This window comes from Narcine bancroftii, chromosome 2 (genome assembly GCF_036971445.1).
Source record: "Narcine bancroftii isolate sNarBan1 chromosome 2, sNarBan1.hap1, whole genome shotgun sequence".
Taxonomy (NCBI): domain Eukaryota; kingdom Metazoa; phylum Chordata; class Chondrichthyes; order Torpediniformes; family Narcinidae; genus Narcine; species Narcine bancroftii.
The window spans coordinates 199,331,096-199,402,649 of NC_091470.1; the positions used below are offsets into that span (position 1 = coordinate 199,331,096).

General features: G+C 46.4%; 2 protein-coding genes across 9 annotated transcripts in view; both read left to right on the plus strand.

Annotated features, from left to right (window-relative positions):
• Window positions 1-410: 410 nt before the first annotated feature.
• Window positions 411-34,835, plus strand: phf23b (PHD finger protein 23b). 2 transcript variants are annotated; one of them, XM_069920047.1, is made up of 6 exons: window positions 411-555; window positions 6,458-6,489; window positions 8,024-8,116; window positions 18,053-18,629; window positions 30,175-30,255; window positions 31,872-34,835. In XM_069920047.1, the coding sequence occupies exons 1-6, from the start codon at window positions 528-530 to the stop codon at window positions 32,078-32,080; spliced, it is 1,020 nt and encodes a 339-aa protein (XP_069776148.1). In that variant the 5' UTR covers window positions 411-527; the 3' UTR covers window positions 32,081-34,835. The 2 variants fall into 2 exon arrangements, with proteins under 2 accessions (XP_069776148.1, XP_069776149.1); XM_069920048.1 differs by lacking the exon at window positions 30,175-30,255 and having other exon boundaries at window positions 425-555.
• Window positions 34,836-68,644: 33,809 nt separating this feature from the next.
• Window positions 68,645-71,554, plus strand: part of LOC138754964 (uncharacterized) — a 39,696-nt gene continuing 36,786 nt past the window's right edge. For all 7 annotated transcript variants that reach the window (XM_069920052.1, XM_069920053.1, XM_069920050.1 and 4 more), the window contains exon 1: window positions 68,645-70,245. In XM_069920052.1, coding sequence (XP_069776153.1) covers window positions 70,149-70,245 — 97 coding nt within the window. In that variant the 5' untranslated portion in view covers window positions 68,645-70,148. The remainder of the gene's footprint in view (window positions 70,246-71,554) is intronic.

Sequence of the window (71,554 nt, forward strand, 5' to 3'; positions counted from 1 at the left end):
GCATCCCCTTCTCTTCGCCGCCGTCCCTGTGACGTCAGGCGGGAAAGCATTACGTTGGCACGCACGCCTTTGGCGCCCCGAGCCACGGCGGGCGTGAGCTCCATTGATTGACAAGCGGCGAGGCCCCTGCGTGGTGGATGGAAGGGGCGGAGGAGGAAGAAATCTCCACCGATTGATAGCCAGGCATCGAGTCACTTTGTTTATTGCAGAGAAGTAGCTCGATTTTTGCAGAGTCAAGTAAGCGCATTAATCAGAGAAATTTGGATTCTGTGAAGATTATCGGGCAATTTTGAGAATATAGTTCAGTGTGTTGTCTCTGATTACCCTTTCCTTTCCATCTTGTGGTCGCGTCCCGTGCTGAGGTCCATGCTATGACGTCACGACCGCGAGGGGTTATTTAGGGGCGACGTCGAGCGGGGCGCGAGAGAAGGCACTTCGCGCGGCGGTGGGGCAGGGACGCGCAGCGGAGAGGCGGGAACGCGCCACCGGGACTAGGGAGCGTCCGGGAACGGGGGAGGGGGCGGAAGATGCTGAACATGGCGGAGAGCGGAGAAGGTGAGCGGCTAGTTGGGGGGGGGCTGGGGCCGTGAGGCGTCAGGATGGAGTCGGGCCTGCGTTTGGGGGTGGGGTGGGGTGAGGGGGGTCGGGCCCGTGTTTGGTGGGGTGAGGGGGGGGGTCGGGCCCGTGTTTGGAGGGGTGAGGGGGGGGGTCGGGCCCGTGTTTGGAGGGGTGAGGGGGGGGGTCGGGCCCGTGTTTGGAGGGGTGAGGGGGGGTCGGGCCCGTGTTTGGAGGGGTGAGGGGGGGGGTCGGGCCCGTGTTTGGAGGGGTGAGGGGGGGGTCGGGCCCGTGTTTGGAGGGGTGAGGGGGGGGTCGGGCCCGTGTTTGGAGGGGTGAGGGGGGGGTCGGGCCCTTGTTTGGAGGGGTGAGGGGGGGGTCGGGCCCGTGTTTGGAGGGGTGAGGGGGGGGTCGGGCCCGTGTTTGGAGGGGTGAGGGGCCCGTGTTTGGAGGGGTGAGGGGCCCGTGTTTGGAGGGGTGAGGGGCCCGTGTTTGGAGGGGTGAGGGGCCCGTGTTTGGAGGGGTGAGGGGCCCGTGTTTGGAGGGGTGAGGGGCCCGTGTTTGGAGGGGTGAGGGGCCCGTGTTTGGAGGGGTGAGGGGCCCGTGTTTGGAGGGGTGAGGGGCCCGTGTTTGGAGGGGTGAGGGGCCCGTGTTTGGAGGGGTGAGGGGCCCGTGTTTGGAGGGGTGAGGGGCCCGTGTTTGGAGGGGTGAGGGGCCCGTGTTTGGAGGGGTGAGGGGCCCGTGTTTGGAGGGGTGAGGGGCCCGTGTTTGGAGGGGTGAGGGGCCCGTGTTTGGAGGGGTGAGGGGCCCGTGTTTGGAGGGGTGAGGGGCCCGTGTTTGGAGGGGTGAGGGGCCCGTGTTTGGAGGGGTGAGGGGCCCGTGTTTGGAGGGGTGAGGGGCCCGTGTTTGGAGGGGTGAGGGGCCCGTGTTTGGAGGGGTGAGGGGCCCGTGTTTGGAGGGGTGAGGGGCCCGTGTTTGGAGGGGTGAGGGGCCCGTGTTTGGAGGGGTGAGGGGCCCGTGTTTGGAGGGGGGGTCGGGCCCGTGTTTGGAGGGGGGGTCGGGCCCGTGTTTGGAGGGGGGGTCGGGCCCGTGTTTGGAGGGGTGAGGGGGGGGTCGGGCCCGTGTTTGGAGGGGTGAGGGGGGGGTCGGGCCCTTGTTTGGAGGGGTGAGGGGGGGGTCGGGCCCGTGTTTGGAGGGGTGAGGGGGGGGTCGGGCCCGTGTTTGGAGGGGTGAGGGGCCCGTGTTTGGAGGGGTGAGGGGCCCGTGTTTGGAGGGGTGAGGGGCCCGTGTTTGGAGGGGTGAGGGGCCCGTGTTTGGAGGGGTGAGGGGCCCGTGTTTGGAGGGGTGAGGGGCCCGTGTTTGGAGGGGTGAGGGGCCCGTGTTTGGAGGGGTGAGGGGCCCGTGTTTGGAGGGGTGAGGGGCCCGTGTTTGGAGGGGTGAGGGGCCCGTGTTTGGAGGGGTGAGGGGCCCGTGTTTGGAGGGGTGAGGGGCCCGTGTTTGGAGGGGTGAGGGGCCCGTGTTTGGAGGGGTGAGGGGCCCGTGTTTGGAGGGGTGAGGGGCCCGTGTTTGGAGGGGTGAGGGGCCCGTGTTTGGAGGGGTGAGGGGCCCGTGTTTGGAGGGGGGGTCGGGCCCGTGTTTGGAGGGGGGGTCGGGCCCGTGTTTGGAGGGGGGGGTCGGGCCCGTGTTTGGAGGGGGGGGGTCGGGCCCGTGTTTGGAGGGGGGGTCGGGCCCGTGTTTGGAGGGGGGGTCGGGCCCGTGTTTGGAGGGGGGGTCGGGCCCGTGTTTGGAGGGGGGGTCGGGCCCGTGTTTGGAGGGGGGGTCGGGCCCGTGTTTGGAGGGGGGGTCGGGCCCGTGTTTGGAGGGGGGGTCGGGCCCGTGTTTGGAGGGGGGGTCGGGCCCGTGTTTGGAGGGGGGGTCGGGCCCGTGTTTGGAGGGGGGGTCGGGCCCGTGTTTGGAGGGGGGGTCGGGCCCGTGTTTGGAGGGGTGAGGGGCCCGTGTTTGGAGGGGTGAGGGGCCCGTGTTTGGAGGGGTGAGGGGCCCGTGTTTGGAGGGGTGAGGGGCCCGTGTTTGGAGGGGTGAGGGGCCCGTGTTTGAAGGGGGGGGGTCGGGCCCGTGTTTGAAGGGGGGGGTCGGGCCCGTGTTTGAAGGCGGGGGTCGGGCCCGTGTTTGAAGGGGGGGTCGGGCCCGTGTTTGAAGGGGGGGGTCGGGCCCGTGTTTGGAGGGGGGGGTCGTTCCCGTGTTTGGAGGGGGGGGTCGTGCCCGTGTTTGGAGGGGGGGGTCGTGCCCGTGTTTGGAGGGGGGGGTCGTGCCCGTGTTTGGAGGGGGGGGTCGTGCCCGTGTTTGGAGGGGGGGGTCGGGCCCGTGTTTGGAGGGGGGGGTCGGGCCCGTGTTTGGAGGGGGGGGGTCGGGCCCGTGTTTGGAGGGGGGGGTCGGGCCCGTGTTTGGAGGGGGGGGTCGGGCCCGTGTTTGGAGGGGGGGTCGGGCCCGTGTTTGGAGGGGGGGTCGGGCCCGTGTTTGGAGGGGGGGTCGGGCCCGTGTTTGGAGGGGGGGTCGGGCCCGTGTTTGGAGGGGGGGTCGGGCCCGTGTTTGGAGGGGGGGTCGGGCCCGTGTTTGGAGGGGGGGTCGGGCCCGTGTTTGGAGGGGGGGTCGGGCCCGTGTTTGGAGGGGGGGTCGGGCCCGTGTTTGGAGGGGGGGTCGGGCCCGTGTTTGGAGGGGGGGTCGGGCCCGTGTTCGGAGGGGTGAGGGGGGGAGGGTCGGGCCCGTGTTCGGAGGGGTGAGGGGGGGAGGGTCGGGCCCGTGTTCGGAGGGGTGAGGGGGGGAGGGTCGGGCCCGTGTTCGGAGGGGTGAGGGGGGGAGGGTCGGGCCCGTGTTCGGAGGGGTGAGGGGGGGAGGGTCGGGCCCGTGTTCGGAGGGGTGAGGGGGGGAGGGTCGGGCCCGTGTTCGGAGGGGTGAGGGGGGGAGGGTCGGGCCCGTGTTCGGAGGGGTGAGGGGGGGAGGGTCGGGCCCGTGTTCGGAGGGGTGAGGGGGGGAGGGTCGGGCCCGTGTTCGGAGGGGTGAGGGGGGGGTCGGGCCCGTGTTCGGAGGGGTGAGGGGGGGAGGGTCGGGCCCGTGTTCGGAGGGGTGAGGGGGGGAGGGTCGGGCCCGTGTTCGGAGGGGTGAGGGGGGGAGGGTCGGGCCCGTGTTCGGTGGGGTGAGGGGGGGAGGGTCGGGCCCGTGTTCGGAGGGGTGAGGGGGGGAGGGTCGGGCCCGTGTTCGGAGGGGTGAGGGGGGGAGGGTCGGGCCCGTGTTCGGAGGGGTGAGGGGGGGAGGGTCGGGCCCGTGTTCGGAGGGGTGAGGGGGGGAGGGTCGGGCCCGTGTTCGGAGGGGTGAGGGGGGGAGGGTCGGGCCCGTGTTCGGAGGGGTGAGGGGGGGAGGGTCGGGCCCGTGTTCGGAGGGGTGAGGGGGGGAGGGTCGGGCCCGTGTTCGGAGGGGGGGAGGGTCGGGCCCGTGTTCGGAGGGGTGATGGTGGCCCGTGTTCGGAGGGGTGAGGGGGGGGGTCGGTCCTGTATTTGCAGGGGTGCGGGGGGTCTTGCCCGTGTTTGGAGGGTTGAGGGGGGGTCGTGCCCGTGTTTGGAGGGTTGAGGGGGGGTCGTGCCCGTGTTTGGAGGGTTGAGGGGGGGGTCGTGCCGTGTTCGGAGGGTTGAGGGGTGGTCGTGTCCGTGTTTGGAGGGGTTGAGTGGAGGCTCTGGCCCGTGTTTGTAGGGGTTGAGGGGAGGATCTGGCCCTTGTTTGGAGGGGTTGAGTTGAGGGTGTAATAACCTGTCTTTGGGGGTGTCATGCCAGCCTTCAGAGGGGAATCAGGTTTGTGTTTGGGGGGGTGTGAGAATCTGGTCTGTGTTTAGGGGGTGAGGGGTGAATCAGGCCTGTGTTTAGGATGAGGGGTGAATCAGGCCTGTGTTTAGGATGAGGGGTGGATCAGGCCTGTGTTTAGGATGAGGGGTGGATCAGGCCTGTGTTTAGGATGAGGGGTGGATCAGGCCTGTGTTTAGGATGAGGGGTGGATCAGGCCTGTGTTTAGGATGAGGGGTGGATCAGGCCTGTGTTTAGGATGAGGGGTGGATCAGGCCTGTGTTTAGGATGAGGGGTGGATCAGGCCTGTGTTTAGGATGAGGGGTGGATCAGGCCTGTGTTTAGGATGAGGGGTGGATCAGGCCTGTGTTTAGGATGAGGGGTGGATCAGGCCTGTGTTTAGGATGAGGGGTGGATCAGGCCTGTGTTTAGGATGAGGGGTGGGTCGGGCCGGAGTTTGGGGGGAGGGGTGGGTCGGGCCGGAGTTTGGGGGGAGGGGTGGGTCGGGCCGGAGTTTGGGGGGAGGGGTGGGTCGGGCCGGAGTTTGGGGGGAGGGGTGGGTCGGGCCGGAGTTTGGGGGGAGGGGTGGGTCGGGCCGGAGTTTGGGGGGAGGGGTGGGTCGGGCCGGAGTTTGGGGGGAGGGGTGGGTCGGGCCGGAGTTTGGGGGGAGGGGTGGGTCGGGCCGGAGTTTGGGGGGAGGGGTGGGTCGGGCCGGAGTTTGGGGGGAGGGGTGGGTCGGGCCGGAGTTTGGGGGGAGGGGTGGGTCGGGCCGGAGTTTGGGGGGAGGGGTGGGTCGGGCCGGAGTTTGGGGGGAGGGGTGGGTCGGGCCGGAGTTTGGGGGGAGGGGTGGGTCGGGCCGGAGTTTGGGGGGAGGGGTGGGTCGGGCCGGAGTTTGGGGGGAGGGGTGGGTCGGGGGAGAGATCAAGCCTGTGTTTGCGGGCGGTGGGGGAGATCAAGCCTGTGTTTGCGGGCGGTGGGGGAGATCAAGCCTGTGTTTGCGGGCGGGGGGATCAAGCCTGTGTTTGCGGGCGGGGGGATCAAGCCTGTGTTTGCGGGCGGGGGGATCAAGCCTGTGTTTGCGGGCGGGGGGGGAGATCAAGCCTGTGTTTGCGGGCGGGGGGGGGGGAGATCAAGCCTGTGTTTGCGGGCGGGGGGGGAGATCAAGCCTGTGTTTGCGGGGGGGGGAGATCAAGCCTGTGTTTGCGGGCGGGGGGGGGAGATCAAGCCTGTGTTTGCGGGCGGGGGGGGGAGATCAAGCCTGTGTTTGCGGGCGGGGGGGCATCAAGCCTGTGTTTGCAGGCGGGGGGAGAGATCAAGCCTGTGTTTGCGGGCGGGGGTGAGAGATCAAGCCTGTTTCGGGGTGGGGGAGGAATCGGGTTAGTGTTTTGCGGGTGAAAAGGGTCAGACCTGTGTTTTGTGGGTTAGAGGGGTCAAGGGTGTGTTCAGGGATGATAGAGTTGGGAATGCATTTAAGAGTGAGAATGGGTCAGGGCTGCTTTTGGGGAAAAGAGGGGTCATGTGTGTATTTGGGGGGAGGAAGAGGGGTCAGGTGTTCCTTCAGGTGGTGTGAGTGTCAGCCCTGTGTTTACGAGTTGAGATAAGTTAGGGCCTGCATTTAGGGAAGAGAGAGGGGTTTGGGCTTGTGTTTAATGATGGATCGAGAGGTTGGGTCTGCATTTGAGAGGCATGGGTCCTGGTTTGGGAGGGGAGAGGGGTCAGGCTTACATTTGGGAGGAGGAAAGTGGTTGGGCCAGCATATGGGAGGGGGAGAGGGGGTTGGGCTTGCATTTAGAAGGGTGAAGTGTTGGAGTGCATTGTGGGTTGGGGGGGAGAATGGATGTTTGGGAGTGGCGAGAGAGAGTGGAAGTCAGGGGGAGAGGCAGGATCTGTGCATGCTTCTGGTCGAGTGTTTGGATGGGTGTTGGTTGATGCTGCAGGCCTGAGAGAAGAGGGTTGGAAGTTGGCAGGTCAATGCGTGTGGTTTTCCATCAAGTGAAGTTGGTCCACCCAACATCCATCTGTGTATCTGAATTTTTTGAGGATCGTGTCTGAGCAATATTTGTATCTCTTTCAGACCCATTGCAGGCAACTGGAGTGTGTGCTCAGGTGAGTGTCTATTGTCTTCAGAATATGCCCGAGGTTTAGCTTGCAAAGTCTAACCTCTGGATGGTGACCACCCCTATCTGATGGAACCCTCATTACCAAAATTCACCCTGGTATCAATTACAGGAGTCGATAACAAAATTTTGCTTCACTTGCCACTCCCTGTTCGCCAGAATGTTCTATTTAAACATTTCACCCTTCACCCACATCCTATCATTCTTTTCTTGCCCAAGCTCAGTGGAAAACACTTGTATTTACCCTAATCTACACCCACAATTTTGTGTACTTCTATCAAAACCCCCCCTCGAACTTTGATGCTCCAGGGAATAAAGTCTGAACCAAATCAACCTTTTCCTGTAACTTGGTTCCAGCAACATAAATTTTCTTTACAATCTATCAACCTTATTGCAAATGTTCCTATAGTTAGGTGACCATAACTGCACACAATACACCAAATTTGGCATCACCACTGTCTTGTACAACTTCAACATATCACCCCAACTCCTATATGCGATCATTTGATTTCTGGTCAAGGTGTCAAAAGTTCTCTTTACGACCAAAATCCACTTTCCGGGAATATTGTATCTGTATTCCCAGATCCCTTTGGTTTACTGCACTTAGCAATGCCCGACTGTTCATTGTGTAAATCGTTCCCTGGGTTTTGTCTCTCAAAGGGCAAATGCTTCACACTTGTCCATGTTAAATACCACTGCCATTTTGCAGCCCATTTTTTCCAGCTGGTACAGATCTCATTACAAGCTTTGAAAGTCTCCCTTACTGTCCAAAGCCTGCCATGTTTAATTTAATTTTAGACACACAGCACTGTAACAAGCCCTTTTGGCCCATGAGCCTGTGCCACCCAATTAACTTGGAACCCTTGGTATATTTTGAAGGGTGGGAAGAAATTCCATGCAGATTCAGGGAGAATGTACAAACTTCTTACAGACAACATGGGATTCGAACCCCAGTCCAGATTGCTGGCACTGTTCTGCCACCACCCTCACTATTCCCCCAAAATTGGTGTCATTTGTAAATTATCTGACCTAGTTTACCAGAGTCATCTAGATCGATAATTTAGATGAGAATCATTGAATCCTGAAACAAACCACAAGGCACGGGCCTCCAGTAATTGAGGCAATCATCTACTACTGCTATCTGACTTCTGCTGTCAAGCGAATGTGTCATCCAATTTACTACATCCTTTATACTGAACCTTGACCAATTTCCCATTTGGGACCTTGGCAAAAGCCTTACTAAAATCCATGTAGATAACATCCACCATATTTTCTTCATCAACTTTCCTGGTGACTGCTTCATAAATCACTTGAGCTTGGTTAGTCTTGACCTACCATGCACAATGTTGACTATCCCTAATAACTCCAGGTTCTTGTGTATCTGGTCTCTTCCAATAACTTTCACACTGCTTATCTCAGACTCAGTGGCCTACAATTAACCGTATTATTCTTTGAATTTCTGTAATGTTCTTAGAATTCTTTACAAGCGTTGCTCCTCCTTACTTTTGGTTGTCTCCCTGCAGCCTACAGAGAAACGCAAGCGTACTGTGGAGGATTTCAATCAGTTTTGCAACTTTGTTCTGGCGTACACTGGGTACATTCCGCCCTCCAAAGAGGTGAGTCCTTTAATCCCGTGCAAGCCATAAACTTGGAATGAGAAGGGCAGAATCTTCAGATAACAACACAATTCTGGAGAAACTCAGCAGGTCAAACAGTGTACTTTATGTAGTAAAAATAAAGATGGAAGGGCTCAAGCCCGAAACATTGGTTATGTATCTTTGCTACATAAAATACACCGTTTGAGTTGCTGTGTTTCTCCAACATGGTTGTTAATTCAACCATGGTGTCTGTAGACTTTCGTGTTTTACTGTAGATGCTAGAACCTTGTGTGATCAATCAAGAGATCTATCTTCACTTAGAAATTCTGGTTAGGGCCCCTATTATCAATACAGATTGACAATCAACTGACCATTTCTCTCCATGACCTGCTGAATCCTTTTTATTTTTTTTAATGGGTATTCGTAATGGGAAACTACTATGCTATTTGGTAGCTTTGTGGTGATCTGTTACCTGCTTCTTGAGTGCAATTTTTTTTAAGGTCTTTGGTTAACAGAAATGAATTAATTCCTGATTGAAATTTGCAAGCAACCTGACGTCTGTTGCCATTTGCAAAGTGTTCCACAATTGTTTCAGCCCATGTGCATACTATTCCCATAAGTAAAACATGAAAATCTGCAGTCTTGAAGTAAAAACACAATGCTAGAGTATTTCAGCAAGGTCAAATTGTGCCTGTCTCCGACAGGCATCTGAGTTCCTTTCTGACTGACCATTTGGATCTCAAAATGGACGCAAGTTGGACGTATGTCACTCCGTCCAGGCTGAAACGTTCTTAAACTGGAGCCATGGCACTTCATCCATGGTCCAGCCCGCCTGGCACTGGGAAGACCCGTTGTCCACCAGCAACCAGCCTGCGCTCAGCTCCCCCACCTCGAACTACCGCCTTCGTGTCCCAAAAATAGAACACATTTGACGGCAGCACAGTGTGGGCCCTCTCCTGGCCTGTGGCTGCTGCCATGTTGGTCCATCAAAATAAACAGCCTCTGGATCCCTGGGACCCGATGCATAATTTTTGTATTTACATATACTTTTTCTTTATTTTTTAAAAATTATCGTTTTTTTTTGGTTGTATGTGCGATGGTCATAAGTCGCATAGGTTGTAAATAGGGGACCACCTGTCTTTGGCTTGGCTTCGCGGACGAAGATTTATGGAGGGGGTAAAAAGTCCACGTCAGCTGCAGGCTTGTTTGTGGCTCACAAGTCCGATGCGGGACAGGCAGACACGGTTGCAAGGGAAAATTGGTTGGTTGGGTGTTGGGTTTTTCCTCCTTTGCCTTTTGTCAGTGAGGTGGGCTCTGCGGTCTTCTTCAAAGGAGGTTGCTGCCCGCCAAACTGTGAGACGCCAAGATGCACGGTTTGAGGCGTTATCAGCCCACTGGCGGTGGTCAATGTGGCAGGCACCAAGAGATTTCTTTAGGCAGTCCTTGTACCATTTCTTTGGTGCACCTCTGTCACGGTGGCCAGTGGAGAGCTCGCCATATAACACGATCTTGGGAAGGCGATGGTCCTCCATTCTGGAGACGTGACCCATCCAGCGCAGCTGGATCTTCAGCAGCGTGGACTCGATGCTGTCGACCTCTGCCATCTCGAGTACTTTGACGTTAGGGGTGTAAGCGCTCCAATGGATGTTGAGGATGGAGCGGAGACAACGCTGGTGGAAGCGTTCTAGGAGCCGTAGGTGGTGCCGGTAGAGGACCCTTGATTCGGAGCCGAACAGGAGTGTGGGTATGACAACGGCTCTGTATACGCTTATCTTTGTGAGGTTTTTCAGTTGGTTGTTTTTCCAGACTCTTTTGTGTAGTCTTCCAAAGGCGCTATTTGCCTTGGCGAGTCTGTTGTCTATCTCATTGTTGATCCTTGCATCTGATGAAATGGTGCAGCCGAGATAGGTAAACTGGTTGACCGTTTTGAGTTTTGTGTGCCCGATGGAGATGTGGGGGGGCTGGTAGTCATGGTGGGGAGCTGGCTGATGGAGGACCTCAGTTTTCTTCAGGCTGACTTCCAGGCCAAACATTTTGGCAGTTTCCGCAAAGCAGGACGTCAAGCGCTGAAGAGCTGGCTCTGAATGGGCAACTAAAGCGGCATCATCTGCAAAGAGTAGTTCACGGACAAGTTTCTCTTGTGTCTTGGTGTGAGCTTGCAGGCGCCTCAGATTGAAGAGACTGCCATCCGTGCGGTACCGGATGTAAACAGCGTCTTCATTGTTGGGGTCTTTCATGGCTTGGTTCAGCATCATGCTGAAGAAGATTGAAAAGAGGGTTGGTGCGAGAACACAGCCTTGCTTCACGCCATTGTTAATGGAGAAGGGTTCAGAGAGCTCATTGCTGTATCTGACCCGACCTTGTTGGTTTTCGTGCAGTTGGATAATCATGTTGAGGAACTTTGGGGGACATCCGATGCGCTCTAGTATTTGCCAAAGCCCTTTCCTGCTCACGGTGTCGAAGGCTTTGGTGAGGTCAACAAAGGTGATGTAGAGTCCTTTGTTTTGTTCTCTGCACTTGTATAGCAAAGATAAAGGTACATCACCAATGTTTCAGGCTTGATACCTGGTACCTGGTTGGTGATGTGTCTTTCTTTGCTACATAAATTATACTATTTGACCTGCTGAGTTTCTCCAGCATTATATTTTAACTCTAGGACCACCTCAAACTGTCCACCTGCTATCCTGTTAGGTAACACCTGTCTCATCAGTGGGTGGCAACAGATGAAGCATGCTCATGATGCCTTTCTAAGAATGAGAGTGCTAATGGGAGCATTGCCAAGAATTGGATACAGAGAGACATGTAACTGATAGTACTGTTGTCCTGAGAACTGATGAGAGCTTCTGCCCTTTGTGGTGCATTGCAGGGTATCCATTCAGATTCCCTGGCTTCGACACCAAACTACTGTGAAACCAGGGTAGCCAAACAAAGAGCAGCATCTATCACATCTGGCAGGAGATGGATGAGTAAGGCCATAAGATCTGGACAGCCTGTTGTTAGAGCAGCCACTAACAGTCCCCAGTCATGATCTGAACTTGGGCTCAGTTGCAATGCACTCCAAGTCCCATTTCTCAACTTTCCTTGACTCACTCTCAGGAGGCCTGTCTGCACCGAAATGTGGGCCAGTTTAATCTGGGGGGGGGGGTGGTTGCAGACTCTGAGGAAGCACAGAGTACCACTAACGGGGAGAACCCCCCCCCCCCCTCCCCAATTGAGAAGGAGAAGCAGAGGAGTTCCGGACCGGCAAGAGGCTCTGCGGCTAAATGACGGGGAGGTTGGTGTAGTGCTGGATGTAGGCATAAACTTCGGACCTCACAATCTTGAGGGGGGGGTGTCACAAAAATATATGAATGTATGTAAAAAGTACATTTAGGTATTGTCTCCAGGCTCTACTATACTATAATTATGACAGGGATCCATCCAACTAAATGATTACCATGTAATCAGTAAATGCATTCACTTGAAAGTAATTTGTATTGTAATTTTTTTAACAAAGGGCTTGATATAGTTTAGGGCCTCGTGACCTCTAAATCTGGCACTGCGTGGTGACTGTGGGCATGGAACCCATATAGGCTGCAGGCAACTGAGATCAAAAGACTGTCACTAGGCTTCTGGAGACTGGGTCATGAGAACATAGTATCAGAACAGGGATTTGAAAGGGTGCTGAGCTAAGGAAGACACCCAAAGGACCCTGAACGCTGAAGGCTTCCTCGTCGTGTCGGAGATTTGGATCTGGACTTGGGTTGCCAATTATTTGATCTGTTCGGCTGCGGAGTGCACAAGTCCACAGACAAGATAAGATGGCGCTGGGCAATGCTGTTGGGAGATCTTTGCCTTGTGGCATGCAAAAGACAATTTTGTGTAATATTACATCTCAATTACAAGGCAATAAAAAGTGTCTGACCTGAATGTGAGGAGTCTGCTAATGGTTAATGGTGAAGGAGAGAACTGTGTCAAGCTGGTTTGGGTTGGAAGCTGAACTGCAGATGCTGGGATTTGGAGTAGAAAAGCAAACTGGTGGAGTGGTTTGGTGGGCTGAGTAGCATGCGAGGGTTAGGAAATATCAGCATGTTCAAATTTGAATCACATGGCAATGAGGAAGCATACGAGAGTGAGATGGATCAGCTCATTGAGAGGTGTCATTCCAACAATAACGCTCAACATTGGCAAAACCCAAGGAGATGATTGTGGACTTAAGGAGGGAGTCAGGGGAACATGACCCAGTCCTCGTCGAGGGGTCAGTTGTAGAGAGAGTCAAGAACTTCAAATTCCTGGGTGTAAACATCTCCAAGGGTCTGTCCTGGAGCTTCCATGTCGATGCGATCACGAAGAAGGCACGCCAGTGGCTAGACTTTGTGAGGTGTTTGAGGAGATTCGGTTCGTCACTGAAAATTCTCAAAAAGCTCTACAGGTGGACTGTGGAGAACATTCTGGCTGTTTGCATCACTGTCTGGTACGGAGGTGCCAACTCTCAGGACAAGAATAAACTCCAGAGGGTTGTTAGCTCAGCCTGTGACATCACAGGCACTAGATCACTCCATCGAGGACATCAACATGAGGCAGTGTCTTAAAAAAGCAGCCTCTGTCCTCAAAGACCACCCAGGCCATGCCCTCCTCACTCTACCATGGGGGGGAGTGGCAAGGTACTGGAACCTGAAGAGGAGCATTCAGTGGCACAGGACAGCTTCTTCCCCGCTGCCATCAGGTTCCTGAATAATCAATAAACTGCCTTACTTTTGTGCACGGTTTGTTTTTTAAATTTATTGTAAAAGTGGTTTATGTGAATGTTTGCTCTGTGACGCTGCTGCAAACACTGAAATTTGTGATGTTCATATCAATAAAGTCTGATTCTGGCTTGAAATGTTACCAATTCCCTCCCCTTGTATACAGCTCACATGCTTTGTCCCTCCAGCAGTTTGATGTTTTTGGCCAGTTAATGTATGAGGTATTGATCAAAACAAGGGCTTTGGGCTGGTGCTACTACAGGATTCTGTTATATGCTTATTACATAAGAGGGCAGAGCGCCACATGGCTGGAAATATTGTCCCGAATGTCTCGTGAGGAAATTTGGACCTTTGGAGTACACAAAAGCAGGTCACACAGCATCAATAGAAAGGGAGAGACAGTTTTGGGCCTGAAACCCTTCTTCAAGAGTGTGGAAAATCAGACAGGTGCCCGAATAACAATGTGGGGAAAGGGAGGGGAGGAGCACAGGCAAACAAGTGACTACAGGAAGGAGGAGCTGAGCAGTGCTAGGGAGGGGGCAGGGCTGAGAAAGATTGCTCTGTTGAGAGAAGGAAAGGTGGGGGCTAAGGAAAGCAAAATACCTGGGGGGGGGGGATGGGGATGGAATTTGGAGATTGATGGAGTCACGTGATGGAGTAGTGGCCGGACGGTGAACTCCAGCCCTCTCCAGAAAAGTCGGGAAAAACAGGAAAACACAAAGGCACAGAAATAAAAGTTACAGAAAAGTGAGTATAAAGGTGGAAAGAAGATGGCGACAAAAAAAGAAAAATCGAAAGCAACGGTAAGAAGAGAGGAAGAGAAGACAAAGGAGGAAAAAGGTGAAGGCCTTACCTGTCCGAAGAGGCCCGCTGCGGAGAGAGAAACCCGCTCCCTCAGGTCGGTAAATAATGGACTACAAAAATGGCTCACAGAGCCGAGTAAAAGTGCGCAACCGCGCATGCGCGATACTTCGCGCATGCGTGATGCGAATGAAAAAAAACACACCGACGGGAGGGGGGACCAGCTGGGGAGTCGATCTCCACAGCCGGCAACGACAGCTGCAGAACACCTGCAGCAAGAAGAGACCACAGAAGACAATAGAAACAAGAAAGAAGAGAAGGAAAGGGCACCAAAGAAACAACAGATGGTCAACCCAGAGGAAGAAGAAGAGGAAGAGTACAGGGAAATAGAAGAAGAAAAGAAAGGCAAGGTAAAGGATATACTTGCTCTTATTAAAGGATACATGGAGTCATTTAAAGAATGGCAAACACAGGAATTTAAGGATTTAAGAAAAAGAATAAACAACACAGAAGAGAAAATAAATAAAATGGAGATGACCTTAACAGAAATGGGAAAAAAAATGGACAAGATGGAAGAGCGGGCAGTAGCAGCAGAAATGGAGGTAGAAGACTTAAAAAAGAAATTGGAGAAATCTAATAAAAAAACTAAAGAGACACAAGAACTACTAGCTCAAAAAATAGATACAATGGAAAACCATAACAGAAGAAATAACATAAAGATAGTGGGCCTTAAGGAAGATGAAGAAGGCAAGAATATGAGGGAGTTTATAAAAGAGTGGATCCCTAAGACCCTAGGATGTCCAGAACTACAGCAAGAAATGGAAATAGAAAGGGCACATAGAGTATTGGCCTCTAAACCACAACCACAACAAAAACCAAGATCTATTGTAGTAAAATTCCTAAGATATACTACAAGAGAAAAGGTACTGGAGAAGACAATGGAAAAAGTAAGAGAGGGCAACAAACCACTGGAGTATAAAGGGCAAAAAATCTTCATTTATCCAGATATAAGTTTCGAACTCCTAAAGAAGAGAAAAGAGTTCAATACAGCAAAGGCGATTTTATGGAAGAAAGGGTATAAATTTATACTAAAGCATCCAGCGGTATTGAAAATATTTATTCCAGGACAACAAAACAGACTATTCTCGGATTCAGAAGAAGCACGAAAATTTGCAGAACAATTACAAAAATAGACTGAGGGAGGAAGACGGGTAATGAGAGTTAAAATGATCACGATTGATATGTATGTGGGTAAAGACAAAAATAGACTGAGGGATGAAGACGGGTAATGAGAGTAAAAATGATCACGATTGATATGTATGCGGGTAAAGAGGTATAAGAGTGAATAGAGACAATGAGCATACATGAATGTATCTGTACTTAGAGGAAAATATAGATAGTATAGACAAGAATTAATAAGGGAAGGTAATGGAATAGAGAGAATAAGGAGGGAATTAAAAGAATGACCTTTGTGACATATGAAAAGTGAAATCTTTTCTGGGGGAGGCGGGGTGGGGGGAAATAGCGGTCACTGCAAAATCAGTTGACACTTGCGAGTGGATTCGCAAATCCAAATGGAGAGGGGAGATGTGGTTGTCCGACAAGGGATAAAGGACAACTCAGGAGGTGAAGGGGAGATTGGGGATAAATAAGATAGAAATAGGAGAATAAGGAAAATGTTGGATGTTGTAGGAATGTTGTCTTATAAAGAGTTGAAAATAAGAAAACAGAAATGGAAAAGGAGGAAAGGTAATGATGGAAAAACGGAAAGAGAAGATAAACAAAATATAAAAGGGCTACGCTGAACTATATGTCTTTAAATATTAATGGAATACATAACCAAATTAAAAGGAAGAAACTACTAAATTTAAATGAATAAATGTATTCCATTAGAAAAAATAACATATAGGTTAAGAAATAATATTGAAATATTCGAACAAGTATAGGAGCCTTACATTAAATACAATAGCGAAAACCTACCGGGGACAAACATTACCTAAGTTGATGGAAGGAGAAGGAAAGAAAAGAGAATTTCTGGTGTAATTTTGTTGAATGACAACATTGTCTGACTGGCTGAATGCAACCTAGATTGTATACCTAAAATAGATGAGTGGGGGGGGTGGTTTGGGAGGAAAGGGGGGGGAGAAAAAGTCACTGTATATGTGTGGGGAAAAAAAAACAGTGTATATCATGGCTAATGTGATTTATGGTGTGAAAAATAAAAAAATTAAATAAAAAATAAAAAAAAAAGAATTTGGAGATTGATATTAATGACATCTGTTTGGAAAATGCCAAGAGGGAATGGACTGCTCTCTGTTCTCCTCCCTTCCCATTCCCTTCAACACTCCACCCCTTCTCTAATCACAGAACCATCCCTCATCCCATTAGCTTGTGTGCCCTCCCTCCTTTACCCACCCATTACCTTCTGCCCGTGCCACTGTGCTCCTCCCGCCTCCCCTACCCCCTCCACCCACAACACTTTTGTTCGGGTGCCTGCCTACAGTTTGTTCATACCTTGATGAAGGTCTCAAGCCTGAAAATTTTATCTTTGCTGTATAAAGTACACTGTTTGACCTGCTGAGTTTCTCCAGTATTGTGTTTTTACTTGAGGGAATATAAGGTGTTCTTTCAATTTACAAATGACCTCAAGTTGGCAATCCACGAGTCCATGGACAGGCATGTTATTATAGTGATGAGGTGAAATTGAAATGGTTGCCCACTGGGAGGTCCCTTCTGTTGTAGTAGGCAGAGCGAAGGTGCTCAATGAAGCAATCTCCCAATCTGTGTGCAGTCTTCCAGATGTAATAGGTCTTTTGTTGGGTGCTTTTTCCAGTCTTGTGAAAGCTGATCCTTTTGGGTTCCACAAGTGCCAGGTGTCCTGTACATGTCTGAATTTCGCAGACTTGATGAATGGATTTGTAGTCCAGCCGCCATCTCCCTTTAACTCCAAATGGTAGCTCCTCGTTACAGACTTGGTGTTCAGCCAGGACAGCCCTGGCTGCTTTTGTCTCTGACCCAATTCTGTGTAGTGATGATGCTGAGGTAATTTGGCCTGGCCCTCAGTTTTGGCTTTTGTACTGCACCAGGTGATGAGTTACTGTTTCCCTTGCCACACTTGCTGCTACTTGTTCCAACAACTTCTGTTTTATTCGACTTCTACTGCTCCCCAGCAGTGTTCTTTCATTCAGCCAGTCATCAACTCTAGATTTATTGATCTGTTATTCAATAGCTGTTTGTGTGGCCACGCTGTCTGCACAGGCAATAAAACTTGTCATATTGCTGCTGCATAAGACTGCTGAATGCAAAGCAATCGCATATGGGGGACATTCACTTTAACCCTTTGGACTTCCTGTCCCAGTTATCAGTGACTACCAACAAGCACATGAGGTCTACAAGATTCTGAGAGGCAGCCAGTGCCTGTTTCCCAGGGCAGGAAAAGCAAAAACCAGAGGACATATTTGCAAAGTGAAGGGAAGGAAGTTTGGGGGAGACAACAGGGGTAAATGTTTTACAGAGTTGTGGGTGCCTGGAATGCCTTGCCAGATTGATAGTGGAGGCTGAAATATTGGGGCATTTAAGAGACTCTTATTAGACAGGCATGTGGATGGATGAAAAATAGAAGGTTATGGCATAGGAAGGATTAATGTGGGTCGGTACTGTGCTACATTCATATGCTCAGTGTCCCCATTTTACCCAGTCGGTTCATACTGGTGTTTGTGCTGTAGTTTACCCATGCACCCAGTCTGAAGTATATATTATGAAAGGTCAAAAATGGCTGGAGTCCAAAGGGTTAATTTTCCAGGCCAACTGGTTGAGTATCTCTGGAATTCTCCACTCCAGGGAACTGAGGATGCTCAGTTGTTGACTACTTTAGATGCTGAAAAATATTTGAGCACAATTGAAGAAATGATACCAAGTCAGATGTGGTCTTAAATCAGGGCTAAATACAGTGCCCAAACGTGCAGGAGAAACTGAGTAGGTCACACAGCATCCCTAGGCAGTAAAGGGAAACCAACTCTTTGTCAGGTATAAGCAATAACATGCAGGTGCCTGTATTACAGTAAAATTCCTGAAATCTGGACTGCATAGGGATTGGGGGTTGGTCCAGATTCTCAGGGAGAACTTCTAAAATTTAAGGAGAATAAGCAGATTTGATCGTTTATTAACAAAACGTTTTATATCAATTACAAAGTACAAAAAAAATTCTTGTATTTCCGAGACTTCCTGGCCGCTTGTCACCACTGCATCTGTGACATTCACGCATGCACACCAAAGCTGAGGGCTGGATTTTGGCTGAGAGTTTTTGAGAAGGCCAAATTCTCAGGTGGTCTGGATTTCTGACATCCAGATCTTTGGGCTTGTACTGTATTTTCTTGAAAGGGAGGAAAAAAGGGCGATGAATAATCCTTTGATTCTGTTTAAAATACAGGAATGTGAGTGGACACCATCCAGTTCCAATTCTCCCATCCGGACGGAGAGTGTGATGGACAGTGACAGCTGGGAGTCCACTCAGTCCATTGACTTTGATACCATCCAAAACTTTGTGAAGAAAGCAAAATCCTCCAAGGGGAATGGCTTCCACAGGCTGAAATCGGATGGCATGCTCCTCAACAGGCTGAAGTTGAAAGATTCCCTCTGCTTACCGTCGGACAAGAAGAGGGAGCCAAAAGCCAAGAGGGGGAGCCCAGAGGGAGAGCAGCAGAGCGTTCCAGATGGGGAGAAGTCCGGCTTTGCGCGCATTAAAAGGTGCAAGAAGCGCAAGTTGAAGAAAGAGAGGACGGAGAAAAAGATCAAGAGCTCCCTGAGCGAGACTGACTCCGATGAGGAGGTGGTGAAGGCTAACTTGCTCTCGGAGCCTCTGAGACCGACTCCTGAGGTGTCTCTTACTCAGAACTATAAAATGGAAATCGCAGAGTGCCTGAGCATGGGGAACAGCCACGATGGTGAGACCAGCTCCAGTGATGGGGAGCCACGTATAATGGATGAAGACATTATGGTGGAGTCAGGTCAGTTTTGGTTATCTTGTCAACTTATCATGACTCTAGAATTGAATAGAACATTAGAGCACAGAAACAGGCCTTGGATTTCTGTCCTCCACCCCCACTGGGGCACTCTGTTTCCCTTCCTCAATGGTGGGTTTCCTGTGAGCAGCAGAATCTGGGGAAATCATAGGATGTTGCCGAAGGGGGTTTGGACTGAAGGGCCTTTTCCTGATAGACCATTACAGCACAGAAGCAGGCCCTCCCCCCGAGTCTGTGCTGAACTCTTTTTCTGCTGGTCCCGCTGACCTGCAGCCAGTTCTTAGCACTCCATTTCCTGTTGAAATTCTTCTTGCATGTTAAAAATGAGCCTGCATTCACCCCTTCAACTGGCAGCTCATTCCGCACTCCCACCGCTTTCTGTGTGAAGTTCCCTCTAACCTTTCCCCTTTCAACCTTAACCCATGTCTTCTGGTTTGTATCTCACCTACCCTCAGTGAAAAAAGCCTGTCTACGTTTACTCTGTCTCTACCCCACATAATTTTAAATACCTCTATCAAATCTCCCCTCATTCTTCTAATTCTAAGCTCCAAGGAATAAAGTCTTAACCTGCTTAACCTTTCCCTGTAACTCCATTCCTGAAGTTCAGGCAACATCCTAGTAAATCTCTGTACTCTTTCAATCTTATTAATATCAGACCTGTAGTTTGGTGACCAAAACTACACACAAATTTGGGCTCACCAGTGTCTTACAAAACTTGACCATAACTTTGATTTCTGAAGGCCAATATGCCAAAACCTCTCTTTACAACCCTGTGACGCCCTTTTCAGGGATTTGTATATCTATTCCCAGATCCCTCTGTTCTGCCACACTCCTAATTTACCATATATGCCCTTTCTTGGTTTGTTCTTCCAAAATGCAATGCCTCACACTTTTTAAAAATTTTTCACACTATAAACCATATTGATCAAGATACATACATTTTCCTTCTTAATTATATACAGTGTTGTTTTCTCCTCCCTCCTCCCCTCCCTACCTCCCCTCCCATTTATTTAAAGTTCAGAATATAAGAAACATTAAACCCATCAAACAATGTTGTCACTCAATAAAAATAAACAAGAAGTTCCACTGAGTCAATTCTTTTCATTCTCTTCTCCTTCTGTCATTTTAGGTGGTAGATGTCCCCGGTAGGTTTTCTCTATTATGTTTCATGTATGGCTCCCATATTTGTTCAAATATTGTAATTTTATTTCTTAAATTATAGGTTATTTTTTCTAATGGAATACATTTATTCATTTCTATATACCATTGTTGCATTCTCAAGTTATCTTCTAATTTCCAGGCTGACATAATACACTTTTTTGCTACGGCTCGGGCTATCCAAACAAATCTTTTTTGTGCACCATCCAAATCAAGTCCAAATTCTTTGTTTTTTATATTATTTAGGAGGAAGATCTCTGGGTTTTTTGGTATATTGCTTTTTGTGATTTTATTTAATATCTGGTTTAGATCTTCCCAAAATTTTTTCACTTTCTCACATGTCCAAATTGCATGAATTGTTGTTCCCATTTCCTTTTTACAGCGAAAACATCTGTCAGATACTGTTGGGTCCCATTTATTTAACTTTTGGGGTGTAATGTATAGCATGTGTATCCAGTTATATTGTATCATACGTAACCTCGTGTTTATTGTATTTCTCATAGTTCCTGAGCATAACTTCTCCCATGTTTCTTTCTTTATCTTTATGTTTAGATCTTGTTCCCATTTTTGTTTAGTTTTACCATTTGTTTCCTCATTCTCCTTTTCTTGTAGTTTAATATACATGTTTGTTGCAAATTTTTTGATTATCATTGTGTCTGTAATCACATATTCAAAATTACTTCCCTCTGGTAACCTCAGACTGCTTCCCAATTTGTCCTTCAAGTAGGATTTCAGTTGGTAGTATGCCAACACTGTATCATGAGTTATATTATATTTATCCTTCATTTGTTCAAAGGATAATAATTTATTTCCCGAAAAACAATTTTCTATTCTTTTGATCCCTTTTTTCTCCGATTCTCTAAAGGAAAGGTTATCTATTGTAAAAGGGATTAGCTGATTTTGCGTCAGTATTAGTTTTGGTAGTTGGTAATTTGTTTTATTCCTTTCTACATGAATCTTCTTCCAAATGTTGAGCAGATGATGTAATACTGGAGAATTCCTACGTTGTACCAATTTTTCATCCCATTTATATGTTCAGGTATCTTCTCCCCTATTTTATCTAGTTCTAATCTAGTCCAATCTGGCTTTTCCCTTGTTTGATAAAAATCTGATAGATATCTTAATTGCGTGGCTGTATAATAATTTTTAAAGTTTGGCAGTTGTAAGCCTCCTTGTTTATACCATTCTGTTAATTTATCTAGTGCTGTCCTCTGTTTTCCCCCCCTTTCCATAAAAATTTTCTTATTATTTTCTTTAACTCCTTGAAGAATTTCTCTGTTAAGTGTATTGGTAATGCCTGAAATAGGTATTGTATCCTTGGGAAAATGTTCATTTTAATACAGTTTATCCTTCCTATTAGTGTTAATGGTAAGTCTTTCCAATGCTCTAAATCATCCTGTAATTTTTTTCATTAGTGGATAATAATTGAGTTTATATAGATGGCAGAGGTTTTTATTTATTTGTATACCTAGGTATCGCATTGCTTGTGTTTGCCATCTAAATGGTGATTCTTTCTTAAATTATGAGAAATCCGCATTATTCATTGGCATTGCTTCACTTTTATTTACGTTAATCTTGTAACCCGACACTTATCCATATTCCTTCAATTTCTTATGTAATTCTTTTATTGATAGTTCTGGTTCTGTTAAGTATACTGTAACATCATCCACAAATAAACTGATTTTATATTCCTTTTCTTTTATTTTTATCCCTTTTATTTTATTTTCTGTTCTTATCAATTCTGCTAGTGGTTCTATAGCTATCGCGAACAATAAGGGTGATAGTGGGCATCCCTGCAATGTTGAGCTGCTTAAGTTAAATTGCTTTGATATATATCCATTTACTGTCACTTTCGCCAATGGCCCGTTATATAATGCTTTAATCCGGTTAATATATTTCTCTGGTAAGCTGAATTTTTGTAGTACTTTGAATAAATTCCATTCTACTCTGTCAAAGGCCTTCTCTGCGTCTAAAGCAACTGCTACTGTTGGAGCTTTATTTCCTTCTGCTGCATGAATTAAGTTAATAAATTTACAAATATTGTCTGTTGTTCGTCTTTTTTTAATAAATCCAGTTTGGTCTAGATTTACTATAGTCGGCTGGTCTGTTTGCTAATAGTTTAGCTATTATCTTATAATCTGTGTTAAGAAAAGATATTGGTCTATATGACGCTGGTGCGAGTGGATCTTTCCCTGTCTTTGATATTACTGTAATTATTGCTGTTTTGCATGAATCTGGTAAGCTTTGTGTTTTATCAGTCTGGTTGATTACTTCCAGAAGGGGAGGAATTAATAAATCTTTAAATGTTTTATAGAATTCTATTGGGAATCCATCCTCTCCTGGTGTTTTATTATTTGGTAGTTTTTTTTATTAACTCTTGTATTTCTTCTATTTCAAATGGTTCTGTTAATTTATTTTGTTCCTCTGTTTGTAATTTCGGTAGTTCAATTTTAGTTAAAAATTCATCTATTTTGTCTTCTTTGCCTTCGTTTTCAGTTTGATATAATTGTTCGTAGAATTCTCTGAAGTTTTCATTAATCTCCGTTGGATTATGTGATTTGCTTGTCTTTTTTCCTTAATTCCAATACCATTCTCTTAGTTTGTTCTGTGTTAAGTTGCCACGCTAGAATTTTGTGCGTTTTTTCTCCTAGTTCATAATATTTCTGTTTTGTCTTCATTATGTTCTTCTCCACCTTGTATGTTTGTAGTGTTTCATATTTTATTGTTTTATCTGCCAATTCTCTTCTTTTAGTTGTGTCTTCCTTCATTGCTAATTCTTTTTCTATATTTGCTATTTCCCTTTCCAACTGCTCTGTTTCCTGATTGTAGTCCTTCTTCATCTTAGTTACATAACTTATTATTTGCCCTCTGATGAACGCTTTCGTTGCGTTCCATAGTATAAACTTATCTTTCACTGATTCCGTATTTATTTCAAAGTACATTTTAATTTGTCTTTCAATGAATTTTCTAAAATCCTGCCTTTTAAGTAGCATGGAGTTTAATCTCCATCTATACATTCTTGGAGGGATGTCCTCTAACTCTATTCTCAATATCAGGGGTGAGTGGTCTGATAATATTCTAGCTTTATATTCTGTTTTCCTAACTCTGTCTTGCATGCGAGCTGATAACAGGAATAGGTCTATTCTTGAGTATGTTTTATGTCTACCCGAATAATATGAATATTCCTTTTCCTTTGGGTGTTGTTTCCTCCATATATCCAAAAGTTGCATTTCTTGCATCGATTTAATTATAAATTTGGTTACTTTGTTCTTTCTGTTAATTTTTTTCCCAGTTTTATCCATGTTTGAATCCAAATTAAGGTTGAAATCCCTTCCTATTAGTATGTTCCCTTGCGTGTCTGCTATCTTCAAAAATATATATCTTGCATAAATTTTTGATCATCTTCGTTAGGTGAATATACATTGAGTAAATTCCAAAACTCCGAATATATCTGACATTTTATCATTACATATCTCCCTGCTGGATCTATTATTTCCTCTTTTATTTTGATTGGTACATTTTTACTGATTAATATAGCTACTCCTCTAGCTTTTGAATTATATGACGCTGCTGTTACATGTCCTATCCAATCTCTCTTTAATTTCTTGTCTTCCACTTAAGTTAAGTGTGTTTCTTGTACGAATGCTATTTCAATTTTTTCTTTTTTCGGTAAATTTAGCAGTTTCTTCCTTTTGATTTGGTTATGTATTCCATTAATATTTAAAGTCATATAGTTCAACATAGCCATTTTATACTTTGTTTATCTTTCCATTTCCTCATCATCACCTTTCCTTCTTACCCATTTCTGTTTTTTTTTGGAACACTTTATAAGACAACATTTCTAAAACATAATACATTTCCCTTATTCTCCTATCTAAAATTCCTTTAACCCCACTATCCCCTCCCCTTCCTGAGTTGCCCTTTGTCCCTTGTCGGGCAACCACATCTCCCCTCTCCATTTGGATTTGCGAATTCACTCGCAAGCGTCAACTGATTTCGCAGTGACCGTAACTCTTCCCCACCCAGCCCCCCAGAAAAGATTTTAATTTTCATATACAACAAAGGTCACTCTTAATTCCCCCCATACTTCCTTTCTTCCTTTTCTTTCCCTTCTTAGTTCTTACCTATATTCTACTTTTTTTTAATATATACATAGACACACACACACATACATATATATATATATATATATATACCTAACTACATACACACATACATATAGTCTGTGGTCATTTTTGTTCTCGTTACATATCTTCCTCTCTCTGTCTGTTTTGTAGTTGTTCTGCAAATTTTCTTGCTTCCTCTGGATCCAAGAATAGTCTGTTTTGCTGCCCTGGAATAACTATTTTAAGTACTGCTGGGTACTTTAGCATAAATTTATATCCTTTTTCCCATAGGACTGTTTTTGCTGCATTAAACTCCTTCCTCTTCAGGAGTTCAAAACTTGTATCTGGATAGAAAAAAAAATTTTTGACCTTTGTATTCCAGTGGTTTTTTTGTCTTTTCTTATTTTCCTCATTGCTTTCTCCAATATATTTTCTCTTGTTGTATATCTTAAGAATTTTACTAGAATAGATTTTGGTTTTTGTTGTGGTTGTGGTTTAGGGGCTAATGTTCTGTGTGCCCTTTCTATTTCCATTTCTTCCTGTAATTCTGGTCTTCCCAGGACCCTGGGGATCCATTCTTTTATAAATTCTCTCATGTTCTTGCCTTCTTCATCTTCCTTAAGGCCCACTATCTTTATATTGTTTCTTCTATTATAATTTTCCATTATATCTATCTTCTGAGCTAACAGCTCCTGTGTCTCTTTAACTTTTTTTATCAGATTCTTCTAATTTCTTTTTTAAGTCATCTACTTCCATTTCTATGGCTGTTTCTTGTTCTTCCACCTTGTCCACTCTTTTTCCTATTTCTGTCATGATCATCTCTAATTTATTCATTGTTTCTTCTGTACTTTTTACTCTTTTTATTTCACTGAATTCTTGTGATTGCCATTCTTTTACTGATTCCATATATTCTTTAAAAAAAAATATATCCATGTACTTGCCCTTCCCTTCATCTTCCATTTCTCTGTTCTTCCTCCTTCTTCTGAGTCCACTCTAGGATCTGTGTCCTTTACCTCTGTCTCTTCTGGTTTTCTTGTTGGTTTTTTTGTTTTATTTTGTTGGGTATTTTTGGTCTTATTTTTACTAGAAGTGTCTTGCTGCTGGTCGTCTTCCTCTGGGTTGGTCATCTGTTGTTTCTTTGATTTCTTTTTACTCTCTTCTTTCTTGCTCTCTTTATTTTCTATGTTATCCTCTTGCTGCTTTGTTGTGGTTGTCAATTTCAGCTGTGGAGATCGACTCCTCAGCTGGTCCCCCCTCCCATCAGTGTTATTTTTGTCTTGCGCATCGCGCATGCGCACTTTTGTTTGGCTCCATGAGCCATTTTTGTCGTCCCAAGTTCGGGGCTTCAACTTAGGGAGCGGGCTTCTCTCTCCGCGACGGGCCTCCTCAGACAGGTAAGGCCTTCACCTTCTTCCGGCGTCCTTTCTTCTTCTCTTCTTCCCGTTGCTTTTGGCTTTTTTTTCGCTGCCATTTTCTCCACACCTTTATTTTGGTTTTTGTGTTGTGCCTTTGTTTTTTCACTGTCTTTTTTTTACCGGCCACTACTCCATCACGTGACTCCTCTCCCCCCCCCTCCCCCCCATGCCTTACACTTTTATGCATTCAATTTTATCTACCATTTTCTAGCTGGTCCAAATCCCTCTGCAAGCTTTGAAAGCCTTACTCACTGTCTATGTCGCCTCTTATCTTAGTATCATCTGCAAACTTGGTGATCCAATTTACTTCGTTGTCAGATTATTGATATAGATGACAAACAACAATGGTCCCAGCACCTGTCCCTTTTGTGCTTGGTGGCTAATTAGAACAAACATGCTGTAAAGGAGTTGCTGATTCTGTGAGTTCACATTAGGTGTTCTTCAAGATTCAATTCATGGCCCACTCCTGAGCTGTGAAAGAGGGGTTTGAATTTCTAAAGCATCTCTCATGGCTGCGTGATCACTCTGAGGCGCTAATTACAGGTCGAACTTTAATCCAGTGGTGTTGGGACCTAGCCATTGCCAGACCATGGAAAATGCCAGAAAATATTTGTCAAAGATGTGGTCAGTGCCTTGATCAGACCCATTTTCTGAGCTAAAAGGATCAAATGTATCACAAATCAGATTGCAGTTAGCGGAACACACAGCACCAATGATCAGTACCGCGGTTTGAATCCCACGCTGTCTGTAAGGAGTTTCCACCAATGGCATGTTCCAGACAACGGGAGTTGTGGGATGACAGAGCACCAGACTTAAAAAGATTCAAGTCCAGTCACCTTTATTTATCATTCATACCATGCTTGCACAGTAAAGACGAGATATCCTTTCTCCAGGACCATGGCGCATATTTACATAAATAGAATAGAGGTTAAACACATTAAAATATTAAGACATTTTCAGGAAAAGTCCACAGTTCACTCATCACATATGTTCTGGGAATTCAGGAGCCTGATGGCTGTGGAGGGTGGGGGGGGAGCTGTTGCCCAATCTGGACATAAGGACGCGAGTGCTGCAGAACCTCTTACCATATGGAAGAAGGGAGAACAGTTTACATGAGGGGTGTGTGGAGTCCTTCACAATGTTTAATGCCTTTCTCCTGCATTGAGTGTTGTAGATGATGTCCTTCATGGTTGGAAGAGAGCCCCCAATGGTCTTTTCAGCTGACTTCACTATCCTCTGCAGGGTCTTGCAGTCTGAAGTGGTGCAGCTTCCAAAGCAGGCAGTGATGCATTTGCACAGGATGCTCTCGATACATCCTCTGTAGAATGGAGTGGGGATGGTGGGTGGGAGATCAACTTTCCTCAGCCTGTGCTGGAAGTCGAAGCATTGCTGGGCTTTCTTGGCAATGAAGCTGGTGTTATGGAACCAGGTGAGATTCTTGGCCAAGTGCACTCCAAAGAGCTCAATGGTCGAGCCATCGATGGTCAGCGGAGCGTGGTCCTCCGGGCCCTCCTGAAGTTGACAACCATCTCTTTTGTTTTATTAATGTTCAGATACAGGTTGTTGGCTCTGTGCCAGTCCTTTAGCAACTGCACCTCATCTCTGTATGCTGACTCGTGTTGTCAGCGAACTTGATATGGTTCGAGCTGTGTTGAGCTGCAAGTTGTGGGTCTGCACACTAAGGACGCAGCCTTGGGGCTCCCTGTGCTCATTGTGATGGTCTTGGAAGTGTTGTTATCGATCCTGACTGCTTGAGGTCTCCCAGACAGGAAGTCAAAATCCAATTGCAGAGGGAAGTGTTTAGATCCAACAGGCTCAACCTGTATAACCTTATTTTGCAGTTTACTGTCAGAATAAGCATTCAATCTTGTATTTCTGTAGTATTGAGCCGATGGGAAGTGATGGAGGAGATGGAGTAGAATCCCCACTATCTGACACCTACAGGGACCGCAGATGGCGCATATGTGAATTTTCTGGTTGATTGAGACACACTCATACAATGCCTAATTAATACACCTGCATTAAGAATAAAGGACAAAAGGCAGTGTAAAGTAATGGGGGGGGGGTGAAAATATGAGTATTGTGGTCCTTAATTATGTAAAGTTCACTTTAATCAGGTAATTCCTGTTGGCGCTGCAACAGTGATGTGATTGCCACCATGCTATAGTCTTGATTCCCCACCTCCTCGCTTCCACCAAATTTACCTAATACAAATATAGATTCTTACTAGACAGGGATAGGGAGAAACCTTGCTGCTCACTGCTACGGCGACTCTCCCATCGGCCAAGTTTAAAATGGCAGATGGGAGAATAAATATGAACGAGGAGACATCAGAATTTATTGTCATGATCATGTCACAAAATCGTTGTTTTGTGGCAGCATCACAGTGCAAACATCTACATAAATCACCTAATAAAATAAATAAAAATGGTGCAAGCAAAATACAAAGTGGTTCATTCATCATTCAGGAATCTGATGGAAGCAGCTGTCCTTGTGCCCCTGAGTTCTCGTCTCAGGCACCTGGACCTTTTTCCCCAATGGTAGCAGAGTGAAGAGAGCAGGGCTTGGGTGGTGGGGGTCCTTGAGGATAGAGACTGCTTTCTTTCGTCACCACCTCATGCAGACGTCCTCAATGCAATGAAGACTGGTGCCTGTGATGTTGTCAGGCCGAGTTACCAGCCCTTTGGAGTTCTTTCCTCTCCTGAGCGTTGGCACCTCTGTACCAGACAGTGATGCAACCAGCCAGAGTGCTCACCGTGGTTCACCTGTAGATGTTTTCAAGACTGAAGAGTCTTGACGGAGTGAATCTCTTCAAACTCCTCACAAAGTGTAGCCGTTGGTGAGGCTTCTTCCTGACGGCATTGACGTGGGCATCCTTTATAACAAGAGGCTAAGGAAAAATCGATAATACACAGGGGTCATTGAAAGGGTGAAGTTGCCTTTGTTAATGGACTTTCTGGGGGGGGGGGGGGGTAAATGCCGCAGAAATCCAGAACACCTGATTTTTTTGAACTCTTAAAATTTATTGGGCTTTTATGTGGTGCACCACAGATGCACAGTGACACTTTATCTTTCTTTTTTAACATCGTTCATTTTGATAAATCTAGAGACCGACCCATCCCCGGAATTTTGCACTTCTATTGTGAAGGGCCATTGGCAAGAAATTCCGCATGGTGGAAATCCTAAATTCAATAGGCTTTTTAGGGCACTGGCGAGACCTCACTTGGAGTAAAGAGTGTAATTTTGGGCTCCTTATTTAAGGAAGGATGTGCTGGCATTGGAGAGGGTGCAGGGAGTTGCAAGACTGATTTCTGGAATGAAGGGAGTAGCATGTGATGAACGTTTGCCTGTATTCCTTGGAGTTCAGAAGAATGATGTGGAGGTACCTCAGAAGCATTTTGAATGTTGAAAGGTATGGAAAGAGTAGATGTGGCAAAGTTGTTTCTCCTTGGTAGGGGAGTCTAGGACAAGAGGTCACAACTTCAGGATTGAAGGATGCCCATTTAAAACAGAGTGCAGAGAAATTTCTTTAGCCAGAGTGGCAACCCTCTGGAATTTGGGGGCCAAGTTGTTGGATGCATTTAAGGTGGAGATTGATAACTACCTGAATAGTCAGGGTGTCGTAGGTTTTAGGAGTAAGCCAGGCAGTGGTGCTGAATGGGAGAATGGATCAGCTTGTGATGGAATGGCGCCGCGAAATCTATGGGCTGAATGACCAACTTCTCGTATATCTTATGGTTGTAAGATTAGGAAAGCCAAACAACTCTACCAGAGAGTAAAATTGCTAAATTGTTTTTTCTCTCCCTTCACCTTATCCAACTTAATGTGCCTTCCATTTCATTTTGCACTGTTCTGACAAATGATCACCAACCTGAAACATTGCCTGATCTGCTGAATAATTCCCCACACGTCCTGTTTCTATTACATTTCCAAATGTAATCGCTGAACACATAAAGCATTGTGTACATTTAACATGGTTCTGCAGTTGTAGTGAGCCAAAAATTTTGGATCGTTTTAATCTTGTTCCTTTTGAGCCTGTTCTTTGTATACAAACCTTTGTATAGAAACCGGAATAGAACTTTGGCACAGGTTAAGAGTAGGCAGTGGTGTCACCAAAGAAACAGTGTTTTCCTGAAAGGGTTTTTTTCTTAAAAAAGAGAAGCTTGGAACCCTGCTTTACTGAGTATCCCTTGCCTTGAAATGATCTGACATTCATGAGTAGATGAGCAGAAATCTCCCTTTCCACAAACGTGGAAGAAGAGACTGGAGCCATTTTCTTCAGTATCTCCCTTGGACTCCGTTCCCTGGTTACATTGAGTTGATAACTCGGTGGATATTCTCTGTGCCAAACTGGCCTGAATCGTCGCCTTCTACTTCCTATGGATGCTGGGTGACCTGCTGCGTTCCTTCAGCATTGTGTAGTGCGCAAGACCCCAGCATTTGCAGATTTTCTTGTTTCAAAACAAGTTTCCAGTTTCTGTGGTTTTTAAAAAATTCAATTTAAGAACATAAGAAACTGGAGCAGGATTTGGCCTGTCGAGCCTGCTCCGCCATTCAATGAGATCGTGCTTATCTGCGCCTACCTGCCTTTTACCCATATCCCTTCATTCCCCTACTATGTAGAAATCTATCCATCCTTGTCTTCAATATATTTACTGAGGTTGCCTCCGCTGCTTCAATGGGCAGCGCATTCCACAGATTCACCACACTCTAGGAAAAGCATTTCCTGCTCAGCTCTGTACTAAATCTACTACCTTGCTGGAAAATATGTATATATAAAAGATGCAACATCAAATGGTTGAACAAAGCCAATATGGGTCGCATTTGTCTAATCATTTTGATTTCTTTTAGGTTACTGGGACCTTGACGAAGATGTTTGTATCCTTAGAGGCAACAGGCGAGGTCCTGGAGGACTGGAGAATAACCAGTGTGGTACTGTTGTTCAAATAGGGTTAATCCAGGAAATTAGGCCAGTGGTGGGGAAGCTGTTGGAGAGGATGCTTGAGGATGGGATTTGCGCACTTTTGGAAAAGCATGGTCAGAGTAGGGACGTTCAGCATAGAGCAGGTCATGTCTTACAGATTTGATTGATCTGACAAAGGTGGTTGATGAGGGCAGGGCAGTTAAGTTAATGTTGTCATGGACATTAGTAAAACATTGAGAAGGTTCTCCATGGTAAACTGAATCAGAAGATTAATCAATTGCTTCAGTGGAAATTAGCTGGCCCATAAAAGTGTATTGGTGAAAACTATGACCATTGGTAATCCACAGAACAGACCGGTGTTGGGACCCCGTATATACTCATGTAATGGTCGATCCCGTGTGAAAGTCTTCCCACCCCTAAAAATGTTTGCCTATTTTGCGTGTATCCCATTTAAGTTTTTTTTAAAAAAAAAAAACCCTCCTTATTTTTGCCCCATCTGCTTGCCCACTCTGAACTCCCCGCGCCCTAGCCGCATACTCTCTCCTAGGCCCTGACTGCTCACCCATCTGTGCTCCCGACGACCCAAACACAGACTTAACCCCCGGTCCCAGCCATCCAATGCCCAGCCCTTTGAATGAATCAGGCACTTAGCACATGCAAAAGTAGCTTCTGTGTTAAAGTTGATCCTCCAAATTTGACCCCAAATGTTGGTTCCCAAGACTAGACTATTACACAAGTATAAACAGTATATAAGTAAGAGGGGGGGAAATAGGTGGCTGAAATGAGAAATTTCCTCCTGAAATTAGTGATGAATCTTTGCAATTCTCAGTCCCAGTGGCTATTGCAAATCGATCATTATTTTCAAAATGGTTGGATTATCGGAAAGAGGACTCAGGACACAGAGAAAAGACAGGAATATAATAGTGAGTTTGGAAAAATTGACATGTTCTTGTGGGGTGGCTGGGCAGGTGCAGATTTGAGGGACTGAATGGCCTGCTGTTTATATTTTCTACTGATAAAGGAGTCAAACTTTGTTACTTCCTGTTGGTTCATTCCAGCTGTTGTCATCCTCCGTTGCAAAGCGATTCACAGAGAGTCGTGCAAGAGGTGTCCTGATCTACTGATAATAAAGGAGCCAAACTTTGTTACTTGGTGTCGGTCTGTTCCAGCTGTTTGTCATCCTTCATTGAAGCGATTCACAGAGAATCGCGCGTGCATATGGAACTCTGGTTGCTGATAGGTTTGACTGAAGGCTGTGTGGCTGTGGGAGTGATGAAGGCAAAAGCATGGACACTCAATGACTCTGTGGGGCTTTCAGTTGTTTCTCTTTCTCTGGCTGTAAGGGGTGCCGGTCAATTTCTGCCAATAACAAACCTTTGTCTTGTCTTTGACTAAAGGAAATTTCGTGTATTATCACATTTTCTGTTTTATTGCATGACAATAAAATCTTGAAGTTTGTCTTTTTTGAGAATGCCCCAAGACCTGGCCCTGGGCATTTACGAGCGAGATGCTGGTCCTCGGTGTGGAATGTGACCAGCTGTCTTATTTAATGAGGGCAGTAGATGGTGCACTGCATTTAGATTTGAAGTCAAACTGATCTTGGCTACTCTTGTGTTTGTTCCAGATGATGACTCTTGGAGCCTGGTGACCTGCTACTGCCAGAAGCCCTTTGCAGGCCGGCCAATGATCGAGTGCAATCAATGCAATACCTGGATCCACCTGTCCTGTGCTAAAATCCGAAAGTCCAATGTCCCCGACGTGTTCTTCTGTGAGAAATGCAGGGATGCAAAAGAAGGAAATGTGGCTCGAGCCAGAAGAAAGTTCCTTGAATGAATTCCTCTTGTGCTTGTTTGTTTGTGGAGGACTCCTCTCTGTGAAGTAAAACGAGAACACATGATGTCAGTCGGCAAAGTGGAAGATCAGAGAAACCTTGGGGTTGGGGAAGGGTGGGTTTCAGACCACCCATGAGGGAGGTACAGGCTTCGCTTGAACTGTAAAAATAAATCTACAAACACCATTGTAAAAGTCCAGCGGTGCTGGGTGCAGCCATTTCGGGCTTCAGTATCTTCCTGGTCTGAATGAAAGGCTTGATTGGAACAAGGGCAGAGTGCTTGCTTAGACTTGTCGAAATATCATGTGGTTGGTCTGTAGTGGCATTTCTTTTTCATCACGGAACAGTTTAAATCTGCTCCTGGGGAATAGTCGAAACTGACAAAAGGATCTCCACATCCAAGAAGAACAGAATAATGTACTGCAAAGTGTTTGTCAACAGCAGGAGCCCTAATTTGAAAGCAGGTCAGATTGAGGGTGTCTTCTTTGTCCAAGCCTGCAACATGGCACACCCTCACCTCTATGCAAGGACTGAAGGAAAGTGGTTATCAAATATTAACTTTCTGTATTTATGAAAATCTGTCGCTTTTGTTTGTAAAGAAAATGTAGTAAAAGAGAACTTGTTACCTGCCAGGAAGTTGAAGTTGCTGCTGGAGGCTTTGTTGACCAGTGAGACATTCTGCACACAGTTCCTACAAAGAATTTGTTTTCCGTTAACTGCTTCTGGTCCCCCAGCCACAGAGAGGGTAGCTTTTTTGTCTAAGCTGTTGGCGCACCAAAGTGTCTGGGGAAATGGGGCAGATGCTGTTCACTCAGAAGTTGGATTAGGTCAGAGATTTAACTTGAGCATCTGTTATGAAAGTGTAACCTTCCAAGGTCTGTTTTGGGCTATGCTGACACTGAATCTATTTGGATTTCAACCCCTCCTGGCCAGAATTGAGTGACTTTTTTCCCTCGCCCCACTTCCCCAAATACTGGATGATTCTTTTCATTGTACGTAATTTAAAGGTGAGTTCTTAAATAAAGTGCACATGAAAGCCAGGCCAGATTAAACCAAGGTTTTTATCCTGAGTTGTCTTACAGAGTGTTAACTTTTGGATATTGTTTGGCAAATCTTCCCTGGAATGTGGGAGGTGAGGACTTGAAGGGGATGTATGTACTGAATTAACTGCACTGTTAACTAAAATGGAAGAGGGAAATGCCTGATTGGGGCAGCCTAACTGTGCATGGGATGTGGTGGCAAAGCACCATGTTTCAAGTCCCACATGCCACCTTCCACAGCTGGCACAATTCATTCGATCCTGTGCAAAGCCGAAGATCCTGTTCATTAAATGTGATCAAAGTAGGTGGCCAGGCCATGATTTTACTCCCTCCCTCCATCACAGTGTTGCATTGACAACAAGTTGTTTTGTTTGAGGGGTAGAATGTCGGGGAGAGTAGACAGACGGGGAGAAATGGCCTGGAAAAATTGTCCACTTGCAACGTAGGCCTGTGCTGGTCCCTGCTCAAAGCTGTGTGCTGTGAGGCAAGTAGAGTGGTGGAGTGGCAGCATTTGAACCAGGATTGTGTTGACTTCCAATATTTGGCATTGTGTAGCAAGTTAGAAGTTGTGCCCTACAGAGAGGAGAAAGTTCCAAATATTGTCGGTTGTACCTTGTGCAGGAAGCTGATTGAGGTTACCGTACTGCAATGAGGTGTAAATGAAAGCGGGTATGGAACAAGTGAATATTAAATACATTTACTCAGGACTTAATTGGAGCAAATCTCTAATTATCTGAAACTACAAATGTTAAAAATCCAAGTGATGCACATTCTGTAAATACGTAATGTGTGCCTATGCGTGACAGGCAGGATATCTGCTGGGAATGGGCAGCAGCTGGTTCTCAGCGACTGCCGTGAAGGCTCCGTGTTAACTGAGAGAGGGGTTGAGAGGAGAGCTAAGGCAGGCTACCATGACCTCTGCCTCTTTTAATTGCTGGTTTGGTGATGTGTAGTGTTCCTAGTTTGGGTTTTGTTTCTTCCACGTTTAGAGAAGGGAGTAGCAATATAGGACAAGTTACGGGTCTAATGAGGAGGCACTGTGAATCGTGTCTGAAGATGTGACTGTTGGCTTAAACAGGTTGACCTGGCCTTGTGCAACTGAACTCTGGGTTGACTACGAAGAGCGAGAGAAGTAGCAGCGGGCTCAGTCAGGGATAAATGCATTGACTGTTCCGTCTTTGGTGCAGTGGGCCCTGTGATTGAATGGTCTGTCGATGATCAGTGCTGGTCCATAAGTAGAAGGTTATTGCTATAGATCAATAGTTCTTGATCTTTTTGTTTCCACTCACATACCTCTTTCCCAACCCCACCCCCCCCCCTCCGCCCACTTAAGTAGTCCCCTTACTAACCACAGTACATTTATAACATCCTAGTAAGGGATTACTTGAGGTGGTATATGAGTGGAAAGAAAGAGGTTGAGAACCAAGATGGCTGAGGAGGACTGGGGTCTTGTTTCCAGTCGGGTGCATCCTGTGTGTCCCCGCTGTTGGTTGGGACTCCAGATAAAGTTCAGTGGCCTGAAGTAGAATCCGTCGGGAATGGTGAGCGCCAGTGGAATGCTTCTGCCTGGAGCAGGCCAGAGCCTCAGGAAAGTCGATTGAAGGTGTGTGTGTTTTTTTCCCCAGAGTGCCGTTGTCAATAAATGTCTGTAGAAATAAGATTCTGATAAATGGTCCATCACTTTTGGAGAAAATAAAGCAATTTTTTTGTAACTCAAGTTTGTGTGTATGTTGTTTTGTAAGAGCTTGCTGCCAGCAAGTTGACTGAGCTCAAAACACTGCTAATAATACAGAATCAGAATTTCTTGTCATGAACAAGTCATGAAACATTGCAGTGTCAAGATTTATATAAACCTCCTTACAAAATAAAAAAAGTTCAAGAAAAGGTCAAAGACAGTGTCTGGTTCATTGTTCATTCAGGAATCTGATGGCGGAGGGGAGGAAATTGTCCTTGTGCAGTTGGGTGCTCGTCTTCAGGCTCCTGGATCTCCTCCCCCATGGTAGCAGAATGGAGGACACGGTCTGGGGGGGGGGGGGTCTTTGAGGATCGAGGCTGCTTTCTTAAGACACTGCCTCGTGTAGGTGTCCTCGACGGAGTGAAGTCTGGTGCCAGTGATGTCGCAGGCTGAGTTGACCCTCTGGTGGGGGTTTCTTGTCCTGAGTGTTGGTACCTCCGTACCAGGCAGTGATGCAACCGGCCAAAATGCTCTCCACCGTCCCACTTTTAGAACGTTTTGAGAGTTCGGTGACGTGCCAAATCTCCTCACAAAGTATAGCCACTTGCGAGCCTTCTCAGTGATTGCATTGATGACGTGGAGGCTCCAAGACGCATCCTCAGAGATGTTGACCACCACCACACCCAGGAATTAAAGTTCTTGACCTACGTTGTTGTTTGTGCTTGCACCTTCTACATATGGAGTCTGATAGTTAACATTCCACATCCATTGATTTATTGCCACACGGCCACAAGATTTAGAATTTAAATTTCTATATTCTTAAAATCTCTGAAATTTCCAAAAAACCTGAACGAATTAAGTTTTTTTTTTGTGCAGCCTGTGCTCTAATCTGCATAATAATATAACTGGATAGTATTCTGTTTCTCAGTAATATCCAGCACTGCCTGTAGGGAATTCTCATATCTGCATGGGTTTTTCCCAATTGCTCTGGTTTCCTCTCACCCTCCAAAACAGGGGGTTGTAGGGTAATTGGGTGGCGTGGCTTTAAATGGTCAAAGTTGGCTTCTACTGTACTAAGTTAAATGATTTAATGTTAGCAGAAGAACCAACTTGCTGCTTGAAACAGCACTGGGTAATCTTGCACCTCCTGGGTGGAGCCTCTGCTCACAGTCTCATGAGTGCAGACAGAGCATCTGAAAAGGCATCGCTTCTGAGAACTGTGTCACACCCACTGCTCTGAAGTGGGATGAGGTGGTTGAGGAGCAGAGTTGGTCACTTCTTGGGTTAGTCTTGCCACTGACCCTTTAGCTGGCCGTGGCCAAGGGTGTTGTGGGGTTGATTGGAGAGCCCTTTCAAAGAGTTGGCGCAAATGAGATGGATTGAATGGCCTCTCAGGGCTGTGAGACTTTACAAAAGGCAGAGCCACACCACTCAAAGGGGGAGGTGGTGTGACTCCCTGGGAGTCACCATTTCGAAGGACCTAACACACAAATGTGAAGAAAGCACGACTTTGTCAGGGGTTTGTGGAGGTTTGGAAACTGGCAAATGTTTGCAGATGAGCGGTGAAAGTGTGTTGACCAGCTCCTGAATGGAAAGCCCTGCAAAAGGTAGTGGACACGGCCCGCACGTCGCTTGAAAAACTCTCCCTGCTGTTGCCAAAATCTATATGGAATACTGCTGTCGGAGTGGCAGCAATCAAGGATCCACACCACCCAGGACTCTTGCTGCTGCCATCAGGGTGGCATAGTTAGTGTAGAGCAGTGGTTCCCAACCTTTTACTTTCCACTCACATACCACTTTAGGTATTCCCTATGCCATAAGTGTTCTGTGATTAATAAGGGATTGCTTAAGGTGGTATGTGGGTGGAAAGAAAAAGTTTGAAAACCACTGTTTTAATCATTCCAAATTGATTGTTGTGTGCACGTTTCAAAACTCCAAAGGAAATGGGCCAATGACAATTTTCCTCAAGCAAAATATTTCAGTAATAATTGGGTCTAGAGCAGTGATTCTCAGCCTTCCTACTCACATCCCACCTTAAGCAATCCCTTACTAATCATAGAACACTTATGGCATAGGGAATACTTAAAGTGGATGTAAGTGGAAAGTAAAAGGGTTGGGAACCACTGGTGTAGAGGTTAGCACAATACTGTTACAGCGCCAGCACCCCATGTTCAAATCTGGCGCTGTCTGTAGGGAGTTCGTATGTTCTCCCCATGTCTGCCTGGGGTTCCTCCCACCCTTCAAGATGTATGCAAGTTAATTGGGCAGCATGGACTTGAGGGCCGGGAGGACCCATTCCTTTGCCGTAGGTCTTGGGTGCTACAAGACTTGCACCAGCAGGTTCAGGAACAGCTGCTCCCCCTCAGACTCCTCAATGACAAACTCAATCAGAGGTCCATTTAAGGACATTATTTATTACTGAAGATTTATTTTTCTGTATTGCGCTATTTCTTTGCACTTCCTTTACGTTTCTCTCTTGTGTACACATCCTGCACTACTGTTAAGCAGAAATTCTGCCTGACCCACAAGGAAGAGAATCTTGGGGTTTTATATGCCCTCTCTAACAACAATCCTGAACTTTGAACTGCCTTCCCGAGGTACTTTTGGAATATTACTCCCTGCTTCCAGAGAATTGGCACTGCATCTCAGATTCCAAGTACCCTTCGGTTTGGGAAAAGTTCTCTCTTGGATTCCTCTGAGACTCTAACTCTCTGATAGGGATGGCATGGTCAGCATAGCGGATAGTGCAATGCCTTTACTGCGCCCATGATCGGAACTGGGGTTTGAATCTCGTGCTGTGAGGCTTTTCCCGGGGTGACGGGAGGGCTTTGGTTTCCTCCCACTCTTCGAAATGTACCGGGGTGTAGGGGAATGGAGCAGTATGGACTCGTGGGTGAAAATGGCCTGTTACCGTGCTGTATGTCTAAATTTAATCTCCAAGTTGGGTTAGCAAGGAGGGGAATCTTCAAGTCGTGGTACCCAGAGCCCTTGGCCTTTCTGAGGTAGAGGTCATTTTATTTGGGAGGTGCTGTCAAATTGAGCGGCAGTGGCGGTAAAGTGGGGCATGTCGGACCACATACTGAGCTGCCTCACTGGGTGACATAAACCCTCCCAAACTATAATCTCAACGAGTATTGTGGGCAGTGAGTTACTCAGAGTCCAAATGTAACTGTGAACAAGTCACAAAATTAACTTGCATCAGTGCCAATATGCATATAAACCACTGTATAAAAATAGTGCCCAAAAAGTCAAAGAAAGGCAGTGTCTTCAGGAATCTGATGGCGGAGGGGACAAAGCTGTCCTTGTGCTGCTGGGTGCTCGTCCAGGCTCCTGTATCTTTTTCCTGATGGTAGCAGAGTGAAGAGGGCATGGCTTGGGTGGGTGGGGGTCCTTGAGTATAGAGGCTGCTTCAATGCCGCCTTTTGTAAATGTCTGCTGCCTGTGATGTTGCGGGCCGAGTCCTGACTGTTGGCACCTCCGTACAAGATGGCGATGCAACCAGCCAGGGCGCTCTCCCCAGTCCACCTGTAGCAGTTTACAAGAGTCTTCGGTGATGGGCTGAATCCCCTCAGATGCCTTGCCAAGTAACCACCCCACTCGGATGGCAGCAGCGAGAACTGAGCGTGTGCTAACTGGTTTGGATCCTCACTCATTACTGCTGCTCTCCGATGGTGAGGAGAGTTTTACCTGTGGGCTATGTGCACACGATCCTTTCCAGGGTTAGACGTTTCCTCCCCCCCCCCCCCCCCCGCCACACACTCCAATCTTCGAATCAAAAGAGAATATCTTAGCCCTTCAGTGTTAAAACACGGACGTCTGCCGAAACCGTGGCTGAAGTGGCCAACTATTTCAATTCCGTGCCCACTCCCATACTGATGTGTCTGTCCACGGCCTCGAGTACTGTCCCACCAAGACCACCTGTAAATTGGAGGAGCAATGCCTCGTATTCCGTCTGGGCCCTCTCCAACCAGATGGCATTAACATCAACTCTGGTTTCTGCTGGCCAGCTCCCTTCTCTCCCTCCCTTCCCTTTCTCTCCTTTCTTCCAGCTCTCCACCCCCTTCCCTCTCCATTCACAGACCTTTTTCCCCCCCTCCCCCTGTATGCTGGTGGACCCCCCCACCCTTATCCACTATTATCGCCTGCCTGTGGGCCTGTCCCTCTTCTTTCCCCCACCTCCCCAGCTCCCCCACCTCTGCCTACATTTTACTCATATCTTAATGAAGGACTTGTCTGAAAAGTTGGTAATATGTCTCTTCTTCTTTGGCTTGGCTTCGCGGACGAAGATTTATAGAGGGGGTAAAAAGTCCACGTCAGCTGCAGGCTCGTTTGTGGCTGACAAGTCCGATGCGGGACAGGCAGACACGGTTGCAGCGGTTGCAGGGGAAAATTGGTTGGTTGGGGTTGGGTGTTGGGTTTTTCCTCCTTTGCCTTTTGTCAGTGAGGTGGGCTCTGCGGTCTTCTTCAAAGGAGGTTGCTGCCCGCCAAACTGTGAGGCGCCAAGATGCACGGTTTGAGGCATTATCAGCCCACTGGCGGTGGTCAATGTGGCAGGCACCAAGAGATTTCTTTAGGCAGTCCTTGTACCTTTTCTTTGGTGCACCTCTGTCACGGTGGCCAGTGGAGAGCTCGCCATATAACACGATCTTGGGAAGGCGATGGTCCTCCATTCTGGAGACGTGACCCATCCAGCGCAGCTGGATCTTCAGCAGCGTGGACTCGATGCTGTCGACCTCTGCCATCTCGAGTACTTAAACAGGCCACTTTGGCCCCTCTAGTCCGTGCTGAAACCATTTTTTTTAAACCTAGTACCACTGACTTGGACCCAGTCTATAGCCCTCCATACCTCTCCCATCCATGTCCCCGTCCAATTTCTTCTTAAATGTTAAAATTGAGCCCACATTCACCACTTCAGCTTATTCCCCACCCCCATCTCTCTCTGTGTGGCGAGGTTTCCCCTAAATCTTTCCACTTTCTCCCTTAACCCACGTCCTCTGGTTTGTATACCGACCCTCAGTGGAAGAAGCCCGACTACATTTACTCTGTCCATCCCCTTATTAATTTTAAATACATCGATCAAATCTCCTCTCATTCTTCTACACTCCAGTGAATAAAGTCCTAACCTTTTTAACCTTTCCCTGTAACTCAGTCCCTGAAGTCCAGGAAACATCCTAGAAAATCTTCTCTGCCCTCTTTCCATCTTACTGATATCTTGCCTGTAGTTCGGTGACCAAAACTGCACACAATGCTCCAAATTTGGCCTCACCAATATCTTATACAAGTTTAACATGACATTGCAACTCAATACTTTGATTTATGAAGGCCAATATGCCAAAAGCTCTCTTTTCAACCCTGTCCACCTGTGATGGCACTTTCAGGGAGGTATCTTTGCTATACAAAGTAATCTGTTTGACCTGCTGAGTTTCTCCAGCATTGTGTTTTTAATTTTAGCCCTTCCGTGTTGCTGCATGCCCAATTTAGCACAACAGGCCCCCTGACCTGACCTAGGTTCAGGGCCACTGACATTTCATGAACGGCATGTGCAACGGTGGGTAAAAATAGCAACCAGAGATTGGGCAGGATAATGCAAGGGTGCGGCACCCAAGGCGGACGATGTCTCCTGGCAGAGGGGAGCGAGGAGACACTTGCCTGCCAGAGTGCCGTTTCATGCCTTATCTGTTGCTTTTAATCGTGGACCTTGCCCAGCGAAATGAGACCCATTAGCCAACAATTGTGGTGGGCCCCCCAGGGGTGGGGGTGTGGATGTAGATTGTTCGAGAGCAGATCAGGGAGACTGACGAGCTGTCAACAGCCCGTCTATTTGTGTTCCTTCCCCGCCTGCGGCTGGATAAATAAAAGTCGAGAGCACTGCAGGGGCACCAGCCCCTGCGGGATGTGTAAACGTGTCGCCCTGAAGGTTTGCACCCAGGTTTGTTTAGAGAGGCCGGCTTCCTGCAATTAGCCCAGCAGTTGCGGAGTTTCCAAATCGCTCAGCAGATCAGTCCGGAATCCCGGTGTAGAACAAAAGGGAAGAAAGGGAGGCATAGAGGAGGGTGTCTTGTTAATTATCGCTGGCGGCGATGCTCGTCAAGATGTCCGTTTGGGAGGGTGCTGTTTGGGACAATCAAGGGTTGGAATGGAGCTGGCAAGTGTGAGTGGAGCCACCCAGAGAGGCAGCTTAGTGTGTGGCCTGCTGTGCCCTGATTCACTGCCTCAGCCGCTCACTATGACCTCTACTGTATAAAAGGACAAGGGCTCAGGTAACTACGGCCTGGAGATTCCCCTCAACGCTAACCTGATGTGGAAATCTATCAGCCCAACCTGTCCGCCCTGACCAATTTTTGGCATTCTTGGCTCGTCCCATTGGCCTGCATCATTCCAAGTCCTTCCTAGTCCGAATATCGGTCCAAACGTCTTTTAAGTCGGGCTGGCAGAAGCTGAGGGGCTGCTGGAGACAAGATCACTGGGAGCTGGGGGATTTGGGAAGATGCTGAGGGCAAGAAGGGCTCCCGAAGGGGCCTCAGGCGCTGAAGGCCTCCCGCTCGTGTCGGGAGGTTCGGATCTGGAGCTCGGGCAGCCACAGGGGTGGCTGGAAGCAAATCCATGGACACTCAGTCCCTGAAGGGACTCTCTTCTGCTTCTCCTTCTCTTATTGTTAGGGGCACCAGACGATGGTCACAGGGACTCTCTGTTTGCCTTATGACAGGAAAAAGGTTGGAATATGTGGTGTATATTACATTGCTACGTGACAATAAAAAGAACCAGGAAAAGAAGTCATGGCTGGGTTAGCACGATCAGGGCCAGAGTTCCAATCCCGCAGTCTGTAAGGAGTTGTACGCTCTCCCCGTGACTGCGTTGGTTTCCCCCAGGGGCTCCGGTGTCCTCCCACTGTTCGATATAGATCAATTAGGTGGCACGGACACGTAGGCCGACAGGGCCTGTTACCGTGCTGTATGTCCAAACCTTCTTTGATACTTTCTCTGACAAGGACCACCCTCTGAGTGAAACGTTGCCCCTCCAATTCCTCTTTGATCTCTTCCAACTCACCTATAACATGCTCCCATACACAGCACTCCCTGCTCACCTACCCCACACCCCAAGCTCTCCCTCCTCGCTTTCCTTCTCTTGGCCCTCTCTCCCCACCTCCCCTCCCTCCTCACCTCCCCTCCCTTTTCCCTCCCTCCTCACCTCCCCTCCCACTGCCCTCCCTCTGCACTCACACTGCCCTCTAATTGTCGAGGAAGGGTGGGATTTTTCCTATTTTTTTTAAATCCACCTGTTCGCTAGAGTTCAGAAGAATGAGAGGAGATCTTATAGAAACATATAGGATTTTGAAGGGTATGAATAGGATAGCTGTAGGAAGGTTTTTTGAGCTGGCCGGGGAAACTAAAACGAGAGGACACAAAGTCTCAAGATTCGGGGGAGTAGATTTAGGACAGAGATGAGGAAAAATGGTTTTTCCCGAGAGTAGTGAATGTTTGGAATTCTCTAACCAGGGAAGTGGTTGAGGCTGCCTCATTAAACATATTTAAAATTCGGTTAGATAAATTTTTACATGATAGAGGAATTAGGGGATATGGGGAGAAGGCAGGTAGGTGGAGTTAGGTCATAAATTAGATCAGCCATGATCGTATTGAATGGCGGAGCAGGCTCGATGGGCCATTTTTGGCCTACTCCTGTTCCAACTTCCTATGTTCCTATGTTCGGTTTCATCATTTTAACCTTGGTCGAGTTGGAACGGACTAGAAGGGCCTGTTTTCAGCGCTGTAATGTTCTATGCTTCTTCCACCCGACCACTGCAGAGAGGCAATTTTCTGACCACTATGTCTGCCTCTTGATAATTTTCCTAATTTGATATTTGAAGGTGGGAGCAATTTCCCGATCAGTCCTGAATACCCAGGAAGGGATAACATGCGAAAATTGTCAGCAGGCCCAGCCCTGTCGGTGGCGAGAACTAGTTATTGTATCAGGTCGATCAGGGCTGTGTTACTCTCTGATTTTCTGTTGTTCATTTCTGGGATCTGGCGTGTATTGTATTTGCATTAACACCCATGCCTTGGGAATAAAGACATTTTAAAAAATAATAATTCCAGCATTTTGATTTGTTTTCTGAACTCTCTCCCAGACTCGAATGTTTGCAATTAATAAATTGACAAATTCCCTTCACCTCCTTTATCATCTTTCCGAATCAGAATTTATTGTCATGAGCGTGTCACGAAATTAATTGTTTTGTGGCATTAGGAGCAAATCTTTATTGTAAATGACCTGTAGAAATAAATTGGTGCAAAAGAAGAGAAGGTGAGGTGGTTGTCAGTCTCTGGCTCGTCCATTCAGAAAATCTGGTGGCGGAGGGGGAAGAAGCTGTCCTTGTGCCGCTGGCTGCTCGCCTTCAGGCTCCTGGACCTTTCTCCCACCCCCATTCCCCCCCCCCTCCCCCGATGGTAGCAGAGTGAAGAGGCCATGGCCAGGGTGGTGGGGGTCCTTGAGGATGGAGCCTGTGCGTTGGCATTGATGCTACCCAGAATGCTCTTCACAGTACACACCTGGAGAGATTTGGTGACATTCCAAATCTCCTCAAACCTCTTACAGAGTATAGCCTTCTTCATGATTGCATTGACGTGGAGGCTCCAGGACAGATCTTCAGAGATGTTGATACTCAGGAGCTTGAAGCTCTTAACCTGCTGACCCCCTCCAGATTGACTGATTCATGTCCTCCTGATTTTCCCCTCCACAATCATCTCCTTGGTTTGACTAACATCGAGCGTGAGGTTGTTGTGACTCTGCTCAATGAGCTGATCTACCCCCTCCTGTACGCTTCCTTGTGGCCGCCCATGATTCTGCCGAAGACTGTGGCGCCGTCGGCAGATCCGTAGACGGCGTTTGAATTGCACCTGGCCGCACAGTCATGGGTGTAGAGCGAGCAGGGCAGTGGCAAAGCACTGTTTGACAGAGAAATACTCTCCTGCTGGACCATCACATATCTTCACCGCAACCTCCCGATGAGAACAGATTGTCCAAGCCACCTGTTTTTGTGGGAATTACCTAAAACCAGTCCCTCGCTGGAATCCCACATGTTGTTATACTGGACAATCTTTTCAAAAGGTTTGTTTGTTTCCTGATAATAAATTGGGGATTATGACAGACAGCTTCAAGCTGAACACAGAGACAATTTCAGATCTGCTGCATCACGTAGGAAGTTGGAGAAACATCAGCGTTTATTGAATTTAGCCTATTTAATCACATCACGACGCTGACACATCGCATTAGTTTGACGGACTGAAAAATGTTTTGCTGCTGATTTTTGTTTGTACTTGGCATCTGATGCCTCTCACGTCAGTGTCCTACAATAGTTGTCCGGTGCTGATGGGTTCCAGTTGAGCCTATCCCGCTCTTCCAAGGTCACAATGTCTCGGTGAAACCTTTCACCATGGCGCCGAGATCAGCTGGGAAGACATCCATGTGCAGATGCAGAGAATGAATTTTCAAAGACGTGTTATACTTCATGGTTTTGTTGGCTTGAAGTAGACAAAATATGACAGGAAATCACAAAAATAGGTCATATCTAAAAAAAAGTACGAGATAAGAACATTTTAAGGTGATTTTTGTGATCAGCAGCCCAAACTCCATCAAATACACCCAAAAGTGTTCAGGAAGCAAAAGCCCTGTTGTCCAGTGTAATTGCTTTGACAATATGGTTGATTGCAACCAGCAACCCAGATGGAAGCTCGTTAAACGAATCCCAGTGTCTGCTTGATGCAGTCAGAGAATTTTCATTGATTGAAACCATCCAAGTTTTTTGGAGCAAATATTTTTTTTAATCTGGCGTTTTACTGAGATAATTCAACTACAGTCTCAAAATCCATCAACTGATGGCTCAGAAATCCTTTGAATTAAATTAGACGTACAGCAAGGTAACAGGCTAATTCAGCCCACAGGTCAATTTAAACCCCAATAACTTACACCCCCAGTATAGTTTTGAATGGTGGGAGGAAACCAGAGCCCCCATGGAAAACCCACACAGACACGTGGAGAACGTACAAATTCCTTACAGACAGCGCGGGATTCAAACCCAGGTCCGATCCCACGGACCTGATCCAGATGTTTGCCACCTCTCCTTAAACTCCGATTCCCACAGCCTTTAAACTCACTGTGTGGTGGAAAGTGTGCTGACCGGTTGCATCACGGTCTGGTACGGGGGACACCGCTGAATGTAAAGCCCCCCAAAAGGGAGTGGACGCAGCCCAGGACATCACAGGTAAAACCTCCCCACCATCGAGAACATCCATTGGGAACACAGCCATCAGCGAGCAGCAGCGATCATCAAGGATCCAACACCACCCATCACACGCTCTGTTCTCACTGCTGCCATCAGGAAAGAAGTCTCGATGCCACAAGACTCCCACCTATCAGGTTCAGGAACACCTGCTACCCCTCAACCATCAGACTCCTCGACGACAAACTCAATCAGGGACTCATTTAAGGACTCTAACTTTGCATATTATTTATTAATGAATATTTATTTTCCTGTATTCGCACAGTTAGTTTGTTAAATTTATTTTTTTTAATTTAAAAACAATTTAGCCATACAGCACTGTAACAGGCCCTTCTGTCCCGCGAGCCTGTGCTGGCCAATTACACCCAATTGATCTCCAACCCCCAGTACATTTCAAATGGTGGGAGGAAACCCACACAGTCCAAACTCCTTACAGACAGTGCAGGATTTGAACCCCGGTCCCGATCACTGGCGCTGTAACAGCGTTCCGCTAACTGGGCTGCTCAGATCTACATTTCATTCTTGGTATATATTTTTCTCTTTTGTACACATTTCTTTCTTCTCAACTTACCCATAAGTAGAAATTCTGCCATGCCTGCAGGAAACAGAATCTCAAGGTGGTATGTGATGGCAGGCATGTACTCTGACAATAAATCTGAAATCTGCACTCTTCTCTGGAAAGGTTATTATATGACTGTGAATCATCCCAATGTATGGTGAAAAACGGGAATAAAATTCAGTAGTCCGTGTTATGAGCCCAGTGGACAACAAAACCCAGCAGCAGTTCACCAAGACAGATGGTTACTTAAACAAAAGTTGCTTTTAATTATCTTTAAACATGAAAACAGGATCAAATTCTAACTTATTACTATTAACTTAACTCCCTTCTAATTCTAAGCGCACGTGTGTAATGTGTGTGTAAGTTCAGAAAAGTTCTTTGGTTCACAGTCCAATCTCACTTCTCACTCCTCCAAGATCTCTGGTTGCAGGCAATTCTTATACTGTGCACAGAATTTAACGTTTATAAAGTTCACCTGGGTTTGGTGCTTGAAAGGTGAATGGTTACCGCTCAGGAAGGTTCTTGTTGGTTTTCAGACAGAGATTCATTGCTCGTTGGACACCCACAACTGACTCCTTCTGATCTGCCACTTCAGTGTCGTGCTGAAGAAACTTGCCTCCTCAGGGTTCTCCAGATGATAACCTCTTTCTTTCAGGTCATCACAGGGTTCCTTTTTGTTTCCCTTATTTCAAGTAAAACATTAGGCAGCCAGTCCTCTCCTCTTGTATGAATCACAAGGGCCTTTGAACAGGCTGATCTCACAACCCGTTTTCAACATGGGTTTTTTCCGCAAGCTTGCCAACTTGTCCTGTTCCAGTCCCAGCCATTGCTCCTGAACTGTAGAACTGAATTCTCTCTCAGAGAAAACCACGTGACCCTCTAAGAACAGCCAACTGCACTCAAACAGACTGCAGCTCAGGACCCAATCTTCCGAGTTCGCTCATCTGTTGCTTTCCAAAACAATAACCCATTACTTCACAGCGTGTCCAATGAACACCTACTTGTGAAGTCCTTATAGGCATTCTTCAAAGTTTTTGCAAAGGTGCCCAGAGCTTGAACTGTCTGGCTTGAGCAGAGCTCTGGCATTTTATATGAGATCTGTTTTGAAGTGCTTGTATGTGACCTACACTGAAAAAATAACACCACACTTGATCTCCTTTTAAAACATATCTATATAAAATATAACATAATCTATCACATCTGAAAAATCAGCCAGTCCTTCGCCAGCAAACTCTCGGGCAGTGATTCTCGACGTTTTTTCTTTCCACTCACGTACCACCTGAAGTAATCCCTTACCTACCACAGAGCACCTATGGCACAGGCTGTACCATGGTTGCTGATGGATTACTTCAGGTGGTATGTGAATGGGGAGACCAAGGTCGAGAACCACTGGTTTAGGGGAAGGGAAGGGGGAGAGGTTGCCAGGGTAAGAGGGAAGTGGTTGATGCTCTATTAAAGTAAAACATGGAACTCTGCAGAGCCCGCAGTTGAAGTAAAAACACGATTTGGAAAAATTCAGCAGGTCAAACAGTCTCCTTTATGTAGCAAAGATAAAGATACAGAACCAACATTTCGGGCTTGAGCCCTTCGCCAAGGTGTGAACAAAATGTCGGCAAGGCACCCAAACAAAATGGTGGGGGGGAGAAGCACAGCCCCACACCAGAAGGGGATATGGGAGGGAGGGAACACCAGTGAACTGGGGGAGGGGGACGTTTCTGTGGATCGAGAGGGAAGGGGGTGGAGAGTTGGAGGAAAAAAGGCAGAGGGATGGGGAAGGGAGAGAGAATGGGGAGTGGGTCAGCAGGAACTGGAGACATCAACATTAACGCCGTCCGGTGGGAGGGGGCCCAGACGGAAAATCGCATTGCTCCTTCAATTTACGGGTGATCCTGGTGGGACAGTACACAAGGCCATGGATGGACATGACAGCGCGGGAGTGGGATGTGGAATTGAAGCTGTCCCCGCCACTGATGTGGACAGAGGGAAGGGGCTCAGCGGAGCAATCTCACAGTCTGTGTCCGGTCTCTCCGAGAGAAGGCCACAACGGGAGCACCGTATGCAGTGGATCAGACCTGTGAATACACAAGGAAAGTGTTGCTTCACTTGGGATGACTGTTTGGGGCCCCAAATGGTGGTGATGGAGGAGGTGTGGGCACAGTATGGCACTTCCTGCGGTCACGGGGGTAGGTGCCGAGGGGGGGTTGATTGGTGGGGAGGGATGAGTGGACGAGGGAGTCACGGAGAGAGCGGCCCCTATGGAAGGCAGAGAGGGGAAGATGCATGCAGTGGTGGGATCCTGCTGTAGGTGGAGCTCTATTAAACCTTGGTTGGGCTGCATGTGGAGTACTATCTGGTCAGTGCTCCCCCTCCCTTATGGAAGGACATGGAGGCTTTGGAAAAGGTACAGAAGAGTTTTACCAGGCTGCTGCCCGGATTGGAAGGGAGATTGGAGAAATTCGGGCTGCGAAGCATCAGAGACTGAGGGGGAGATCTGATTGAAGATACGATCGGTCGGCGTAGTGGTCAGCCCAACGCTGTTACAGTACTGGCGATCGGGACTGGAGTTCGAACCCCATACTGTCTGTAAGGTGTTTGCTTGACCCTTTCGGCCCATGAGCCTCTGCTGCCCAATTGAACCCAATTAACCTATGACCCTGGTAGGATTTTTGGAGGGTGGGAGGAAACCGGAGCACCTGGAGGAAACCCACGCAGACGTACGAACTCTTTTCAGGCAGCACGGGATTTGAACCCCAGTTCTGATCGTGGGCGTGGACCTGCTATGCCTTCCAGTGAATCACACATTTTAAAGAAAGGTCTGAGGAACACACATGTGGCGGGGCTGCTGGCGGCTCGAGATGAGGAACCCGTGCAGGCTGCCGGCAACCGCAGTCAAGGGGATTCACACACTGCTGGAGGCAGGGGGGTGGGGGGTAACGAGGTCTTGGAACCAGGACGCAAGGGGGCACTGACGGTGCTGGAGGCTCCCCGACCGTGACAGAGATTCAGATCTGAAGCCTGGACTGGAGTGTGGACTGGACTCTGTGTGACTGCGGGAGCAGAGGAGACAAATCCACAGGGGGGGTGGGGGGAACACTCTTTTGCCTCTTTTTCTCTGACAGTAAGGGGCGCCGGGCAATTATTGTCGATGGCGAATCTTTGTCTGCCTCACAGTGGACTGAAGGAAATTTCGTGTAAGATCTCATTTCCTATTTTATGACATGAAAATGAAATGAATCTTGAATGTTTCATGTAATCGAACTGCTGACACGGTTGCCCCTTCGCAAGGGAGGAGGTGATTAAGTTGGAAATGGGGCAGCAAGGATTCACAAGAATGTCAGTGGGACCGGAGGGTTTAGAGTTACAAGGGGCTGGTTACACTGGGGATCTTCTTTGGAGGGTTAAGGCTGAGGAGTGACTATAAAATCATGAGTTAAAGTTCAAAGTTCAGAGTTATTGTAAGAGTACATATACAACACCACATACAACCCTGAGATTCTTTTTCCTGTGAGCCAGCCAGAATTACCACTTAACAATTATGCAAGAACAGTTGTGCAAGAACTGTACTCAAGAAAAATAAATAAATAAATAGATAGATAGAGAGAGAGAGAGAGAGAGAGAGAGAGAGATAAAAGAGAAAATTATAAACAAGAAGGAGGTGCGAACAATCTGACCGTACAAATACAGAAAATAATCTTCAGTAATAAATTATGTGCAAAGTCCTTAAAGGAGTCCCTGATTGAGTTTGTCGTTGAGGGGTCTGATGGGGGAGGGGGAGCGGCTGTTCCTGAACCTATGGTGGTGCAAGTCTTGTAGCCCCAAGACCTCCTTCCTGACAGCAGCAGCGAGAACAGAGTATGCGCTGGGTGGGTGTGGGGTCCTTGAGGATTCCTGCTCCCCTCCGACGGCAGTGCACCCCCTCACAACCCTCCCGTAAATGTTCTCGACGGCAGGGAGGGTTTTGCCTGAGATGTCCACTGCCTATTGCAGTGCTTTATGCTCAGGGGTATTGGTAACCTCCCCCCCGCACCCGCCAACAGCAACAGACTGTGATGCAAGCCCGCTTTCCACTGCACCTCTGTAGAAATTTGCCGGGGTGTCTGGTGTCATACCGAACCTTGGCAAACTCCTGAGGAAGTCGAGGTGCTTGGCGTGCTTTCTTCAACATACCATCGGTGTGTTGGATCCAGGAAAGATCCTCCGAGATAGTGACTGCCAAAAACTTAAATTTGCTCCCCCTCTCCCTCTGATCCCCCAATGACCACTGTTGTTGTACCGAGCCCCACAGTCGTGGGTGTAAGATGAGTAGAGCAGGGGGTGAAGAGTACCCACCTGTGGTGCTCCGATATTGATGGAGATTGTGGAGGAGATGTTTGTACCAATTCTCACTGATTGTGGTCTGGAGGTGAGGAAATCCATGATTCAACTACACAGTGGGGCGTGGAGGGTCAGAAATGTTTTTTCTCAGGGTAGGGGTGTCTAAAACAGGTTTAAGATGAGAGGCAGAAAGATTCCTTTGAGACGTTTGGGCAAGTTTTTCCATGCAGATTGAGGAACAAGTGGTGAGGACAATTTCAATGTGTAAAAGTCACACAGGCAGCGCATGGATGGGAGCAATAAGCCTGAACAAAGGCAAATGGCATTCACACCCAGTCCCCGGCAAGGATTCTATCCCCTTTTCCCGTCTTCCAATCCAGATCATCCGAAATGTCGGCCTTCTTCCCAAATGTGGCTTCCCCTCAACTCAGCCCTCGCCTGCATCTCCTCCATTTCCCGCTCATCTGCCCTTGCCCCCTCTACCCCCAGACACAACAAACACGGGATCCCCCTCGTCCTCACCCACCACCCCTGCAGCCTCCACATCCAACGCATTATCCTCTGCAATTGCCACTATCCCACTACCAGACACATCATCCCCACCCCCTGCCTTCTGCAGGGGCCGCTCCCTCCGTGACTCCCTCGTCCACTCATCCCTCCCCACCTATCGCCCCCCCCACCAGCACCTTCCCCTGCGACCGCAGTAAGTGCTCCACCTGCACCCACACCTCCTCCTAACCCCAAACCGTCCTTCCAAGTGAAGCAGCACACTTCCCTTGTGTATCCACGGGAGTGATCCCCTGCATCCGGTGCTCCCGTGGTGGCCTTCTCTACATCGGAGAGACTGGGAGATCACTTCGCTGAGAGCCTTCGCTCCATCCACGTCAGTGATGGAGACCTCCCAATCATTCCAATGCTGTCTCCATGTCTGTCCATGGCCTCCTGTGTTGTCCCACCAGGGCCACCCATAAATTGGAGGAGCAATTGATTTTCCGTCCGGGACCTCTCCAACTGGATGGCATTAACATCGGCTTCTTTGGTTTCTGCTGGCCCACTCCCCCCCAGCTCTCCCTCCCTTTCCTGTCCCTCCGTCTCCTTTCCTCCAGCTCTCCACCCCCTCCCCTCGTTCCCTGCTGTGTCCACTCTCCCTTATCCGTCTATCACCTCCTTGACCCTCCCTCCCCATCATTCCCCCCCACCATTCTGTTCGGGTGCCTGCTGACGAAGGGCTCAAGCCTGACACATTGGTGATGCATCGGCTGCTTGACCTGCTGAATTTCTCCAGCACTGTCTTTTTACCTTGATCACGGCGTCTGCAGACTTACTGCAGTCAAATGGCAAATTGGGGAGCATGGGCGTGTCGGGATGAAGGGCCTCTTTCCAAGTGGTGGAACTTAGTGAGCACAACTGTGTCTGAAGCTCACTTGACCTGAAGGTCAGACCTGAGTGAAACAGTCTGTCTGTCTCTGCTTTTGGGAGGGGTTTTAATATGTTGTGTTTTCATTGATTTTTATTAAGATTAAAATAGGAAGGGAAAAAAAACCCAGATGAACCCAGGTCAAAGCGTTCCACGTGACTTTTAAAACTTATTAAAAACCCACCCAGACCACACTGTATAAATGCCCCCACACAGAGATCGTAACAGAATCCGTGCATCCCCAAGGCTGTGAAGGGGAAGTCTGTGGCTGACAAGGATTCTTTAAGACACGAGGTGAGAACAGTTCCTATATCCTCAAATTAAAAGCTGGGAGAGATTATCTTCATTGCTCTCTTGACTTGCTGGCTAAGGCTTTAACATGGATAATGCAGTCGATTTAATCGATGTGAGCTTTTTAATGTTTTGGGGGAGAGAATTCGATCTACTGCAACTTTACAACTTGATGGGCAGGTGGGCACCCTTTTAATTTAGACCTCTAGCCGGCCACTTTGGCCCACGAGGATGAACTGGGGGGGGGATGTAGGTTAATTGGCCAGCACTGACGTGGCGTTACCGGCTGTAGATGTCCCACCCCCCTCCCCCTCCCCACAATCCGCAAGGACCCCTTTCTCTCTGGTGGTGGGATCACAGTCATGGTCCAGGTCCTGCAGGGAGGTGGGGGGAGACGACTCGATCTGGTGTGGGGGGTTAGAGGGGAGAGGTTCAGTTGAGGTGCTGGACTTCTTCAGGTGTTTGCAGAGGTCTCCTTGCCTCCCCCCCCCCCCCACTTGGGATACCTGAGTGGAGAGGACATGGAGTGAAGGGGGGGGCCAGAAGAACCTGAGGTGGAAGTAGGATGGAGAGTTGCTGTGATGGGTGGGAAGGTCTGAAGGGAATTTGTTCAGGCTGTGGGATAGAAGGGGAGGGGGGTGGAATGATGGGAGAGCTTGTTCACAGGCTGGATGGGCTGAATGTCCCGGGTGGTGCTGAGATCTGGGAGGAGCTGGGACTCTCCTGCTCAACACCGTCGTACATTTAGTGGGTTCACCTCGTCGTGTGTCCCGTGGGATTCGCAGAGAGGAGAGCGCTCCCTTGTCCAGTAATGGGACTGACCTGGGGGAGGGGGGTTATGCCATCAAACTGCGTACCCTTACCGTGTCAACTGGTTCTATCCCCCCACCCCGCCCCCACTGTCCGGTCTAACCCGTCCTTGGTCTGCAGATGTTTCGGCCCCGGTCCCTGCCCCGGACCCTACTGGTGATGCTGATTCTCCGCCTGGGTTTTGGACTCGTCCTGAAGAGAAGCAGGAGGCAGGTGAGATTTGTGAGGTGGAGGGTCAGGGACACGGGGAGAGGGAGGGAGGGGCAAAGCAGGGCGGGAATGGGGGGCAGAGGGGATGAGAGGGTGGATAGAGCAATGTGGGAATGGGGGATAGAGCGGATGAGAGGGTGGATAGAGCAATGTGGGAATGGGGTGGGGGGGATAAAGAGGGCGGATAGAGCAATGCAGTAACAGGGCGAGGGGATGAGAAGGCAGATAGAGTAATGTGGGAATGGGGGGATAGAGGGGATGAGAGGGCAGATAGAGCAATGCAGGAATGAAGAAAGGGATGAGAGGGTGGATAGAGCAATGGGGGAACGTGGGGGAGGGGGAACAATGTGGATTTGGAGAAGAATTAGAGGGGATCTTATCGAAATGTATAAAATTATAAAAGGCATCGATAAGGCAGAAGTGGGTAAAATGTTCCCATAGGTGGGGCGAACAGAACGAGGGGACATCGCCTCAAGATCCAGGGGTGTAATCAGTGAAAGATAAGTTTATATTATGGGATGCAATGAATGCGTTCATTAGAGGGCAAATAATAAGTTATGTAACCAAGATGAAGAAGGACTATAATCAGGAAACAGACCAGTTGGAAAGGGAAATAGTAAATATAGAAAAAGAATTAGCAATGAAGGAAGATACAACTAAAAGAAGAGAATTGGCAGATAAAAAAATAAAATATGAAACATTACAAACATATAAGGTGGAGAAGAACATAATGAAGACAAAACAGAAATATTATGAACCAGGGGAAAAAACGCACAAAATTCTAGCATGGCAGCTTAAGACAGAACAAGCTAAGAAAATGGTATTGGCATCAAGGAAAAAAGACAAACAAATCACATATAATCCAACGGAGATCAATGAAAACTTTAGAGAATTCTATGAACAATTATACCAAACTGAAAACGAAGGGAAAGAAGGGAAAATAGATGAATTTTTAACTAAAATTGAACTACCAAAATTACAAATAGAGGAACAAAATAAATTAACAGAACCATTTAAAATAGTAGAAATACAAGAGATAATTAAAAAAACTACCAAATAATAAAACACCAGGAGAGGATGGATTCCCAATAGAATTCTATAAAACATTTAAAGATTTATTAATTCCTCCCCTCCTGGAAGTAATCAACCAGCTTGACAAAACACAAAGCTAACCAGATTCATGTAAAACAGCAATAATTACAGTAATACCAAAGCAAGGGAAAGATCCACTCGCAACACCGTCATATTGACCAATATCATTACTTAATACAGATTATAAAATAATAGCTAAACTATTAGCAAACAGATTAGCAGAATATGTACCTAAAATGGTAAATCTAGACCAAACTGGATTTATTAAAAAAAGACACACAACAGACAATATTTGTAAATTTATTAACTTAATTCATGCAGTAGAAGGGAGTAAAGCACCAACAGTAGCAGTTGCTTTAGACGCAGAGAATGCCTTTGACAGAGTAGAATGGAATTATTTATTCAAAGTATTGCAAAAATTCAGTTTACCAGAGAAGTATATTAATTGGATTAAAGCATTATATAAGGGGCCATTGGAGAAAGTGACAGTAAATGGATATATATCAAAGCAATTTAACTTAAGCAGATCAACAAGGCAGGGATGCCCACTATCACGCTTATTGTTCGCGTTAGCTATAGAACCACTAGCAAAATTGATAAGAACAGAAAATAATATAAAAGGGATAAAAATAAAAGACAAGGAATATAAAATCAGTTTATTTGCGGATGATGTTATAGTATACTTAACAGAACCAGAACTATCAATAAAAGAATTATATAAGAAATTGAAGGAATATGGAGAAGTGTCGGGTTACAAGATTAACGTAAATAAAAGTGAAGCAATGCCAATGAATAATGCGGATTTCTCAAAATTTAAGAAGGAATCACCATTCAGATGGCAAATGCAAGCAATAAGATATCTAGGTATACAAATAAATAAAAATCTCAGCCATCTATATAAACTCAATTATTATCCACTAATGAAAAAATTACAGGGCGATTTAGAGCATTGGAAAGATTTACCATTAACACTAATAGGAAGGATAAACTGTATTAAAATGAACATTTTCCCAAGGATATTATACCCATTTCAGGCATTGCCAATACACTTGACAGAGAAATTCTTCAAGGAGTTAAAGAAAATAATAAGGAAATTTTTATGGAAAGGGGGGGAACCGAGGATAGCACTAGATAAATTAACAGAATGGTATAAACAAGGAGGCTTACAACTGCCAAACTTTAAAAATTATTATAGAGACGCACAATTAAGATACCTATCAGATTTTTACCAAACAAGGGAAAAGCCAGATTGGACTAGATTAGAACTAGATAAAATAGGGGAGAAGATACCTGAACATATATTATATAAATGGGATGGAAAATTGGTACAAAGTAGGAGTTCTCCAGTATTACATCATCTACTCAATATTTGGAAGAAGATTCATGTAGAAAGGAATAAAACAAATTACCAATTACCAAAACTAATAATGACGCAAAATCAGTTACTCCCTTTTACAATAGATAACCTTTCCTTTAGAGAATGGGAGAAAAAAGGGATCAAAAGAATAGAAAATTGTTTTTCAGGAAATAGATTATTATCCTTTGAACAAATGAAAGATAAATACAATATAACTCAAGATACAGTGCTGGCATATTACCAATTGAGATCCTACTTGAAGGACAAATTAGGAAGCAGTCTGAGGTTACCAGAGGGAAGTAACTTTGAATATGTGATTACAGATACAATGATAATCAAAAGATTTATAACAAATATGTATATTAAACTGCAAATATAAAGATAAAAAAGGAAACATGGGAGAAGTTATGTTCTGGAACGATGAGAATACAATAAATACGAGGTTACGTATGATACAATATAACTGGATACACAGGCTATACATTACATCTCAAAAGTTAAATAAATGGGACCCAACAGTATCTGACAGATGTTTTCGCTGTAAAAAGGAAATGGGAACAACAATTCATGCAATCTGGACATGTGAGAAAGTGAAAAAATTTTGGGAAGATCTGAACCAGATATTAAATAAAATCACAAAAAGCAATATACCAAAAAACCCAGAGATCTTCCTCCTAAGTAACATAAAAAACAAAGAATTTGGAATTGATTTGGATGGTGCACAAAAAAGATTTGTTAAAATAGCTCTAGCTGTAGCAAAAAAATGTATTATGTCAACCTGAAAATTGGAAGATAATTTGAGAATACAACAATGGTATTTCAAAATGAATATATGTATTCATTCATGAAAAAATAACATATAGTTTAAGAAATAATATTGAAATATTTGAACAAATATGGGAGCCATACATGAAACACAATAGAGAAAACCTACCGGGGACATTCAGCACCTAAATTAACGAAAGGAGAAGGAAATGAAAAGAATTGACTCAGTGGAATTTCTTGTTTATTTTTATTGAATGACAACATTGTTTGACTGGTTTAATGTATCTTAGATTTTGTACTTTAAATGGATGGGGGGGAGGTAGGGAGGGTTGGATGGGAGGAGGGGGGGGGGAGAAAATGACACTGTATATATTTGAAAAGGAAAATGTATGTATCATGGTCAATGTGGTTTATGGTGTGAAAAATAAAAAAAATTTTAAAAAAAGATCCAGGGGTGTAGATTGGACAGAGATGAGGAGGCTTTTCCGGGTGGTGGGGGGGTGGGGAGAGAGGAATCTGTGGAATTCGCTGCCCGTTGAAGCAGTGGAGGCGACCTCCGTAAATATATTTAAGACAAGGTTGGATAGATTTTTACATATTCAGGGAATTAAAGGGTTATGGGGAAAAGGGAGGTCGGTGGAGATGAGCCTTTCATCAGATCAACCACGAATGATGAAACAGGTTCAATGGACCGAATGACCGATTCCTGTCTATGTTCTTGTTTCTTATGCTCTTGTTTTAGTTGTCACATTGTACCTCGCACTGGGAGAATGTTTCTTTCACAAGACCAACAGATTAACAATGAGAGCACAATTACGAGTGTAGGTCAGTTTGTACAGAGCGAGGGCAGCGTTGTTGTGGGGTTCACAACATGTGATGGCTGCTGGGGAGAAACGGGCTCCGGGACCTGCCAGTGCGTACTTACACGTTCGCGTTGGGAGGAGGGAGAACTGAGGGGTGTCCGGGTTGTGATGGTGTGTCGGCTGCCTTTCCCAGGTTAATGGTCCACGGAGGGAGGAAGGTTTATGTGATTCTCTGCACTGCATTCACCACCTTCTGCAGCTTCGCCTGACCTTGAGCAGAACAGCTCCCGTCCCACCCCTTGATGTTAGTCTGCTCTCGACGGGGCACCTCTGGGAAAGGAGAATGTGCTGAATTTCCCCCAAGTTCAATATTAATTTTTGGTCATGTAATTAAGACAGTGTAATTTCACATGGAAATCGATGGCGACGGCTCTAGGCAGATTTGCCATCGGCAGGAATTGCTTGAAGCACCTCTTACAGTCAGAGAAAGAGAAGCAAAAGAGAATCCCCTCCCCCACCCCCACCCGTCAGAGTCACCGAATGTCCGTGGATTCGCCTCCAGCACTCCCACAGCCTCACAAAACGATCAGCGGCCAGATCCGAATCTCCTAGATGGTCAGGCCCTCGTCTCCCTGTGGCATCCCAATCCTGATACCTGGTTCCCCCCTGCCCGCCTCAGCCAGTCTCCAGCAGCCCCACAGTCCCTCGACCGTGCTCGCCAGCAGCCAATGGCCCTACCCCCGTGTGTTCTTCAGCCTCAGACACCCCCCACCCCTTGCTGATCCGCCGCCGTGGTCACCGTCCCGTGGGTTGTCCCCTCCTGCTTCCCCTTCTCAAACGGGGGCGGGGAGAAGAGTTGTCTCCCCTGCTTTTGGGTGTCCCGCGCCAGACCTCTCTTTCCTCGGAGTCTGCAACCTCCCCCCCACCGCCCCACCGTTCGTGCCTGCTGCCACGGGCCGTTTAAAGCCTGCATGGAACTGATGGCAGTGGGACTGGGCAGTTGGGAGCACGGTGACTCCGCTGCCCTGCTCTCTGTGGGTCCGCACCAGCGGCAATGCCAGTTCTGCCATCTTTGATGCACCGATGTGCCGATCTTTGATCGGTCGAGCAGTGGGTGCACCATCACGTCAAGGGACTTGTCCCGGGATCAGGACGTCGGAGATATTTATTTCTGAAACCCCTTCAGCGCCATTATGTAGACAACGGTGCGGTCTCTGTCCTCTCTCCCGAAGCCAATGATCGTCTCCTTCGTCTCGTTGATATTAAGGGAGAGGTTGTTATCTTGGTATTGCGATGGAAAGAGTATGGCAGAGGAAAAGATAAAGAGCAAAATAGAAGGAGCGAAATAGAGGGCTGGAGGTGGTGAGAAAATATAAAAAGGGAGTGTGTAAGACAGGGAGGGAGAGAGGCAGTGAATAATTCAGGAAAGGGCAGAAGGAACTAGAAAGAGATGGAGAGAAAGATTGGGAAAATGAAATCGGTGCCTCCACACCCTCTGTCTCTGCCCCTCTCCCTATTTCCAATCTCTCCCCATTCTCTTTCAATCCCCCTCCCTCTCCACCCCTCCCCCTTATCTCTGTTCCCTCCTTTCTCATCTCCACCCTCTCTTTCTCTCTCTTCCCCTCCCCCCCTCCAGCTTCCTTCTTGCCCCCCCCCTCCGCTCCCCCACCCCGGCCCTTTGCCCTTGACCTCTGGCATGGAATCTCCCTGCAGGCTGTCGACGTCGCTGACTCGGATCTCGCCGGCCCGTGGTTCACTGATGTTGCCGGTTACGAGGGTGCAGCTGAACGTGGCGAGGCGGCCGGGAAACTGGGAGCGAGGGGGCTGATGATCCCAGACTTTGGGAATCCCCTGGACCGGATTTCTGCCAAGAGGCGCGCTGACCCTCGCATCGATCCCAGGTGAGTCAAGAGTCAGTTAAACTTTTCCTCTCCCTCCCTTTCCAGCAGTGCTGCTGCGTCCTCGGGGCCAGCAGGATCAGGCCCTTCGGCCCCTCCCCTGTTGTCCCTCCAGTTCTCTTTATGGTCGTTGTCCTCGATCACCTCCCTGCGAGCTTCACTAGCTCCACACACAATCCCATCATTCCAGTCCTCTGGTGAAAGCTGCCTCCTGAACATTACCACTGACTGACACCTCCCAGTCCTGGTGCTGAGAATACACGCAATAGGAGGCCATTTGGCCCATTGTATGCTGGCCAGTTCAAATTTCAGATTTATTGTCAGAGAACATATGTGACATCACATACAACCCTGAGATTCTTTTTCCTGCGGGTGAGGTAGAATCACCATTTACTGGCAGTGCAAAAAAAATTGCACAGAACATACACATGTAAACAAATAATGAAATGTAAAACAAACTGACTGTGAAAATGAAAGAGGGAAAGAAAATCAATAAAGTGCACACAACAGTCCTTAAATGAGTCCCTAATTGAGTTTGTCGTTGAGGAGTCTGATGGTGGAGGGGGAGCGGTTGTTCCTGAACCTGGTGGCGCAAATCTTGTGGCCCCGATACCTCTTTCCTGATGGCAGCAGCGAGAACAGAGCATGTGCTGGGTGGGGTGGATCCCTGATGATCGCTGCTGCTCTCTGACGGCAGCTTTCCCTGCAGATGTTCTCGATAGTGGGGAGGGTTTTACCTGTGATGCTACTACCAACAAGGACTTCTATTTGTTTTCAATTTTTTTGTTCCGAAATATAACCCTTGCCGTCCTGTCACAAGGTTTGCTTGCTTGCTATAGGTTTTACCCATTTTTACAAGTTTAAAGAACCAGAGGAAAAGATAAAGAGCAAAATAGAAGGAGCGAAATAGAGGGCTGGAGGTGGTGAGAAAATATAAAAAGGGAGTGTGTAAGACAGGGAGGGAGAGGCAGCTTTCACTACTTTTTGCAGGGCTTTATGCTTGAGGGGGTATTGGTGTTGGTGTCCCCACACCAGACCATGATGCTGCCGGTCACCACACGTCAGTAGAAATGTGCCAGGGTTTCTGGTGTCGTACTGAACCTCCGCAAACTCCTGAGGAAGTAGAGGGGCTGATGAGCTTTTTCCACAATGCCATTGATACATTGGGCCCAGGAAAGATCCTCCAAGATGGTGAGCAAGTTTAAGTTCATGGGAGTCCTCCTCTCCACCTCCGATCCCCCAATAATCAGTGTTCTGGCTTGCTTGCTCTCAGACCAGATCTCGGCGAGTTGCATTTCCTCTAGATCCTGTTGTAATCGTGCTGGGGATCTCAGAATCATCGGTATTATCATGAATACGTGTCATGAAATTTATTTTGCAGCAGCTGGGTTGTGCAAAATTACCAGATCACGAGATATAGCCGAGGTCGGCCCATCGAGCCCGCCCCCCCATGCTAACCATGCACTGATCCATCCTCCCACTCAGCCCCACTCCCCGTAACCCTTGATGCCCCAATGAATCAAATACCTGTCAACGTCTGGCTTATGTACACCCAACGACCTGGCTTCCACAGCCACCTGCGGCAACAAGTTCTATGGACTCAGGTCTAGGCTGGGCATATGTCCAGTTTTAGTCCAGCTTTGTCTGGTGCCACCTTGAGCCAGATGTTAACTTGACCTCCATTAGGCCCTAAATCCCCAAATGGAGGACAAATCAAGGGGCAGAAAGGGCACTCACCCTGTCAAATGCGGCCAAGTTTCTCTCCCACCGCTGAGAGAGTTTCTGATACTGACTTAGCGTGTCCACCATTTTGGTAAGTTGGAAATGGCCACCCTCAGACTAAAGAAATTTTTCCACATCTCTGTTTTAAATTGATGTCCTTTTATTCTGGAATTGTGCCCTGTTCTCCGAGAATCCCCGACTATGGGAAACATACTTGCCACATTTACTCTGTCTAGGCCTTTTAGCATTCAAAATGCCTCGATGACAATCCCCCCTCATCCTTCTGTAACTCCATCGAGTGCAGTCCAATTGTTCCTCACATTAACCCTTTCCATCCTGGTATCATTCTAGTAAATCTACTCTGAACCCTCTCCATGCCAGGACGTCCTTTCTCAAATATGGCGCCCAAAACTGTATTCATGACAATCCCGTAAATACAAGATTTTAAAAAATGAACTACTCATGCCAAAAGGAGAAGGTGAGATCATTAAGTTGAGTTTATTGTCATCTGATTGTACAAGTACAACCCGGCAAAATGGTGTTCGCTCTCCAGTCCTCAATGCAAAACACACAACCAGACATAATGTAGGTCCATTGGTTCATTGTCCATTCAGAAATCTGATGGCGGAGGGGAAGAAGGTGTTTTTTTATGCTTGTCTTCAGGCTCCTGAACCTCCTTCCTGATGGTAGCAAAGTGAAGAGGGCACGTAGGAGTAACAATTGGGTCTACTTACTGAAATATTTTGCTTGAGAAAAATCGTCCTTTGGAGTTCTAAAACGGTGTACCTAACGAGTCAATGAGTGATGGTTAAAATAGGGGTTTTCAAACTTTTTCTTTCCAACCACATCCCATCTTAAGCAATCCCTTACTAATCACAGAGCACTGATGGCCTAGGGATGATTTAAAGTGGGATGCGAGTGGAAAGAAAAAAAGTTGAGAACCACTGGTGTAGATGATTGAGGGGAGATTTGATTGAGGTATTTAAAATTATGAGGGGGACAGACAGAGTAAATGGAGGTCGGCTTTTCCCTCTGAGAGTTGGTGATATATAAACCAGAAGACGTGGGTTAAGGATGAAAGGGGAAACGTTTAGGGGTAAAATGAGTGGGAATTTCTTCATATAGAGAGTGGTGGGAGTGTGGAATGAGCTGAAGTGGTGAATGCGGGCTTGATTTTAATATTTAGGAAGAATTTGGATAGGTATTTGGATGGGAGGGGTATGGAGGGCTATGGACTGAATGCAGGTCAGTGGGATTAGACAGAAAAATAGTTATGCACAGACTAGAGGGGCCAAATGGCCTGATTCTGTGCTGCAACATTGTATCAGGAAAGGCCCTTCAGCCCAACAAGCCTGTGCTAGTTATCTCCGGCCCCCCCCTTCGGCCACATCCCATTTTGCCACTTGCTGGGGACCAATTAACCCACCGTGGTGGGAGAGTCCCCCAGGGGTTGGGAGATCCAAGGCAGGTCACAGGGAGTCAGGCAGGCAGCGCCGGAGGCGGGAATCGAACCAGAGTCTCTGGAGCTGTGGGGTTGCAGCAGTGCCACCCTGTGGAAGCAGGCTGAATTTCTGGATGGGAGCAGGTGCAGCTGCTCCCTCTAACTGTGTGAGTCTGCCGCTGTATTAACCCATTCTGTCCCTGCTTGCAGGAGGAGAACGTCGCTGCCACTGGATCGTATTGGAGGCTCCTACATAGTGCGTAGAAGAGACTGGTCGGTGAGTGAGAGAGACGGTGGTTATTATGTAACTTGCTTCCCATAGCACAACGCTTTCTCACCCTATCAGAGTGCGGGGGGCTCCCTCAGTACCGCCCCCTCCCGCGGGGCCCTTCCTGCCGTAGTGAACTGCTGGTGGAGATTAGAGACCGAGCTGGGACTTGAACCCTTTGACCTGAGACTGCTCACCGCCAGGAGGCAAAATCCACGATCCCAGCCTTCCAATTAATCCTCTCCCTTTCTCAATTAGGATTACCCCGAGACGGACTGGGAATTTTGAGGATGAGCTGCCTGTCCCCAGCTTCGATGCTCTCCAGTCAGCAACAGGACATGTGGGCCCTCTGTCTCGCCCACACTTTCAACAGTCATTCTGCTTGTCATCATTCCATATTAACTTGAAAGCCGCAATTCCCTGATGGCCTGAACTTGTGGCGAGACCACTGGAAGGAATGATGGGCTGGGGAGGGACTGCTTAATACTGTATCTCATCATTATGCCAACTCACCGTGCACCTAATGTAATCGTTGATAACCCAGACCCTGTTATTTCAGTCCCGCGTCTGAACACATAACACTGTTTCCCGTTCAGTTTTGTGCCAATAAAATGACCATTTGTTTCAAACACAGGGAACGGTCTCTTTCTGTATTTGATGCTGAATATTATAATCCCTGTCAGGAGCCGGAGATTCTGGCTCCAGCCCCACCAGCAGCGAGATTTAAATTAAATGCAATTTAGACGCACAGCACGGTAACAGGCCCTTCTGGCCCATGCGCACCGACAACACCCCCCCCCCCCCCCCCGTCAGTTTTTGGGAGGAAACCAGTGTGCCTCCCACCTCCCCTCCCCACACCCCCCGGACACGGGAGAGCGGACAAGCAGACACAGCGTCGGGATTCGAAAACACCCTGTGACTGTTTCGGCCGTCCACGGGGTACAGACACTTGATTGATAGATGATACTCACTTATTTTATTCTCTTCTTTTCCACTAACTTTCTTTAGTTTCTCTATTAAAGAATCTATTTACAGTAATGCACAGTCGTCGTGACTTGCTCTCAAGGTCGAGGGTCTTCGTTCCTATGGGCTCCCCAGTGGCTGAGGAGCCCAATCTTGGGAAGTGGCCCACCGCCTGGTTTAACGTGGACTGGAGGTTGCGCTCCAAGAAGCGTGGAACCACGACGATTGGATTTGTCACAGCCGTTGAGTTCAGAGTAACTTCGCCTGCATGTTCCACCGTTGAGGTCTCGGTGGGATGGCTCCCTGTCAGGGACCTCACCTTCGACCTTAGCACTGCCGCAAATCAACGAATTCGTTGACACACTCACGACAATAAATTCTGATTCTGCTGAACTCTATTAGCAATTTCAATCGTCCGATACACGTACCTCCGAATGGCCTCTCTCTCTCCCCATTTTGTTTTCTTTTGTCAGATTTTTCACTGAATGAAGTTCCTTACTGACAGTCCGATCTCTTAGTACCGTAACAAACATTTAAATGTAGACATACGGCATGGTAAGAGGGCCTATTGGCCCATGAGCCCGTACAATTAACCTACAACACCCCCCCCGCCCCACCCACCGATACATTTCGAATAGTGGGAGGAAACCCATGCAGACAGGGGGAGAACGTGCAAACTCCTTACAGACAGCACGGGATTCGAACCTCCGTCGCTGTAACAGGAACCCAATGCCCAGAGCTCCCACTGAACTGTCCCTCCCATGTGCAGAGCTCCCAAAAATATTCCTTTGATTCCTCAATTGCAAGTATAACATTGTAATGCAAAACTGGAATTGCAGAATGTGTTTTTACAAAAAGCCAGCACTGAAGATATTTTGACATTAAATATGGATTGAGGATTGGACAATGGAGATTTTTGCTTCCTGAACATTTTTGGGTGTATTTGCCGGACACAACAATCGCCTTAAGAATTTCCAGTCATTTAAAGAAGTTTTAAATAGGAGAATAGGGAAAATGTTTGATGTTTTAGAAATGTTGTCTTATAAAGTGTTCAAAACAAGAAAGCAGAAATGGATAAGAAGGAAAAGTAATGATGGAGAAACGGAAAGGGAAGATAAACAAAGTATAAAATGGCTACGCTGAACTATATGACTTTAAATATTAACGGAATACATAACCAAATTAAAAGGAAGAAACTGCTAAATTTACTGAAAAAAGAAAAAATTGATATAGCATTTGTGCAAGAAACACATTTAACTGAATTGGAGCACGAGAAATTAAAGAGAGATTGGGTAGGACACGTAACAGCAGCGTCGTATAATTCAAAAGCAAGAGGAGTAGCTATATTAATTAGTAAAAATGTGCCAATTAAAATAGAAGAGGAAATAATAGACCCAGCAGGGAGATATGTAATGATAAAATGTCAGATATATTCGGAGTTTTGGAATCTACTCAATGTATATTCACCTAACGAAGAAGATCAAAAGTTTATGCAAGATATTTTTTTGAAGATAGCAGATACACAAGGGAACATATTAATAGGAGGGGATTTCAACCTGAATTTGGATTCAAATATGGACAAAACTGGGAAAAAAATTAACAGAAAGAACAAAGTAACCAAATTTATAATTAAATCGATGGAAGAAATGCAACTTTTGGATATATGGAGGAAACAACACCCAAAGGAAAAGGAATATTCATATTACTCGGCTAGACATAAAACATACTCAAGAATAGACCTATTTTTGTTATCAGCTCATATGCAAGATAGAGTAAGAAAAACAGAATATAAAGCTAGAATATTATCGGACCATTCACCCTTAATATTGACAATAAAGTTAGAGGACATCCCTCCAAGAATGTATAGATGGAGATAAACTCCATGTTACTCAAAAGGCAGGATTTTCGAGAATTAATTGAAAGACAAATTAAAATGTATTTTGAAATAAACACGGAATCAGTGAAAGATAAGTTTATACTATGGGATGCAATGAAAGCGTTCATTAGAGGGCAAATAATAAGTTATGTAACCAAGATGAAGAAGGACTATAATCAGGAAACAGAGCAGTTGGAAAGAGAAATAGTAAATATAGAAAAAGAATTAGCAATGAAGGAAGATACAACTAAAAGAAGAGAATTGGCAGATAAAAAAATAAAATATGAAACACTACAAACATATAAGGTGGAGAAGAATATAATGAAGACAAAACAGAAATATTGTGAACTAGGGGAAAAAAACGCACAAAATTCTAGCATGGCAGCTTAAGACAGAACAAGCTAAGAAAATGGTATTGGCATCAAGGAAAAAAGACAAACAAATCACATATAATCCAAAGGAGATCAAGGAAAACTTTAGAGAATTCTATGAACAATTATACCAAACTGAAAACGAAGGGAAAGAAGGGAAAATAGATCAATTTCAACCTAAAATTGAACTACCAAAACTACAAATAGAGGAACAAAATAAATTAACAGAACCATTTGGAATAGTAGAAATACAAGAGATAATAAAAAAATTACCAAATAATAAAACACCAGGAGAGGATGGATTCCCAATAGAATTCTATAAAACATTTAAAGATTTATTAATTCCTCCCCTCCTGGAAGTAATCAACCAGATTGATAAAACACAAAGCTTACCAGATTCATGTAAAACAGCAATAATTACAGTAATACTAAAGCAAGGGAAAGATCCACTCGCACCAGCGTCATATATACCAATATCTTTACTTAACACAGATTATAAGATAATAGCTAAACTATTAGCAAACAGATTAGCCAACTATGTACCAAAAATAGTAAATCTAGACCAAACTGGATTTATTAAAAAAAGATGAACAACAGACAATATCTGTAAATTCATTAACTTAATTCATGCAGTAGAAGGAAATAAAGCTCCAACAGTAGCGGTTGCTTTAGATGCAGAGAAGGCCTTTGACAGAATAGAATGGAATTATTTATTCAAAGTATTGCAAAAATTCAGTACACCAGAGAAGTATATTAATTGGATTAAAGCATTATATAAGGGACCATTGGCGAAAGTGACATTAAATGGATATATATCAAAGCAATTTAACTTAAGCAGGTCAACACGGCAGGGATGCCCACTATCACCTTTATTGTTCGCGTTAGCTATAGAACCACTAGCAGAATTGATAAGAACAGAAAATAATATAAAAGGGGAACAGAAAATAATATAAAAGGGATAAAAATAAAAGACAAGGAATATAAAATCAGTTTATTTGCGGATGATGTTATAGTATACTTAACAGAACCAGAACTATCAATAAAAGAATTATATAAGAAATTGAAGGAATATGGAGAAGTGTCGGGTTACAAGATTAACGTAAATAAAAGTGAAGCAATGCCTATGAATAATGTGGATTTCTCAAAATTTAAGAAGGAATCACCATTCAGATGGCAAATGCAAGCAATAAGATACCTAGGTATACAAATAAATAAAAATCTCGGCCAACTATATAAACTCAATTATTATCCACTAATGAAAAAATTACAGGACGATTTAGAGCATTGGAAAAATTTACCACTAATACTAATAGGAAGGATAAACTGTATTAAAATGAACATTTTTCCAAGGATATTATACCTATTTCAGGCATTGCCAATACACCTGACAGAGAAATTCTTCAAGGAGTTAAAGATAACAATAAGGAAATTTTGATGGAAAGGGGGGAAACCGAGGATAGCACTAGATAAATTAACAGAATGGTATAAACAAGGAGGCTTACAACTGCCAAACTTTAAAAATTATTATAGAGCCGCACAATTAAGATACCTATCAGATTTTTATCAAACAAGGGAAAAGCCAGATTGGACTAGATTAGAATTAGATAAAATAGGGGAAAAGATACCTGAACACATATTATATAAATGGGATGAAAAATTGGTACAACATAGAAGTTCTCCAGTATTACATCATCTACTCAATATTTGGAAGAAGATTCATGTAGAAAGAAATAAAACAAATTATCAATTACCAAAACTAATATTGACGCAAAATAAGTTACTCCCTTTTACAATAGATAACCTTTCCTTTAGAGAATGGGAGAAAAAAGGGATCAAAAGAATAGAAAATTGTTTTTCAGGAAATAGATTATTATCCTTTGAACAAATGAAAGATAAATACAATATAACTCAAATACAGTGCTGGCATATTACCAATTGAGATCCTACTTGAAGGACAAATTAGGAAGCAGTCTGAGTTTACCAGAGGGAAGTAACCTTGAATATGTGATTACAGATACAATGATAATCAAAAGATTTATAACAAATATGTATGTATATTAAACTGCAAGAAAAGGAGAATGAAGAAACAAATGGTAAAACTAAACAAAAATGGGAACAAGATTTAAATATAAAGATAAAAAAGGAAACATGGGAGAATTTGTGCTCTGGAACGATGAGAAATACAATAAATACGAGGTTACGTATGATACAATATAACTGGATACACAGGCTATACATTACACCTCAAAAGTTAAATAAATGGTACCCAACAGTATCTGATAGATGTTTTCGATGTAAAAAAGAAATGGGAACAACAATTCATGCAATCTGGACATGTGAGAAAGTAGAAAAATTTTGGGAAGATCTAAACCAAATATTAAATAAAATTACAGAAAACAATATACCAAAGAATCCAGAGATCTTCCTCCTAAGTAACATAAAAAACAAAGAATTTGGAATTGATTTGGAGGATGCACAAAAAAGATTTGTTAAGATAGCTCTAGCCGTAGCAAAAAAATGTATTATGTCAACCTGGAAATCGGAAGATAATTTGAAAATACAACAATGGTATATAGAAATGAATAAATGTATTCCATTAGAAAAAATAACATATAGTTTAAGAAATAATATTGAAATATTTGAACAAATATGGGAGCCTTACATGAAACACAATAGAGAAAACCTACCGGGGACATTCACTACCTAAATTAACGAAAGGAGAAGGAATTGACTCAGTGGAATTTCTTGTTTATTTTTATTGAATGACAATATTGTTTGACTGGTTTAATGTATCCTAGATTTTGTACTTTAAATGGAGGGGGGGGAGGGGTGGGATGGGAGGAGGGAGGGGTGGAATGGCACTGTATATATTTGGAAAGGAAAAAGTATGTATCATGGTTAATGTGGTTTATGGTGTGAAAAATAAAAAAATTTAAAAAAAAAGAATTTCCAATCATGTACCATTTTCAGATATAACCACTTGGTCGTCTTCCCGGCCGATCTCGGCGCCATCGGTGGCGAACATGGCGAAAGGCTCCACCAGGTCACGGGGACCGCGGAAAAGCGGGATCGGGGTTGGTGGTGGGGGGGTGGGGGGCACTGGAACCCGTCAGCGCCGGCCCTGAGACGAGAGGCGTCAGATGCCGAGTACGAACGAAAATCAGCATAAAAGTTCATGTTTCTCCAACTTCCTATGTGATGGAGCAGATCTGAAACCGCCTTTGTGTTCTGCTTGGGGTTCTCTATCACAATCCCCCGTCATTTTTCAGGAAGCAAACCTTTATTGAAAAATATCTCGCTGTGCATTGCGATCTCGTAAGCAGGCTTGTTGATGGCCCGGGCTGACAGCTGCCAGTCCTCTCAGCGTCCCGCCCCCTACTTCCGCCCCGCCCTCGCTGTGGGCCGTGCGGCCGCTACTTCCGCCCCGCCCGCTGGGCCGTAGAACAGGTAGGCCTCGGCGCAAGGTGAGGTGAAGAGAGGCTGGGGTCGGGGCCTGCGCTCGGAACCTGAGCCACTTGAAAGGAACTTTTACATGAGGGCAACTGATAGCTAAAAAAAAGTATTTATCTCATCCTGAACTAATCATTTAACTGCTGAAACCCCATTATTGTAGCCTATGGGACATTAGTATAGTAACTAAACTATTGGGATTATTAACTAGTTAGTAAAAGTTAGTAAACTAGTTATTAAATGTCAGTTGTTTAAACTTAATTTAGGCACTAACTTCTGACCAACTCCATAATCTGTGGGGAGTCAACATTTGGGAACCAGGATTAGATGTTGGTCCAACTAATAATTGTGGGGAAATCATTGACTCCACAAGCTACGGATAAGGAGTTGCAGGATCCGCGTCAGGTGAGCGGGCGGCAGGCACCGCACCTCCATTGAACTCAGCTGAATTTTGGCGTGCGGCCACTGGCTCCGTGCCGCCCAACTTAGAGTCGCGAGCCCTGCACGCTTTGGGTGGAGGCACGGGGAGAGGGTTGCAGGCGGTGTGGGGTTCGAAATGCGGCCGCTGGCTCTGTAATGGCGTTGAGCTGGCCATGCTGCCCTTTGCAGTAAGTAGTTGACGGTAACGTGAGCGGGTTCTCCTCAGGGTCATTAGGGCGAGCGAGTGGTAAGGTGACTAATCTCCATTTAACAGAGGTGGAATGCATCTAAATTTTTATATTTAAGTTTGGACAGACAGCACGGCAACAGGCCCTTCTGGCCCACGAGCCAGTGCCACCCAATTGACCTACAACCTCGCCTCACCCCCCCCCCCACCCCCCAGTACAAATTAAACAGTGGGAGGAAACCCACGCAGACACAGGGAAGAACTTACAAACAGCGTGGGATTCGAACCCCGGTCGCTGGCCCCACAGCAGTAGGCACTTTCAGGTGGCCAAAATGCCCTGATGTAAAGCCGCATATTCTACCCTAATGCGGCTGTCAGGTGGCCATCTGAAAGCGGAGAACCCAGCCAGGAGGAGCACTTACCTTACCCTCCTCCTGTAAGGTATAATTTCCGGCTCCGAGAATCCCCCGTTGCACCTGAAAGCAGCAGTGGGACTACGGCTACAGTCCACAGGAGCCGGCGTTCACTTGGACGCGGCTTTCCTTCAGCCGGCACATTCAGGTGACAGAAAGGCGTCTTTTCCATGGCCACCTAAACGTCCCAGCTGCGTCTGCCAGCGCATTATCTGCGTCTGAGCACCTGAAAGCGGCTAGTGTGCTAACCGTGGTGAGGTGCAGTTCCTAATTGAGTTACAGAGCTGCCTGGTGATCCCAGGGAAGAATCGACAAGGAACTGGATGCCCTGCCACAGGCTGGCCTGATTGTGGGGGGGCGGGGGGGTGGAGACTGGGTTTCCGTGGCGGCCTACCTGAAGTCAGCCTGAGCTGCTGTTGGATGAAGCGGAACGTGTGCGGCGAGACCGGAAAGGGATGCCCGTCGGGTGGAGGCCTCCAGGAAACGACAGAGAGGGCAAAACGCGGAGGAAAGTGAAAGACAGAGAAAAGAGCCTAAATCGCGTGAAGGAAGGTAAGATTTTGAACGTACGACCGGAGTGCAGAGAGGGTTGTGTGTGACCGAACGTCAGGATGAATGATGAAATTCAAGATTCCATTATTACCACGTAATAAAAACAGTGCAATAGTACGCAAAATCTGATTTAGTTGGCCATAAGGCAGGAAGATTCACCATCAGCAGAAGCTCCTCTGACAGAGAAAGAGAAACAAAAGAAAGTTCTCCCGAGAAGTTGTCCACTCAGCCCATCGAGCTTGCCCTGCCATTCCATCATATGCTGAATCATTCTCCCACTCAGCCCACGCTCCTGCCTTCCCCTATAACCCTTATATATAACCCTAAAACTATATATAACCCATATAACCGTATAACCCATATGACCGTATAACCCATATGACCGTATAACCCATATGACCGTATAACCCATATGACCGTATAACCCATATGACCGTATAACCCATATGACCGTATAACCCATATGACCGTATAACCCATATGACTATATAACCGTATAACCCATATAACCGTATAATCCTTATAACCTTATAACCATATAACCCTTATAACCATATAACAGTTCACAGCACAGAAACAGGCCATTATTGGCCCTTTGAGTCTGCGCCGGTTAACTTTAACAACTCCACTAGTTCCCCCCTCCCGCTCTCCACCCATATCCCTCCAACACCCTCACATCCATGTACACATCCTTTCTTTTTTTCTTTGGCTTGGCTTCGCGGACGAAGATTTATGGAGGGGTAATGTCCACGTCAGCTGCACGCTCGTTTGTGGCTGACAAGTCCGATGCAGGACAGGCAGACACGGTTGCAGCGGTTGCAAGGGAAAATTGGTTGATTGGGGTTGGGTGTTGGGTTTTTCCTCCTTTGTCTTTTGACAGTGAGGTGGGCTCTGTGGTCTTCTTCAAAGGAGGTTGCTGCCCGCCGAACTGTGAGTTCTCTTCTCTTAAATGACAGAAGGGACCCTGCCACAACTCTCTCCTCTGGAAGATCATTCCATTCTGCCACATTTCTCCGAAAGTTTTGCCCCCTTACCCTTAACTCATGCCCTCTTTTTCCAACCTCCCCTGCCCTCAGGGGAAAGAGTCTATTTATGTCTCGTCTCTCTATTCCCTTCATAATTTTAAATTATCAAATCCCCTCTCAGCCATCTACGTTCCAATTGAATAAAATCCTAGTCTCCTTAATCTTCCTCTGTACTCTAGATGCTGTAAGCCAGGCAACATCCTTGTAAATCTTCTCTGCACCCTCTCCACGTTATCTATATCCTTCCTGTAATTTGGAGACCAGAACTGAGCACAGTACTCCAA

Coding starts and splice junctions, on each gene's coding strand:
- phf23b (XM_069920047.1), top strand. CDS start 528: ATGCTGAACATGGCGGAGAGCGGAGAAG. Junction 556..6,457: donor CATGGCGGAGAGCGGAGAAG/GTGAGCGGCTAG, acceptor TATCTCTTTCAG/ACCCATTGCAGGCAACTGGA. Junction 8,117..18,052: donor ACATTCCGCCCTCCAAAGAG/GTGAGTCCTTTA, acceptor TTTAAAATACAG/GAATGTGAGTGGACACCATC.